Source organism: Hypomesus nipponensis, chromosome 28 (assembly GCF_054491055.1).
Source record: "Hypomesus nipponensis isolate SF chromosome 28, ASM5449105v1, whole genome shotgun sequence".
In the NCBI taxonomy this organism is placed as follows: Eukaryota; Metazoa; Chordata; class Actinopteri; order Osmeriformes; family Osmeridae; genus Hypomesus; species Hypomesus nipponensis.
In genome coordinates, this window is record NC_140388.1 from 289,585 (window position 1) to 361,673 (window position 72,089).

Here is a 72,089-nt window from a genome sequence, read left to right on the forward strand (position 1 = left end):
CCTGCCTGAGCCTTGGTTTCTACTCGCCCCTATAACTCCTTCTCGCTCTTACTCTAGATTTATCCCGATCCATGTTCAAACAAATAATCTCTGACTTAACTCATAAAATCTTCTCCTCTTTCCCCCAGACTCTTGCCGCACGATGGATGGCTCTCCGAACCCAACCCCAGTCCCACTGTCACGACTATTTTATCGTCTACTAAAGGCACATCACCACCTTGGAAAAGTCCAAACCTCAACCGGAAATGTGGTAGAGCCTCATAATTTAAACAGAACGTCCAGATACCTGCAGGGCTGTCTACGTCCCGCGTTTCCCACACCACACACCGCCCTCATGGCTGCAGGGAACGCCAGGCACTGGTATCACACCAGCATGGACATCCTCGAAAATCACTACATAACGGAGATTAGCTCCCTTAAGGAGACACTTCTCCTCAGGAGGAGAGAACTATGGACCCCAGCCTGGTACACGGCGGTCCACTGGACCCTCATGGATTTACATGGAGTGGATCCCTTCCTGATACAATGGGTCGCAACTTTGGTGGAGGAAATTTTCTCTACTCCCCCTCAGATCCAAGGGGTGACTCGAGATGCAACTCCAACACCTTTTTCTATCCCGATAACCCCCCTTGAAGACCCTCTACCAGCAGCCCCGCAAACCCCGAATATCCCCAAACTCCTAACATCGTCCGTTCAACTTCCAACTCCCAAAATCCCGACAGCATCTTTTACTATCTCCACCGTTGGAAAGACGACCCCTAAACCCTCCCTTCAAACCCCTTCCCTTAAAAAGAAAACTACTGAACCCTCAAATCCCACACTTGAACAACCGGGGACAAAACGAAGAAAACTGGCAACCTATACACCGATATCTCTACTTCCTTTCCCCCCCAAAAAGCCCTCTCAACCCCTTCTCGGAAACTCCCAGACCACCGTTGTGGACAGGGATATTGGCCCCGTACCGTCACCTTCCCAGGAGGGGACGGCAAACGACCCATGGGATAAAGCACCAATGACAAATCAGACTCGAGAGGATTGGCCGACCATCCAGAAGCCCCCTCTTCCACAGAGGACACCCCGCTCACGAACCCCCCAACCTCAACCCTCTTCCCCAAAACCACCCCAGACCCCAGCTTTCAACCGCCACCAACACTACATGGACAAATACAAGAACTGGACACTCACCCCCTCACGACCAGTCATCTTAATGGGAGATTCTAATCTCGCCAGGCTTCCGCCAATCCAGGATAACAGGATACAAGTGGACTGCTATCCTGGTGCAGTCTTGGCACACGCCACCCACATTTTAAAACACAAGACACCATGGTCACCCACGACCCAGAAGGTAATCCTTTCCTTTGGGATCAACAACCGCCAGCAATCCAACGAGACCCTCCTCAAACAACAAATACTGCGTCTTCTCGGGTCGGCGCATCAAACCTTCCCCAATGCACAAATTTATATACCAGTTCTCAACTTCTATGAGAGGTTTGAAGGCCCCATCCGTAAAAACCTGGTTTCAATCAATCTACTCATCAAGGAGAACTCGACACACATCCCCCGTTTACCCCGAGATTCCTTTGCAGTCACAGAGGATAGGATTCACTGGACACCAGCAACAGGAGAAGCAATGTGGCGACACTGGAGGAGCCATTTAAACTTCTAGAGCCAGCACCGGTAAAGGTGCCAACCGGTACTGGCGTTCTTAACCTTTCAACCTTTCTTACCCTTACTCAGGCACAGTTCTCCCTCCTATCCAAGGGCTTATCCTTTGTCCCAATATTTGGAAAGCCGACCTTGACCAAAGAGGAACTATCAGTTGACCTTACCACTTACCACCGCCGACTCAAACTGGCAGTCTTTTTTAAAGATAAGGTGGACGAGGCGACAACCATACCGCCATTCACTCCTGCATCTCTCTGGGAACCCCCCAATCATCTCCTCCCTCCTCTCCTCCTGGAAGTCATGGCGATGGATAGAGAAAGCGTATCCTCCTCACCCCCTGCCTTTCTCCCGGACCAAGACAACTTGAAAAAAGAGGAATGGGAAGCCCTCCAAACCCTCAAAAATAATACCTCCATTGTCATCAAACCAGCCGACAAGGGTTCCAGCACGGTCATTATGGACAGACACCTCTATGTCCAAGAGGCAAATCGACAACTCTCCAACCAAGACCACTATCGCCCTCTATCAAAGCCAATTTACCCCATGACAGCCACCCTACTCAAGGAAACCTTGACGAAAATGATGTTGGAAGGCTTTCTCACCAAAAAACAATGGGATTACCTAATCAGCCTGGACCCCCCCCGACCAAGACAATTCTACCTTTTACCAAAAATACATAAACCCCAAACCTCCTGGACTATCCCCCACCACATGCCCCCAGGCAGACCAATAGTATCAGATTGTGGAAGTGAGAGTTCACATACCGCAGCCCTTTTGGATTTTTATCTTAACCCCCTCTCCGTCCATCACCCCAGCTACATCAAAGATACGTACGATTTCCTTGCCAAAATCAGGAACTTCAAAGTGTCAACTGGGGACTTGCTCTTTACTATGGACGTAGAGAGCCTCTACACCAATATCGACACAGACAAGGGCATGGCGGCCATACGTACATGGTTCCAACGTTTCCCCGACCCCAGCAGACCAGATGATCACCTCCTCACCCTCCTACACCTGGGTCTAACACGAAATGACTTCCTGTTTGGAGACAAATGGTTCCTCCAAACCAAGGGCACAGCCATGGGGAAGCGTTTCGCACCAGCGTATGCGAACATCTACATGGCAGAATGGGAGGAAACGGTCTTTGCCAAATGCCCGAAACTACCATCTTGCTACTTCCGATTCCTAGACGACATATGGGGGGTCTGGCCCCATTCCCCGCAGGATCTTAAGGACTGGGTGGATATCCTCAATGCTCACCACCCTTCCATCCGTTTGAAGGAAACAGTCAGTAGTACTTCGGTAGATTTCCTGGATGTTACCACATTCAAGGGGAATACTTTTCAACGAACCGGTAACCTGGATACCAAGGTATTTTTCAAACCGACGGACACCCATGCCCTCCTGCATAGAAGCAGTTTTCACCCACAACACACCTTCAAGGGAATAATCAAATCCCAACTCATCAGATTCGACAGGATCTGCTCAAATCCGGGGGACAGAGAAAGGGCAACCACCACCCTATTCTCAGCATTACGGAAGAGAGGTTATTCCCGGATCTTCCTCCGTAAAATCAAGTCCGATTGGCAATCCAGTTCAAAAACAGCTACCCCACGTCCAACACAAAGGACGGTACCCATCATATCCACCTTCTCGGGCTACACATCTACACTCCACCGAACCTTTAAGAGACATATCGAGGAACTGAAAACGGATCCCCCATGGATGGGAGATTTGCGGATCATCTCGGCGTTTCGCAGAAATCCCAATCTACAAGACCACCTTGTCAGGGCCAAACTCCCGTCGACCCGCCGTCAGGCAAAACCACTACCCCAGAGGCACTGGGTTTGTAATCCAACCTCAGGACAAAAATTCCCATTACCTAAAACAATACCCCTCTCAACCACCAACTGTGTATATGTAATCAGATGCCACAAATGTGGCAAACAGTATGTTGGAGAAACGTCCAATTCAATATCCGCACGCCTTTGCACCCATAAATATTTCATAAGGACCGGACGTAAAACGTCCATACTGATGATCCATTTCAAAAGCCATGGCCTTGAAAACATGTGGATAAGTGCCCTAGCCCACAACTCTACCTGGACCACGGAAGCCAGAAGAAAAATAGAAAGGTCATGGATCAAGAAACTCGACTCTAGACACCCAGGAGGACTCAATGAAACCTAAAACCATTTCCCTTTTGTATATAGTTGAACCCTTCCCTTTGATCCCTGCTACACTTTGGACCTCTAGGAACGGTGGATGTATATAGTTTTCTTATTGTATAAAATTCCCTAATTGTCTTTACCTTTCCTTGTTTCTATACACAGTTCCATTTGTTACTTGTTCCCGACCTGCTCAATTTATAAAATGCATATTACACAACTGTTGTATCTAAAGAATTTAGAATACAAAATAACAAAGAAAAAATAATAAAGAATACAATAATGAATGAGTAGAAAAAAATATAAGGAAATTAGGGGGTACCACATGATGATGGCTGGGAAGTACTTATTGACTCTGGTCTATTAAGGCTCCCACCAATCTGAACCCCTTTCCTTTCTAAAAAATAAGACTTACACCTTTAGGTCCTACATAATGCTATAAAAACACCCTGACCTTTATTTCTTACACAATCTTTCCTTCAATGTTTAGTGGTCTGTCTTTGGATCCAATAAAAGTGTTAAACGAATGGTCCGTCTTGGTTTTCTAGGCCCGAGTAATTTTTCTGTTCTCCCTTTTACAATGATTTCTGTACATTCCTTTTGTTAATAAAGTAATTACACATTCATTTCTTGTCAATGGTTTTCTATACCTGTCTCTTCATCACGTAGCTCTCCAGACCCTCAAACTTGGAACCTTGGACCTAAACTTGGAGCCAATACTCATATCACACCAGGATACGGCTTAGATTGTGTACCAAACTTTGGGATCACTGACAACTCGAATTTAGGATCTGAAACTAATGCCCTATAGGCCTAAACTCAACCTTTGGAGACCTGGGCCTAATCCCAACCACTGAGGTTACCCTACCCCGACCCCTCACCCTAACCTCAACCAGTTGATACCTATACCTAAACCCAACCCTTGGAGACCTAAGCCAACCCTAATTCCTCCCTTTTTGGAACTTTGAGCCTCCGACCCCTCTGGGCCCCTGCCGTCCCCTCCTATTTAACTCACTCTGATTTTAGCCTAAGGGGGCACCTGGCCCCCCTGAGTGCCCCCCGCCCCCCCTGGACCCTCACCGTCCCATCCCACTACACTCACTTTGATTTTGGCCCTTGGGGGCCCCTGCACCCCCCCTGCCCCCCCCGGGCCCCCCCGAGGGCCCCCCGGTCCCCTTCGACCCCTTTCGCCCCATCCACTTCACTTAACTTTTATTTTACCTTCGGGGGCCCCGGACCCCCTCGGGCCCCCCCGAGTGCCCCCCGGCGCCCCTCGACCCCTTCCACCCCATCCACTTCACTTAACTTTTATTTTACCTGCGGGGGCCCCGGACCCCTTCGGGCCCCCCCTCGGGCCCCCCGGCCCCCCTCGACCCCTTCCACCCCATCCACTTCACTTAACTTTAATTTTACCTACGGGGGCCCCGGACCCCCTCGTGCCCCCCCTCGGGCCCCCCGGCCCCCCCAGACCCCACCGACCCCTCCCACTTCACTGTACTTTTCATTTTACCTCCGGGGGCCCCGGACCCCCCCGGGCCCCCCCGAGGGCCCCCCGGCCCCCCCCGACCCCATCGACCCCTCCCACTTCACTTTACTTTTCATTTTACCTCCGGGGGCCCCGGACCCCCCCGGGCCCCCCCGAGGGCCCCCCGGCCCCCCCCGACCCCATCGACCCCTCCCACTTCACTTTACTTTTCATTTTACCTCCGGGGGCCCCGGACCCCCACGAGCCCCCCGGGGGCCCCCGGGTCCCCCCTCCCTCAGCCAAACCCCCCCCCCCCCCCCAGCTGGGGGACCCTGGACCTCTACCCTTCTTGAGCGGAGGCCCCGACACCATTGGTGCCTGGCCCTGCCCAGTCCTTTGGACTGACAGGCCGGGGGGCCCAATGGCTTTCACAAGGCCCCCCTTCACTACAGGGGGGCCATGGACCTCTACCCTTCTGGGCGGAGGCCCCGACACCATTGGTGTCTGGGTCCACCCTTCACCGCCATTCCGGACTGGCAGGTCAGGGGACCCATTTATTTTCACAGGGGCCCCTTCCCCATTTGTGTTAGGGGGACTCTGGACCTCTCCACATTGTATTGGGGGGACAGTCCGAGCCCCCCTCCCGTCTCTGGGTTGGGGCCCTGGCACTCAGGATGCCAGTCACCGATCGCTCTGCCATCAAGGCCAACAGATCAGATCAATCTCCGCTGGGACCCGAGTCAATCCCCTCCTCGACGCTACCATTCTCATCTTCGGTTTCTCCACCGCAGAACATTACCCATCAACCTTTGCTGATGGCTATCATTTGCATACTGCTCCCCTCCAACCAATCAGATTTCTCACCGATTTAACGTTTGCTACCTCTTTGAATGGGGTCCTCCCGGCATTGCTGTACTGCCATCCGGATCCCTCGACAGGCCTCTGACGGGTTTTCCAGACCAGACCGTGTTTTCCACGTTTGGTGAGTATGGTTTTACGAGGTATAGTTAGCGTCGGTAGAAGATTGGTGGGTCCAGTGGTTTAGCACAATGGGACATATTCCCAGGACTCACCCGCCGGCAAACCTAGGCCCTAGCCGCTGGTAGAAGCTTGTAGGGAGTTCCAAGGCTCAATAGGAGCCTTACCTCCCTTCCGCCAGCACTCTCCTCAGCCCATGCTGGGCAGGCTGCGACAGGGGCAGCTTGTCTGGATGGGCGGGAGACCTCCCCAGCCCACGCTGGGCAGGCTGCGACAGGGGCAGCTTGCCTGGGTGGACGGGAGAAGTCCTTAGCCCCCCGTTGGGCAGGCTGCGACAGGGGCAGTCTGTCACGGTGGGCGGGAGACCCCCTCAACCCATGCTGGGTGAGCTGCGACAGGAGCAGCTTGTCTGGATGGGCTGGGGGTCGACCCACTCTGGGCAGGCTGCGATCACAAGCAGTCTGTCTGGGTAAGTGGTTCTTCAGGCCCTCTCCGGGCAGGCTGTGGTAACCTCGCGGTGTTAACAAGCAGTCTGTTTGGGTGGGCAGGTAAGTATGCGGCCCTCCTGGGTCCCATTTGGGACAGCACGCAGGATGTGGTGGTCCAGGGCGAAGGACCTTGATCGCAGCCCAGTCTTTTACGGGGTTTAGCCCCACTCACACACCACTGCACTACACCTTTGACTGATTCTGATCATCACCCTCTAGCCCAAGGGGTGTGATCAAACCCATACCCCAGGATACGCTTTTGCCTCCCTGGTTTTTAGCATTGTTCACTTCCCCATGAGAAATTTCTTCTCTTGGATGAGTCCTCTTGCACAGTTTATTGTGCTTCCTTCTGGGTAACATTTCTACCCCAACATTTTCCGTTGGAGCAAGCAGTGGGCAGGTTCCCAGGTAAGAACTGCACATATTAGCGATTTACCTTAGCTCAGCATTCATATTGTAAAATTTAGCCTCTCAATTTTATTAGCATTAGCTTAACAACAAAAAAAAACAAAAAAAACAAAAAAAAAAAAAAAAAAAAAAAAAAAAAAAAAAAAAATAAAAATAGCATTAGCTTAGCATAAAATTTTAAATTTTTAATAAAAAAATTTTTTTGAAAAAGATTTTTTTGCACTAAAATGATCCCAAAACATCCAAAATCACCAAAAAAATAATCTTACTCAAAAATAAGTCTTCCTTAGGCAAATTTCTATTCCCTTCCACTCCAAACACCCAATCACACCCACATTATCCTTCTTCCCAACGGCCTCTACCCAAAAACTTCTTACATTTCTAAAAATAACAACTTAAAAAGAGATCACCCTTAGTCCAAGAGTTATCCCATTCCACTCCAATACCCAATCACCCTCACTTCCTCCCCACACCACTCTTACTCCAACAGCCCCCACTCAATCCTTATAAATTATCCCCAGTTCAGATCTCCAGCTTTGAATGTTCACTTGGATACTCGGACTATGGACCTTTTCTCGATAGACTGGACTTACTAGGACTCTCAGGACCTATTATACTACCAATTGGTTTGGAATCACACACTGGGGATTTGATCAACCCTGGTGGGCCTGCCTAGGGGAGGGTGTCTAGTGTTTCGAAGGCCGAAACGCCCAATGATCCTAGGTATACTACTGATGATGTGATTCCTCTATTTCGAATCCACGTAGGATATTTACTTTCACCGAACTGGACTTCAACCGACCTATACACTATGACCTGGCAGTCAGTCTCCACCAAGTTCAGACAACAGTGATTCAACTCATATTACCCTACCCAATAAGTCCTCCATTCTACTGCAATTCACCTATTCTGACATTTACCAATCCAATATCCTTCAGTCTCAACTCGCTAGATCACTAGATTAATACTGGCCATGGACAGGAACTCATGCCTAAATCTAAAACTCTGAACCCATAACCTTGGACTAAATACCTCACCTTAACCTAAGGGCTTCAGACCTAAACACAACCCCTAAACACTAACCCTTGGAACACACCTAAACCCAACCCTTTTTATGGCTTCGGATTTACCCCAACCCTACCCTCACCCTAACCTCAACCCTTTGGAACACACCTAAACCCAACCCCCCTTTTTATGACTTTGGATTTACCCCAACCCTACCCTCACCCTAACCTCAACCCTTTGGAACACACCTAAACCCAACCCCCCTTTTTATGACTTTGGATTTACCCCAACCCTATCTTCACCCTAACCTCAACCCTTTGGAAAACACCTAAACCCAACCCCCCTTTTTATGACTTTGGATTTACCCCAACCCTATCTTCACCCTAACCTCAACCCTTTGGAAAACACCTAAACCCAACCCCTTTTTATAACTTTGGATTGACCCGAACCCAATTCCTCATCCTACCCCAACCCATGCCCAGCCCCAACCCCCTCTATATTCCACCCTAACAACTCTGTATACTCTTCCCTCCTCCTCCTTTCTTCCCCCCCCCCCCCCCCCCCCCCCCCCACCCACCCATTTTGCCCTCTCCCACCGTCCTGAGCTCCCCCTTAGGACAGGTGGGTAGAGACTGACTAAGCCCTGTGGGCAACAGTTTTCCTCGCCCCGTGGGTGTCGACTCTGTATAGTCTTCCCTCTCCTACTCACGCTCTCTCCCCTACTCTCACACCCCCTTCTCCTACCCTACCACCCCTTTTATACCCTCTCCTCCCATCCTGGAGATCTCTCTTTGGATGGTGGGTAGAGACTGACTAAGCCCTGTGGGCAACAGTGTCCCTCGCCTCGTGGTTGCTGGCTCTGTATGGTCAATTTCCCTCCCCTTTCCCAATACTTTCATCAGCTCCCATCTAATCCTTCCAATCGTCACTATCATTGGACCCCTAACGGACCGGACCTACCGTTTCCCTGTCCTTCAGTCTAAAAAGTCTCCGGACACCGGTTACCTCTCAACCCCTGACGGGCAGTGGTACTCAGACTGATTTCTGCTATGGATGTAGACCAAGATTCAATGTCTCAATTGGACTTTAACAGAGATATTTATACGATCCCAAAGTCTTCGGACACCAGCAGTTCCAAGCCCTGGTGGTTGGAACACTATTGTACGGATCACCACTTCTCTTTTACCTTTACCAGGAGATGGGGTGAGTGAGATTCAAGCGCGAGTGCCTTCGTGGGGTCTCACCTTAACTGTGGTCCCGTCGGGGTCCCACAGGGTGTTTCCTCGTTAATGCTACCACACCTAACCTGCCTGAGCCTTGGTTTCTACTCGCCCCTATAACTCCTTCTCGCTCTTACTCTAGATTTATCCCGATCCATGTTCAAACAAATAATCTCTGACTTAACTCATAAAATCTTCTCCTCTTTCCCCCAGACTCTTGCCGCACGATGGATGGCTCTCCGAACCCAACCCCAGTCCCACTGTCACGACTATTTTATCGTCTACTAAAGGCACATCACCACCTTGGAAAAGTCCAAACCTCAACCGGAAATGTGGTAGAGCCTCATAATTTAAACAGAACGTCCAGATACCTGCAGGGCTGTCTACGTCCCGCGTTTCCCACACCACACACCGCCCTCATGGCTGCAGGGAACGCCAGGCACTGGTATCACACCAGCATGGACATCCTCGAAAATCACTACATAACGGAGATTAGCTCCCTTAAGGAGACACTTCTCCTCAGGAGGAGAGAACTATGGACCCCAGCCTGGTACACGGCGGTCCACTGGACCCTCATGGATTTACATGGAGTGGATCCCTTCCTGATACAATGGGTCGCAACTTTGGTGGAGGAAATTTTCTCTACTCCCCCTCAGATCCAAGGGGTGACTCGAGATGCAACTCCAACACCTTTTTCTATCCCGATAACCCCCCTTGAAGACCCTCTACCAGCAGCCCCGCAAACCCCGAATATCCCCAAACTCCTAACATCGTCCGTTCAACTTCCAACTCCCAAAATCCCGACAGCATCTTTTACTATCTCCACCGTTGGAAAGACGACCCCTAAACCCTCCCTTCAAACCCCTTCCCTTAAAAAGAAAACTACTGAACCCTCAAATCCCACACTTGAACAACCGGGGACAAAACGAAGAAAACTGGCAACCTATACACCGATATCTCTACTTCCTTTCCCCCCCAAAAAGCCCTCTCAACCCCTTCTCGGAAACTCCCAGACCACCGTTGTGGACAGGGATATTGGCCCCGTACCGTCACCTTCCCAGGAGGGGACGGCAAACGACCCATGGGATAAAGCACCAATGACAAATCAGACTCGAGAGGATTGGCCGACCATCCAGAAGCCCCCTCTTCCACAGAGGACACCCCGCTCACGAACCCCCCAACCTCAACCCTCTTCCCCAAAACCACCCCAGACCCCAGCTTTCAACCGCCACCAACACTACATGGACAAATACAAGAACTGGACACTCACCCCCTCACGACCAGTCATCTTAATGGGAGATTCTAATCTCGCCAGGCTTCCGCCAATCCAGGATAACAGGATACAAGTGGACTGCTATCCTGGTGCAGTCTTGGCACACGCCACCCACATTTTAAAACACAAGACACCATGGTCACCCACGACCCAGAAGGTAATCCTTTCCTTTGGGATCAACAACCGCCAGCAATCCAACGAGACCCTCCTCAAACAACAAATACTGCGTCTTCTCGGGTCGGCGCATCAAACCTTCCCCAATGCACAAATTTATATACCAGTTCTCAACTTCTATGAGAGGTTTGAAGGCCCCATCCGTAAAAACCTGGTTTCAATCAATCTACTCATCAAGGAGAACTCGACACACATCCCCCGTTTACCCCGAGATTCCTTTGCAGTCACAGAGGATAGGATTCACTGGACACCAGCAACAGGAGAAGCAATGTGGCGACACTGGAGGAGCCATTTAAACTTCTAGAGCCAGCACCGGTAAAGGTGCCAACCGGTACTGGCGTTCTTAACCTTTCAACCTTTCTTACCCTTACTCAGGCACAGTTCTCCCTCCTATCCAAGGGCTTATCCTTTGTCCCAATATTTGGAAAGCCGACCTTGACCAAAGAGGAACTATCAGTTGACCTTACCACTTACCACCGCCGACTCAAACTGGCAGTCTTTTTTAAAGATAAGGTGGACGAGGCGACAACCATACCGCCATTCACTCCTGCATCTCTCTGGGAACCCCCCAATCATCTCCTCCCTCCTCTCCTCCTGGAAGTCATGGCGATGGATAGAGAAAGCGTATCCTCCTCACCCCCTGCCTTTCTCCCGGACCAAGACAACTTGAAAAAAGAGGAATGGGAAGCCCTCCAAACCCTCAAAAATAATACCTCCATTGTCATCAAACCAGCCGACAAGGGTTCCAGCACGGTCATTATGGACAGACACCTCTATGTCCAAGAGGCAAATCGACAACTCTCCAACCAAGACCACTATCGCCCTCTATCAAAGCCAATTTACCCCATGACAGCCACCCTACTCAAGGAAACCTTGACGAAAATGATGTTGGAAGGCTTTCTCACCAAAAAACAATGGGATTACCTAATCAGCCTGGACCCCCCCCGACCAAGACAATTCTACCTTTTACCAAAAATACATAAACCCCAAACCTCCTGGACTATCCCCCACCACATGCCCCCAGGCAGACCAATAGTATCAGATTGTGGAAGTGAGAGTTCACATACCGCAGCCCTTTTGGATTTTTATCTTAACCCCCTCTCCGTCCATCACCCCAGCTACATCAAAGATACGTACGATTTCCTTGCCAAAATCAGGAACTTCAAAGTGTCAACTGGGGACTTGCTCTTTACTATGGACGTAGAGAGCCTCTACACCAATATCGACACAGACAAGGGCATGGCGGCCATACGTACATGGTTCCAACGTTTCCCCGACCCCAGCAGACCAGATGATCACCTCCTCACCCTCCTACACCTGGGTCTAACACGAAATGACTTCCTGTTTGGAGACAAATGGTTCCTCCAAACCAAGGGCACAGCCATGGGGAAGCGTTTCGCACCAGCGTATGCGAACATCTACATGGCAGAATGGGAGGAAACGGTCTTTGCCAAATGCCCGAAACTACCATCTTGCTACTTCCGATTCCTAGACGACATATGGGGGGTCTGGCCCCATTCCCCGCAGGATCTTAAGGACTGGGTGGATATCCTCAATGCTCACCACCCTTCCATCCGTTTGAAGGAAACAGTCAGTAGTACTTCGGTAGATTTCCTGGATGTTACCACATTCAAGGGGAATACTTTTCAACGAACCGGTAACCTGGATACCAAGGTATTTTTCAAACCGACGGACACCCATGCCCTCCTGCATAGAAGCAGTTTTCACCCACAACACACCTTCAAGGGAATAATCAAATCCCAACTCATCAGATTCGACAGGATCTGCTCAAATCCGGGGGACAGAGAAAGGGCAACCACCACCCTATTCTCAGCATTACGGAAGAGAGGTTATTCCCGGATCTTCCTCCGTAAAATCAAGTCCGATTGGCAATCCAGTTCAAAAACAGCTACCCCACGTCCAACACAAAGGACGGTACCCATCATATCCACCTTCTCGGGCTACACATCTACACTCCACCGAACCTTTAAGAGACATATCGAGGAACTGAAAACGGATCCCCCATGGATGGGAGATTTGCGGATCATCTCGGCGTTTCGCAGAAATCCCAATCTACAAGACCACCTTGTCAGGGCCAAACTCCCGTCGACCCGCCGTCAGGCAAAACCACTACCCCAGAGGCACTGGGTTTGTAATCCAACCTCAGGACAAAAATTCCCATTACCTAAAACAATACCCCTCTCAACCACCAACTGTGTATATGTAATCAGATGCCACAAATGTGGCAAACAGTATGTTGGAGAAACGTCCAATTCAATATCCGCACGCCTTTGCACCCATAAATATTTCATAAGGACCGGACGTAAAACGTCCATACTGATGATCCATTTCAAAAGCCATGGCCTTGAAAACATGTGGATAAGTGCCCTAGCCCACAACTCTACCTGGACCACGGAAGCCAGAAGAAAAATAGAAAGGTCATGGATCAAGAAACTCGACTCTAGACACCCAGGAGGACTCAATGAAACCTAAAACCATTTCCCTTTTGTATATAGTTGAACCCTTCCCTTTGATCCCTGCTACACTTTGGACCTCTAGGAACGGTGGATGTATATAGTTTTCTTATTGTATAAAATTCCCTAATTGTCTTTACCTTTCCTTGTTTCTATACACAGTTCCATTTGTTACTTGTTCCCGACCTGCTCAATTTATAAAATGCATATTACACAACTGTTGTATCTAAAGAATTTAGAATACAAAATAACAAAGAAAAAATAATAAAGAATACAATAATGAATGAGTAGAAAAAAATATAAGGAAATTAGGGGGTACCACATGATGATGGCTGGGAAGTACTTATTGACTCTGGTCTATTAAGGCTCCCACCAATCTGAACCCCTTTCCTTTCTAAAAAATAAGACTTACACCTTTAGGTCCTACATAATGCTATAAAAACACCCTGACCTTTATTTCTTACACAATCTTTCCTTCAATGTTTAGTGGTCTGTCTTTGGATCCAATAAAAGTGTTAAACGAATGGTCCGTCTTGGTTTTCTAGGCCCGAGTAATTTTTCTGTTCTCCCTTTTACAATGATTTCTGTACATTCCTTTTGTTAATAAAGTAATTACACATTCATTTCTTGTCAATGGTTTTCTATACCTGTCTCTTCATCACGTAGCTCTCCAGACCCTCAAACTTGGAACCTTGGACCTAAACTTGGAGCCAATACTCATATCACACCAGGATACGGCTTAGATTGTGTACCAAACTTTGGGATCACTGACAACTCGAATTTAGGATCTGAAACTAATGCCCTATAGGCCTAAACTCAACCTTTGGAGACCTGGGCCTAATCCCAACCACTGAGGTTACCCTACCCCGACCCCTCACCCTAACCTCAACCAGTTGATACCTATACCTAAACCCAACCCTTGGAGACCTAAGCCAACCCTAATTCCTCCCTTTTTGGAACTTTGAGCCTCCGACCCCTCTGGGCCCCTGCCGTCCCCTCCTATTTAACTCACTCTGATTTTAGCCTAAGGGGGCACCTGGCCCCCCTGAGTGCCCCCCGCCCCCCCTGGACCCTCACCGTCCCATCCCACTACACTCACTTTGATTTTGGCCCTTGGGGGCCCCTGCACCCCCCCTGCCCCCCCCGGGCCCCCCCGAGGGCCCCCCGGTCCCCTTCGACCCCTTTCGCCCCATCCACTTCACTTAACTTTTATTTTACCTTCGGGGGCCCCGGACCCCCTCGGGCCCCCCCGAGTGCCCCCCGGCGCCCCTCGACCCCTTCCACCCCATCCACTTCACTTAACTTTTATTTTACCTGCGGGGGCCCCGGACCCCTTCGGGCCCCCCCTCGGGCCCCCCGGCCCCCCTCGACCCCTTCCACCCCATCCACTTCACTTAACTTTAATTTTACCTACGGGGGCCCCGGACCCCCTCGTGCCCCCCCTCGGGCCCCCCGGCCCCCCCAGACCCCACCGACCCCTCCCACTTCACTGTACTTTTCATTTTACCTCCGGGGGCCCCGGACCCCCCCGGGCCCCCCCGAGGGCCCCCCGGCCCCATCGACCCCTCCCACTTCACTTTACTTTTCATTTTACCTCCGGGGGCCCCGGACCCCCCGGGCCCCCCCGAGGGCCCCCCGGCCCCCCCCGACCCCATCGACCCCTCCCACTTCACTTTACTTTTCATTTTACCTCCGGGGGCCCCGGACCCCCACGAGCCCCCCGGGGGCCCCCGGGTCCCCCCTCCCTCAGCCAAACCCCCCCCCCCCCCCCCAGCTGGGGGACCCTGGACCTCTACCCTTCTTGAGCGGAGGCCCCGACACCATTGGTGCCTGGCCCTGCCCAGTCCTTTGGACTGACAGGCCGGGGGGCCCAATGGCTTTCACAAGGCCCCCCTTCACTACAGGGGGGCCATGGACCTCTACCCTTCTGGGCGGAGGCCCCGACACCATTGGTGTCTGGGTCCACCCTTCACCGCCATTCCGGACTGGCAGGTCAGGGGACCCATTTATTTTCACAGGGGCCCCTTCCCCATTTGTGTTAGGGGGACTCTGGACCTCTCCACATTGTATTGGGGGGACAGTCCGAGCCCCCCTCCCGTCTCTGGGTTGGGGCCCTGGCACTCAGGATGCCAGTCACCGATCGCTCTGCCATCAAGGCCAACAGATCAGATCAATCTCCGCTGGGACCCGAGTCAATCCCCTCCTCGACGCTACCATTCTCATCTTCGGTTTCTCCACCGCAGAACATTACCCATCAACCTTTGCTGATGGCTATCATTTGCATACTGCTCCCCTCCAACCAATCAGATTTCTCACCGATTTAACGTTTGCTACCTCTTTGAATGGGGTCCTCCCGGCATTGCTGTACTGCCATCCGGATCCCTCGACAGGCCTCTGACGGGTTTTCCAGACCAGACCGTGTTTTCCACGTTTGGTGAGTATGGTTTTACGAGGTATAGTTAGCGTCGGTAGAAGATTGGTGGGTCCAGTGGTTTAGCACAATGGGACATATTCCCAGGACTCACCCGCCGGCAAACCTAGGCCCTAGCCGCTGGTAGAAGCTTGTAGGGAGTTCCAAGGCTCAATAGGAGCCTTACCTCCCTTCCGCCAGCACTCTCCTCAGCCCATGCTGGGCAGGCTGCGACAGGGGCAGCTTGTCTGGATGGGCGGGAGACCTCCCCAGCCCACGCTGGGCAGGCTGCGACAGGGGCAGCTTGCCTGGGTGGACGGGAGAAGTCCTTAGCCCCCCGTTGGGCAGGCTGCGACAGGGGCAGTCTGTCACGGTGGGCGGGAGACCCCCTCAACCCATGCTGGGTGAGCTGCGACAGGAGCAGCTTGTCTGGATGGGCTGGGGGTCGACCCACTCTGGGCAGGCTGCGATCACAAGCAGTCTGTCTGGGTAAGTGGTTCTTCAGGCCCTCTCCGGGCAGGCTGTGGTAACCTCGCGGTGTTAACAAGCAGTCTGTTTGGGTGGGCAGGTAAGTATGCGGCCCTCCTGGGTCCCATTTGGGACAGCACGCAGGATGTGGTGGTCCAGGGCGAAGGACCTTGATCGCAGCCCAGTCTTTTACGGGGTTTAGCCCCACTCACACACCACTGCACTACACCTTTGACTGATTCTGATCATCACCCTCTAGCCCAAGGGGTGTGATCAAACCCATACCCCAGGATACGCTTTTGCCTCCCTGGTTTTTAGCATTGTTCACTTCCCCATGAGAAATTTCTTCTCTTGGATGAGTCCTCTTGCACAGTTTATTGTGCTTCCTTCTGGGTAACATTTCTACCCCAACATTTTCCGTTGGAGCAAGCAGTGGGCAGGTTCCCAGGTAAGAACTGCACATATTAGCGATTTACCTTAGCTCAGCATTCATATTGTAAAATTTAGCCTCTCAATTTTATTAGCATTAGCTTAACAACAAAAAAAAACAAAAAAAACAAAAAAAAAAAAAAAAAAAAAAAAAAAAAAAAAAAAATAGCATTAGCTTAGCATAAAATTTTAAATTTTTAATAAAAAAATTTTTTTGAAAAAGATTTTTTTGCACTAAAATGATCCCAAAACATCCAAAATCACCAAAAAAATAATCTTACTCAAAAATAAGTCTTCCTTAGGCAAATTTCTATTCCCTTCCACTCCAAACACCCAATCACACCCACATTATCCTTCTTCCCAACGGCCTCTACCCAAAAACTTCTTACATTTCTAAAAATAACAACTTAAAAAGAGATCACCCTTAGTCCAAGAGTTATCCCATTCCACTCCAATACCCAATCACCCTCACTTCCTCCCCACACCACTCTTACTCCAACAGCCCCCACTCAATCCTTATAAATTATCCCCAGTTCAGATCTCCAGCTTTGAATGTTCACTTGGATACTCGGACTATGGACCTTTTCTCGATAGACTGGACTTACTAGGACTCTCAGGACCTATTATACTACCAATTGGTTTGGAATCACACACTGGGGATTTGATCAACCCTGGTGGGCCTGCCTAGGGGAGGGTGTCTAGTGTTTCGAAGGCCGAAACGCCCAATGATCCTAGGTATACTACTGATGATGTGATTCCTCTATTTCGAATCCACGTAGGATATTTACTTTCACCGAACTGGACTTCAACCGACCTATACACTATGACCTGGCAGTCAGTCTCCACCAAGTTCAGACAACAGTGATTCAACTCATATTACCCTACCCAATAAGTCCTCCATTCTACTGCAATTCACCTATTCTGACATTTACCAATCCAATATCCTTCAGTCTCAACTCGCTAGATCACTAGATTAATACTGGCCATGGACAGGAACTCATGCCTAAATCTAAAACTCTGAACCCATAACCTTGGACTAAATACCTCACCTTAACCTAAGGGCTTCAGACCTAAACACAACCCCTAAACACTAACCCTTGGAACACACCTAAACCCAACCCTTTTTATGGCTTCGGATTTACCCCAACCCTACCCTCACCCTAACCTCAACCCTTTGGAACACACCTAAACCCAACCCCCCTTTTTATGACTTTGGATTTACCCCAACCCTACCCTCACCCTAACCTCAACCCTTTGGAACACACCTAAACCCAACCCCCCTTTTTATGACTTTGGATTTACCCCAACCCTATCTTCACCCTAACCTCAACCCTTTGGAAAACACCTAAACCCAACCCCCCTTTTTATGACTTTGGATTTACCCCAACCCTATCTTCACCCTAACCTCAACCCTTTGGAAAACACCTAAACCCAACCCCTTTTTATAACTTTGGATTGACCCGAACCCAATTCCTCATCCTACCCCAACCCATGCCCAGCCCCAACCCCCTCTATATTCCACCCTAACAACTCTGTATACTCTTCCCTCCTCCTCCTTTCTTCCCCCCCCCCCCCCCCCCCCACCCACCCATTTTGCCCTCTCCCACCGTCCTGAGCTCCCCCCTTAGGACAGGTGGGTAGAGACTGACTAAGCCCTGTGGGCAACAGTTTTCCTCGCCCCGTGGGTGTCGACTCTGTATAGTCTTCCCTCTCCTACTCACGCTCTCTCCCCTACTCTCACACCCCCTTCTCCTACCCTACCACCCCTTTTATACCCTCTCCTCCCATCCTGGAGATCTCTCTTTGGATGGTGGGTAGAGACTGACTAAGCCCTGTGGGCAACAGTGTCCCTCGCCTCGTGGTTGCTGGCTCTGTATGGTCAATTTCCCTCCCCTTTCCCAATACTTTCATCAGCTCCCATCTAATCCTTCCAATCGTCACTATCATTGGACCCCTAACGGACCGGACCTACCGTTTCCCTGTCCTTCAGTCTAAAAAGTCTCCGGACACCGGTTACCTCTCAACCCCTGACGGGCAGTGGTACTCAGACTGATTTCTGCTATGGATGTAGACCAAGATTCAATGTCTCAATTGGACTTTAACAGAGATATTTATACGATCCCAAAGTCTTCGGACACCAGCAGTTCCAAGCCCTGGTGGTTGGAACACTATTGTACGGATCACCACTTCTCTTTTACCTTTACCAGGAGATGGGGTGAGTGAGATTCAAGCGCGAGTGCCTTCGTGGGGTCTCACCTTAACTGTGGTCCCGTCGGGGTCCCACAGGGTGTTTCCTCGTTAATGCTACCACACCTAACCTGCCTGAGCCTTGGTTTCTACTCGCCCCTATAACTCCTTCTCGCTCTTACTCTAGATTTATCCCGATCCATGTTCAAACAAATAATCTCTGACTTAACTCATAAAATCTTCTCCTCTTTCCCCCAGACTCTTGCCGCACGATGGATGGCTCTCCGAACCCAACCCCAGTCCCACTGTCACGACTATTTTATCGTCTACTAAAGGCACATCACCACCTTGGAAAAGTCCAAACCTCAACCGGAAATGTGGTAGAGCCTCATAATTTAAACAGAACGTCCAGATACCTGCAGGGCTGTCTACGTCCCGCGTTTCCCACACCACACACCGCCCTCATGGCTGCAGGGAACGCCAGGCACTGGTATCACACCAGCATGGACATCCTCGAAAATCACTACATAACGGAGATTAGCTCCCTTAAGGAGACACTTCTCCTCAGGAGGAGAGAACTATGGACCCCAGCCTGGTACACGGCGGTCCACTGGACCCTCATGGATTTACATGGAGTGGATCCCTTCCTGATACAATGGGTCGCAACTTTGGTGGAGGAAATTTTCTCTACTCCCCCTCAGATCCAAGGGGTGACTCGAGATGCAACTCCAACACCTTTTTCTATCCCGATAACCCCCCTTGAAGACCCTCTACCAGCAGCCCCGCAAACCCCGAATATCCCCAAACTCCTAACATCGTCCGTTCAACTTCCAACTCCCAAAATCCCGACAGCATCTTTTACTATCTCCACCGTTGGAAAGACGACCCCTAAACCCTCCCTTCAAACCCCTTCCCTTAAAAAGAAAACTACTGAACCCTCAAATCCCACACTTGAACAACCGGGGACAAAACGAAGAAAACTGGCAACCTATACACCGATATCTCTACTTCCTTTCCCCCCCAAAAAGCCCTCTCAACCCCTTCTCGGAAACTCCCAGACCACCGTTGTGGACAGGGATATTGGCCCCGTACCGTCACCTTCCCAGGAGGGGACGGCAAACGACCCATGGGATAAAGCACCAATGACAAATCAGACTCGAGAGGATTGGCCGACCATCCAGAAGCCCCCTCTTCCACAGAGGACACCCCGCTCACGAACCCCCCAACCTCAACCCTCTTCCCCAAAACCACCCCAGACCCCAGCTTTCAACCGCCACCAACACTACATGGACAAATACAAGAACTGGACACTCACCCCCTCACGACCAGTCATCTTAATGGGAGATTCTAATCTCGCCAGGCTTCCGCCAATCCAGGATAACAGGATACAAGTGGACTGCTATCCTGGTGCAGTCTTGGCACACGCCACCCACATTTTAAAACACAAGACACCATGGTCACCCACGACCCAGAAGGTAATCCTTTCCTTTGGGATCAACAACCGCCAGCAATCCAACGAGACCCTCCTCAAACAACAAATACTGCGTCTTCTCGGGTCGGCGCATCAAACCTTCCCCAATGCACAAATTTATATACCAGTTCTCAACTTCTATGAGAGGTTTGAAGGCCCCATCCGTAAAAACCTGGTTTCAATCAATCTACTCATCAAGGAGAACTCGACACACATCCCCCGTTTACCCCGAGATTCCTTTGCAGTCACAGAGGATAGGATTCACTGGACACCAGCAACAGGAGAAGCAATGTGGCGACACTGGAGGAGCCATTTAAACTTCTAGAGCCAGCACCGGTAAAGGTGCCAACCGGTACTGGCGTTCTTAACCTTTCAACCTTTCTTACCCTTACTCAGGCACAGTTCTCCCTCCTATCCAAGGGCTTATCCTTTGTCCCAATATTTGGAAAGCCGACCTTGACCAAAGAGGAACTATCAGTTGACCTTACCACTTACCACCGCCGACTCAAACTGGCAGTCTTTTTTAAAGATAAGGTGGACGAGGCGACAACCATACCGCCATTCACTCCTGCATCTCTCTGGGAACCCCCCAATCATCTCCTCCCTCCTCTCCTCCTGGAAGTCATGGCGATGGATAGAGAAAGCGTATCCTCCTCACCCCCTGCCTTTCTCCCGGACCAAGACAACTTGAAAAAAGAGGAATGGGAAGCCCTCCAAACCCTCAAAAATAATACCTCCATTGTCATCAAACCAGCCGACAAGGGTTCCAGCACGGTCATTATGGACAGACACCTCTATGTCCAAGAGGCAAATCGACAACTCTCCAACCAAGACCACTATCGCCCTCTATCAAAGCCAATTTACCCCATGACAGCCACCCTACTCAAGGAAACCTTGACGAAAATGATGTTGGAAGGCTTTCTCACCAAAAAACAATGGGATTACCTAATCAGCCTGGACCCCCCCCGACCAAGACAATTCTACCTTTTACCAAAAATACATAAACCCCAAACCTCCTGGACTATCCCCCACCACATGCCCCCAGGCAGACCAATAGTATCAGATTGTGGAAGTGAGAGTTCACATACCGCAGCCCTTTTGGATTTTTATCTTAACCCCCTCTCCGTCCATCACCCCAGCTACATCAAAGATACGTACGATTTCCTTGCCAAAATCAGGAACTTCAAAGTGTCAACTGGGGACTTGCTCTTTACTATGGACGTAGAGAGCCTCTACACCAATATCGACACAGACAAGGGCATGGCGGCCATACGTACATGGTTCCAACGTTTCCCCGACCCCAGCAGACCAGATGATCACCTCCTCACCCTCCTACACCTGGGTCTAACACGAAATGACTTCCTGTTTGGAGACAAATGGTTCCTCCAAACCAAGGGCACAGCCATGGGGAAGCGTTTCGCACCAGCGTATGCGAACATCTACATGGCAGAATGGGAGGAAACGGTCTTTGCCAAATGCCCGAAACTACCATCTTGCTACTTCCGATTCCTAGACGACATATGGGGGGTCTGGCCCCATTCCCCGCAGGATCTTAAGGACTGGGTGGATATCCTCAATGCTCACCACCCTTCCATCCGTTTGAAGGAAACAGTCAGTAGTACTTCGGTAGATTTCCTGGATGTTACCACATTCAAGGGGAATACTTTTCAACGAACCGGTAACCTGGATACCAAGGTATTTTTCAAACCGACGGACACCCATGCCCTCCTGCATAGAAGCAGTTTTCACCCACAACACACCTTCAAGGGAATAATCAAATCCCAACTCATCAGATTCGACAGGATCTGCTCAAATCCGGGGGACAGAGAAAGGGCAACCACCACCCTATTCTCAGCATTACGGAAGAGAGGTTATTCCCGGATCTTCCTCCGTAAAATCAAGTCCGATTGGCAATCCAGTTCAAAAACAGCTACCCCACGTCCAACACAAAGGACGGTACCCATCATATCCACCTTCTCGGGCTACACATCTACACTCCACCGAACCTTTAAGAGACATATCGAGGAACTGAAAACGGATCCCCCATGGATGGGAGATTTGCGGATCATCTCGGCGTTTCGCAGAAATCCCAATCTACAAGACCACCTTGTCAGGGCCAAACTCCCGTCGACCCGCCGTCAGGCAAAACCACTACCCCAGAGGCACTGGGTTTGTAATCCAACCTCAGGACAAAAATTCCCATTACCTAAAACAATACCCCTCTCAACCACCAACTGTGTATATGTAATCAGATGCCACAAATGTGGCAAACAGTATGTTGGAGAAACGTCCAATTCAATATCCGCACGCCTTTGCACCCATAAATATTTCATAAGGACCGGACGTAAAACGTCCATACTGATGATCCATTTCAAAAGCCATGGCCTTGAAAACATGTGGATAAGTGCCCTAGCCCACAACTCTACCTGGACCACGGAAGCCAGAAGAAAAATAGAAAGGTCATGGATCAAGAAACTCGACTCTAGACACCCAGGAGGACTCAATGAAACCTAAAACCATTTCCCTTTTGTATATAGTTGAACCCTTCCCTTTGATCCCTGCTACACTTTGGACCTCTAGGAACGGTGGATGTATATAGTTTTCTTATTGTATAAAATTCCCTAATTGTCTTTACCTTTCCTTGTTTCTATACACAGTTCCATTTGTTACTTGTTCCCGACCTGCTCAATTTATAAAATGCATATTACACAACTGTTGTATCTAAAGAATTTAGAATACAAAATAACAAAGAAAAAATAATAAAGAATACAATAATGAATGAGTAGAAAAAAATATAAGGAAATTAGGGGGTACCACATGATGATGGCTGGGAAGTACTTATTGACTCTGGTCTATTAAGGCTCCCACCAATCTGAACCCCTTTCCTTTCTAAAAAATAAGACTTACACCTTTAGGTCCTACATAATGCTATAAAAACACCCTGACCTTTATTTCTTACACAATCTTTCCTTCAATGTTTAGTGGTCTGTCTTTGGATCCAATAAAAGTGTTAAACGAATGGTCCGTCTTGGTTTTCTAGGCCCGAGTAATTTTTCTGTTCTCCCTTTTACAATGATTTCTGTACATTCCTTTTGTTAATAAAGTAATTACACATTCATTTCTTGTCAATGGTTTTCTATACCTGTCTCTTCATCACGTAGCTCTCCAGACCCTCAAACTTGGAACCTTGGACCTAAACTTGGAGCCAATACTCATATCACACCAGGATACGGCTTAGATTGTGTACCAAACTTTGGGATCACTGACAACTCGAATTTAGGATCTGAAACTAATGCCCTATAGGCCTAAACTCAACCTTTGGAGACCTGGGCCTAATCCCAACCACTGAGGTTACCCTACCCCGACCCCTCACCCTAACCTCAACCAGTTGATACCTATACCTAAACCCAACCCTTGGAGACCTAAGCCAACCCTAATTCCTCCCTTTTTGGAACTTTGAGCCTCCGACCCCTCTGGGCCCCTGCCGTCCCCTCCTATTTAACTCACTCTGATTTTAGCCTAAGGGGGCACCTGGCCCCCCTGAGTGCCCCCCGCCCCCCCTGGACCCTCACCGTCCCATCCCACTACACTCACTTTGATTTTGGCCCTTGGGGGCCCCTGCACCCCCCCTGCCCCCCCCGGGCCCCCCCGAGGGCCCCCCGGTCCCCTTCGACCCCTTTCGCCCCATCCACTTCACTTAACTTTTATTTTACCTTCGGGGGCCCCGGACCCCCTCGGGCCCCCCCGAGTGCCCCCCGGCGCCCCTCGACCCCTTCCACCCCATCCACTTCACTTAACTTTTATTTTACCTGCGGGGGCCCCGGACCCCTTCGGGCCCCCCCTCGGGCCCCCCGGCCCCCCTCGACCCCTTCCACCCCATCCACTTCACTTAACTTTAATTTTACCTACGGGGGCCCCGGACCCCCTCGTGCCCCCCCTCGGGCCCCCCGGCCCCCCCAGACCCCACCGACCCCTCCCACTTCACTGTACTTTTCATTTTACCTCCGGGGGCCCCGGACCCCCCCGGGCCCCCCCGAGGGCCCCCCGGCCCCATCGACCCCTCCCACTTCACTTTACTTTTCATTTTACCTCCGGGGGCCCCGGACCCCCCCGGGCCCCCCCGAGGGCCCCCCGGCCCCCCCCGACCCCATCGACCCCTCCCACTTCACTTTACTTTTCATTTTACCTCCGGGGGCCCCGGACCCCCACGAGCCCCCCGGGGGCCCCCGGGTCCCCCCTCCCTCAGCCAAACCCCCCCCCCCCCCCCCAGCTGGGGGACCCTGGACCTCTACCCTTCTTGAGCGGAGGCCCCGACACCATTGGTGCCTGGCCCTGCCCAGTCCTTTGGACTGACAGGCCGGGGGGCCCAATGGCTTTCACAAGGCCCCCCTTCACTACAGGGGGGCCATGGACCTCTACCCTTCTGGGCGGAGGCCCCGACACCATTGGTGTCTGGGTCCACCCTTCACCGCCATTCCGGACTGGCAGGTCAGGGGACCCATTTATTTTCACAGGGGCCCCTTCCCCATTTGTGTTAGGGGGACTCTGGACCTCTCCACATTGTATTGGGGGGACAGTCCGAGCCCCCCTCCCGTCTCTGGGTTGGGGCCCTGGCACTCAGGATGCCAGTCACCGATCGCTCTGCCATCAAGGCCAACAGATCAGATCAATCTCCGCTGGGACCCGAGTCAATCCCCTCCTCGACGCTACCATTCTCATCTTCGGTTTCTCCACCGCAGAACATTACCCATCAACCTTTGCTGATGGCTATCATTTGCATACTGCTCCCCTCCAACCAATCAGATTTCTCACCGATTTAACGTTTGCTACCTCTTTGAATGGGGTCCTCCCGGCATTGCTGTACTGCCATCCGGATCCCTCGACAGGCCTCTGACGGGTTTTCCAGACCAGACCGTGTTTTCCACGTTTGGTGAGTATGGTTTTACGAGGTATAGTTAGCGTCGGTAGAAGATTGGTGGGTCCAGTGGTTTAGCACAATGGGACATATTCCCAGGACTCACCCGCCGGCAAACCTAGGCCCTAGCCGCTGGTAGAAGCTTGTAGGGAGTTCCAAGGCTCAATAGGAGCCTTACCTCCCTTCCGCCAGCACTCTCCTCAGCCCATGCTGGGCAGGCTGCGACAGGGGCAGCTTGTCTGGATGGGCGGGAGACCTCCCCAGCCCACGCTGGGCAGGCTGCGACAGGGGCAGCTTGCCTGGGTGGACGGGAGAAGTCCTTAGCCCCCCGTTGGGCAGGCTGCGACAGGGGCAGTCTGTCACGGTGGGCGGGAGACCCCCTCAACCCATGCTGGGTGAGCTGCGACAGGAGCAGCTTGTCTGGATGGGCTGGGGGTCGACCCACTCTGGGCAGGCTGCGATCACAAGCAGTCTGTCTGGGTAAGTGGTTCTTCAGGCCCTCTCCGGGCAGGCTGTGGTAACCTCGCGGTGTTAACAAGCAGTCTGTTTGGGTGGGCAGGTAAGTATGCGGCCCTCCTGGGTCCCATTTGGGACAGCACGCAGGATGTGGTGGTCCAGGGCGAAGGACCTTGATCGCAGCCCAGTCTTTTACGGGGTTTAGCCCCACTCACACACCACTGCACTACACCTTTGACTGATTCTGATCATCACCCTCTAGCCCAAGGGGTGTGATCAAACCCATACCCCAGGATACGCTTTTGCCTCCCTGGTTTTTAGCATTGTTCACTTCCCCATGAGAAATTTCTTCTCTTGGATGAGTCCTCTTGCACAGTTTATTGTGCTTCCTTCTGGGTAACATTTCTACCCCAACATTTTCCGTTGGAGCAAGCAGTGGGCAGGTTCCCAGGTAAGAACTGCACATATTAGCGATTTACCTTAGCTCAGCATTCATATTGTAAAATTTAGCCTCTCAATTTTATTAGCATTAGCTTAACAACAAAAAAAAACAAAAAAAACAAAAAAAAAAAAAAAAAAAAAAAAAAAAAAAAAAAATAGCATTAGCTTAGCATAAAATTTTAAATTTTTAATAAAAAAATTTTTTTGAAAAAGATTTTTTTGCACTAAAATGATCCCAAAACATCCAAAATCACCAAAAAAATAATCTTACTCAAAAATAAGTCTTCCTTAGGCAAATTTCTATTCCCTTCCACTCCAAACACCCAATCACACCCACATTATCCTTCTTCCCAACGGCCTCTACCCAAAAACTTCTTACATTTCTAAAAATAACAACTTAAAAAGAGATCACCCTTAGTCCAAGAGTTATCCCATTCCACTCCAATACCCAATCACCCTCACTTCCTCCCCACACCACTCTTACTCCAACAGCCCCCACTCAATCCTTATAAATTATCCCCAGTTCAGATCTCCAGCTTTGAATGTTCACTTGGATACTCGGACTATGGACCTTTTCTCGATAGACTGGACTTACTAGGACTCTCAGGACCTATTATACTACCAATTGGTTTGGAATCACACACTGGGGATTTGATCAACCCTGGTGGGCCTGCCTAGGGGAGGGTGTCTAGTGTTTCGAAGGCCGAAACGCCCAATGATCCTAGGTATACTACTGATGATGTGATTCCTCTATTTCGAATCCACGTAGGATATTTACTTTCACCGAACTGGACTTCAACCGACCTATACACTATGACCTGGCAGTCAGTCTCCACCAAGTTCAGACAACAGTGATTCAACTCATATTACCCTACCCAATAAGTCCTCCATTCTACTGCAATTCACCTATTCTGACATTTACCAATCCAATATCCTTCAGTCTCAACTCGCTAGATCACTAGATTAATACTGGCCATGGACAGGAACTCATGCCTAAATCTAAAACTCTGAACCCATAACCTTGGACTAAATACCTCACCTTAACCTAAGGGCTTCAGACCTAAACACAACCCCTAAACACTAACCCTTGGAACACACCTAAACCCAACCCTTTTTATGGCTTCGGATTTACCCCAACCCTACCCTCACCCTAACCTCAACCCTTTGGAACACACCTAAACCCAACCCCCCTTTTTATGACTTTGGATTTACCCCAACCCTACCCTCACCCTAACCTCAACCCTTTGGAACACACCTAAACCCAACCCCCCTTTTTATGACTTTGGATTTACCCCAACCCTATCTTCACCCTAACCTCAACCCTTTGGAAAACACCTAAACCCAACCCCCCTTTTTATGACTTTGGATTTACCCCAACCCTATCTTCACCCTAACCTCAACCCTTTGGAAAACACCTAAACCCAACCCCTTTTTATAACTTTGGATTGACCCGAACCCAATTCCTCATCCTACCCCAACCCATGCCCAGCCCCAACCCCCTCTATATTCCACCCTAACAACTCTGTATACTCTTCCCTCCTCCTCCTTTCTTCCCCCCCCCCCCCCCCCCCCCACCCACCCATTTTGCCCTCTCCCACCGTCCTGAGCTCCCCCCTTAGGACAGGTGGGTAGAGACTGACTAAGCCCTGTGGGCAACAGTTTTCCTCGCCCCGTGGGTGTCGACTCTGTATAGTCTTCCCTCTCCTACTCACGCTCTCTCCCCTACTCTCACACCCCCTTCTCCTACCCTACCACCCCTTTTATACCCTCTCCTCCCATCCTGGAGATCTCTCTTTGGATGGTGGGTAGAGACTGACTAAGCCCTGTGGGCAACAGTGTCCCTCGCCTCGTGGTTGCTGGCTCTGTATGGTCAATTTCCCTCCCCTTTCCCAATACTTTCATCAGCTCCCATCTAATCCTTCCAATCGTCACTATCATTGGACCCCTAACGGACCGGACCTACCGTTTCCCTGTCCTTCAGTCTAAAAAGTCTCCGGACACCGGTTACCTCTCAACCCCTGACGGGCAGTGGTACTCAGACTGATTTCTGCTATGGATGTAGACCAAGATTCAATGTCTCAATTGGACTTTAACAGAGATATTTATACGATCCCAAAGTCTTCGGACACCAGCAGTTCCAAGCCCTGGTGGTTGGAACACTATTGTACGGATCACCACTTCTCTTTTACCTTTACCAGGAGATGGGGTGAGTGAGATTCAAGCGCGAGTGCCTTCGTGGGGTCTCACCTTAACTGTGGTCCCGTCGGGGTCCCACAGGGTGTTTCCTCGTTAATGCTACCACACCTAACCCTAACCCTAACCCTAACCCTAACCCTAACCCTAACCCTAACCCTAACCCTAACCCTGTGGTTCTTCAGGCCCTCTCCGGGCAGGCTGTGGTAACCTCGCGGTGTTAACAAGCAGTCTGTTTGGGTGGGCAGGTAAGTATGCGGCCCTCCTGGGTCCCATTTGGGACAGCACGCAGGATGTGGTGGTCCAGGGCGAAGGACCTTGATCGCAGCCCAGTCTTTTACGGGGTTTAGCCCCACTCACACACCACTGCACTACACCTTTGACTGATTCTGATCATCACCCTCTAGCCCAAGGGGTGTGATCAAACCCATACCCCAGGATACGCTTTTGCCTCCCTGGTTTTTAGCATTGTTCACTTCCCCATGAGAAATTTCTTCTCTTGGATGAGTCCTCTTGCACAGTTTATTGTGCTTCCTTCTGGGTAACAATTCTACCCCAACATTTTCCGTTGGAGCAAGCAGTGGGCAGGATCCAAGGTAAGAACTGCACATATTTGCGATTTACTTTAGCTTAGCATTCATATTAGCATTAGCTTTACCTTAAAATTTAAAACAAAAATTTTTTAGCATTAGCTTAGCAAAAAAATTAAAATAAAAAAATTGTTAGCATTAGCTTAGCATAAAATTTAAAAATTTTAATAACAAAATTTTTTCAAAAAAATTTTTTTACACTAAAATGATCCCAAAACATCCCAAATCACCACAAAAAATCATCTTACTCAAAAATAAGTCTTCCTTAGGCAAATTCCATTCCCTTCCACTCCAAACACCCAGTCACCCCCACACTATCCTTCTTTCCAACGGCCTCTACCCAATAACATCTTTAATTTCCAAAAATATAACAATTTTAAAAGAGATCACCCTTAGTCCAAGAGTTATTCTATTCCACTCCAATACCCAATCACCCTCACTCCCTCCCCACACCACTCTTATTTCAACAGCCCCCACTCAATCCTTGTAAATTATCCCCAGTTCAGATCTCCAGCTTTGAATGTTCACTTGGGTACTCGGACTATGGACTTTTTCTCGATAGACTGGACTTACTAGGACTCTCAGGACCTACTATACTCACCAATTGGATTGGAATCACACACTGGGGATTTGATCAACCCTGGTGGGCCTGCCTAGGGGAGGGTGTCTAGTGTTTCGAAGGCCGAAACGCCCAATGATCCTAGGTATACTACTGATGATGTGGTTCCTCAATTTAGAATCCGTCTAGCATAATTATCTTTCCCCGGATGGGACGTCCACCTGACTAACAACTCAGACTGAGACATGACGGTTGATTTATCCTAAATTTTAGACAACAATGACTCAACCCCTATCATCCTTCCTATTTTAACCGCCCTTATCAACCTTCCCCCACTACAACCTACCTATTGGAAATGTATGAATTCCATAACCCCCAGTCTTAAAGTCCCCGGACACCGTTTATCACTTAACCCCGGAGGGGTAGTGATTCTCAGACTGACACTATTCTTCCACCATCTGGATGAAGTAAAATATCCTAAGCCTCTTACCAGAACCCCTTTAAAACATTAATACTAACACTAACCACATCCAGGTATCTATACCAAAACCAACTCGGATCCTATACCTGAACCCAATCCTCAGATTATTACCTCAACTTAACCATGAACCCCGTACCTAAACCCAACGTTCTTGGAACCTCGTACCTAAACCCAACCATCTGGTGATTTCGGACCTGACAAATGGATTCTTGCATAACCTTATCCCGACCCTTAACCCTAACCTCAACCAACCTCAACCTATACCTAAACCCAACCCCCCCCCCCACCACCACCCCCCTCCCCTAGCCACCCCTTCCACCCTCTCCTCCCATCCTGAGAACCTCCCCTTGGATGGTGGGTAGAGACTGACTAAAGCCCTGTGGGCAACATTGTTCCTCGCCCTGTGGGTGTCGACTTTGTATAGTCATATATATCCCCCCTCATCCCTCTCACTCCCCACCAACCTTCCCTACCACCTCCCACCCCTTCATACCCTCTCCTCCCATCCTGGAAACTCCCCCCTTGGATGGTAGGAAGAGGCTGACTAAAGCCCTGTGGGCAACAGTGTTCCTCGCCCCGTGGGTGTCGACTCTGTACGGTCATACATTTACACATCCATATCCCCACATTTCCCTTTCGCTCCCCGACACCCCCTTTCCCCGCCACCCCTCTCCCCCCTCCCCCCACCAGCCCCTCCCGAACGGACCTAAGATTCCCCATCCATGTCTCAGTACTTTTGTCCAAAATGTAGGAGAAAGGTCTTCGGACAGCAGTATGTCACCCCTGTGGGATGCTAATACTGTATACTCCTATTACTCAGATCTTTAAGCCAACGTACTAGTGTTTGCAACTCAATCCTTTAGACTTCTAGACTCTTTATTCCATTTAAGGGGTTGGAGTGAGTGGGGTTTCAGGTGCGCGTGCCTCAATGGGGTCTCACCTGCACTGTGGTCCCGTCGGGGTCCCACAGGGTGTTTCCTCGTCATTATTGCCACACCTAACTCTGCCGGGGCCTTGGCCCTACTCGCTCCGAATACCCCTCCTCCTCCTCTGCTCGCTCAATGTACCATTACTCTGATCCAGTTTTGACTTTCTACTGTCCAATCTTTGGACATGACTCCGCCTCAACTCAAATTATGCAAATTTAGACCCCCCATGGGATTTATCATCACCCTACCTCTTACACTCCTCTCTTTTGACTGCCCCCACAGATTCCTCTAAATATGGCGACCCCAACGGACCACAATCCGACGCCATTACCCCGACTCTTCTGCAATTTCATAAAAGCCCACCACCACCTCTCTAAGGTGCAGACATCCACGGGCAACGAAGTCCAGCCCCAACGCCTCTACCGGACCGCCGGATTCATAAAGGACCTTATCCGTCCGGCCTTCCCCAACCCACACACCTCCCTCCTGGCCGCTGGTAACAGCAGAAACTGGTACCACACCAGTCTCCAAATACTGGAGGAGCATTACATGGCGGAGATAAATTCCCTTAAACAGCAGATCCTGGCTAATCGGATGACAGATTGGATACCATTCTGGGAGCAGGCCGTTACCTGGTCCACCTTTGACCTACGGGGCCTTCATGAGTCCATTATTCAATGGTCTGCCACGGAAATCCACCACCTCCTCTCCCCACCACCAGAGTCCTCTACTTCTGGCCACCTCCCCCCCTCCCCTGCTACACCCGACCGTGACCAGTCCCCCACTACCTCCCAAACCACCACCCTCCCTCGCCCTACCAAAGCGCTTCCCTCCCTCCTTACCCTCCCCATGCCAACCAGACCCTACTCCCAAAACCCCCCTCGAATAACACCCACCACCCTCCCTCCCCCTACCAAATCGCTTCCCTCCCTCCTCACCCTCCCCAGGCCAACCACACCCTATTCCCCCAGACCTTCTCCGGGCAGAACTACCCCTTCCCCCACCCCCACTCCCCCGACCAAGATACTTCCCTCCCTCCTCACCCTCCCCTTGCCGACCAGACCCTATTCCCCCGGAACCTCTCGAAGAACCCCCCCCACTCCCACCCCCCCTCCCCCTTCCACAATACTTCCCTCCTCCTGCACCCTCCCTTTACCACCCAGACCTGCCCCAAACCCCTCTCAAACAAAGACCAAGCCTGTCACCGCCCAGGAACACCCTGACGAGTCCGGTACCCTGGATAGGGCACCTTCCCCAAAAAGGAGATGCCTTCCCCCCTCATCCCCCATCCACCATGGCTCGCAAGACCTTTTTGACTTTCATGTCCCTCCTCCAACCACCAGGGACGAGGATGCGGCACTAAGTGTCAGTGGCAGAAGCGAGGCATCCTCCGTCATTCCCCTCATCTCTGACACAACTATACCCCTGGACTGGCTGAACGCCAATCAACTTCCCTTACCACAAAGACCACCTCGGACAAGAAGACCTCCCCGGGATACGACATCCGACCTTCCCAATAACCCCGTAGCACCTCCCACCCCGGCCTTTCAACGGCATCAGGCTCTGGGAAATAAGTACCACAACTGGTCACTTACCCCATCCCGTCCGATTATCGTAATGGGAGACTCAAATCTGTCCAGACTACCTTTGATCCCAGACAGTAGAGTACAAGTGGACTGTTACCCAGGAGCCCTCCTGGCTCATGCCACTCATATCCTCAAGCACAGAACGCCTGTATCCCCGGAGACCCAAAAGGTAGTCCTTTCCTTTGGCCTGAATAACAAAGCGCAGGGCAATGAATCCCTGCTGAGGCAGCAACTAAACCGGCTACTGGGCTCTGCCAGGGTAGCCTTTCCCAATGCCCAAATTCTGCTACCGGTCGTGAACTTCTCCGACCAGCTGGGCGACAAATTCCTGCGAAATCTTCGAACCCTCAACAACCTCATCAAGGAGAAGACCAACCACATCCCCCGACTACCCAATCACCTTTTTGGCGTTGGACCGGACAGAATCCATTGGACAGCCGACTCAGCAAGCGCCATGTGGGCACATTGGAACGCCCATTTAAACTGGGACAGCCAACACTAGAAGTGCCGGGGAACACAAGTGTTGGCGTACTCAACCTCTCCACCACCTTCCGTCTAACCCCTCCGCAATCCTCCCTCCTCTCCAAGGGGCTTTCGTTCGTCCCTCACTTTGAGAAATCCGACGACCCCAAAAAAGGCCTCCTAGTAGACCTTACAACATATCATCGGAGACTCAAATTGGCCTCTTTCTTTGCCGATGACCCCCGTGGGACCAGCTCTAGAGTTCCTTTTTTGCCCCCCTCCTTCTGGGAACCTCCCCCCAATCTCCTTCCCCCTTCTGCTGGATGTTTTGGCCCTTGACAAGGCTGCCTATGCCTCTTCATCCCCGGTTTTCTTCCCTGAGGAGGACAATGTCACCAGACCTGAATGGGAAGCCCTCCAGCAACTCAAGAAAAACTCCTCGATAGTCATCAAGCCGGCGGATAAGGGATCTGCAGTGGTTATTATGGACAGGGCGCTCTACGTGAAGGAAGCGATGAGACAACTCTCGGACCCTCGGTACTATGCCCCACTGCAAAATCCCATTTACCCCAGGACGGCTGCCCTCATCAAGAGCACTCTTTCCGAGATGCTCTCGGATGGCTTTCTCTCAAAAAAGCAAGTCAAATTCCTTACCAGTGATGACCCGCCCCGGCCCAGACAACTTTACCTTCTGCCCAAAATCCACAAGCCACAAACAGCCTGGCTAACTCCACACCACATGCCACCCGGGAGACCAATTGTCTCCGATTGTGGTAGTGAGAGCTCACACGTTGCAGCTCTCCTTGAACATTACCTTCACCCCTTGTCCACCAAACACCCAAGTTACTTGAAGGACACCTACGATTTCCTCTCCAAAATTCAGGACTCCCCCGTCTCTGCAAGTGACCTGCTATTCACTATGGATGTGGAAAGTTTGTACACGAACATTGATACGGACAGAGGTGTATTGGCAGTGGAAAAATGTTTTGAGCGGTTCCCGGACCCTACCAGGCCGGATGACCACCTCCTCACCCTGTTACGCCTTGGTCTTACAAGGAATGACTTTCTTTTCAATGGAAGCTGGTTCCTGCAAGTCAAAGGCACGGCCATGGGCAAACGATTTGCTCCATCTTATGCCAACATTTACATGGCCGACTGGGAGGAAACGGTCTTCTCCGCATGCCCCAAACTACCTTCTCGTTACTATCGGTACCTGGACGACATCTGGGGTATCTGGCCTCACTCTCGCAAGGACCTCGTAGACTGGGTGGCAACCCTCAACACCCACCACCCCTCCATCCGCCTGAAAGAGACGGTTAGCTTGCAGTCGGTGGACTTCTTAGATGTCACCATCTCCAAGGGAACGGACCCCGCCCACATTGGCAAGTTAACCACAAAAGTCTACTTTAAACCCACGGACACCCACGCCCTCCTTCACAGAACCAGCTTCCATCCCCAACACACCTTTCGAGGTATTGTCAAGTCTCAACTGATCCGTTTCAACCGCCTATGTACCCGACCGGAGGACGAACGCGAGGCAACCTCCATCCTCTTTCGGGCACTTCGAAAGAGGAACTACACTAGGACCTTCCTCCGGAAAGTTGTTGCGGACAGAATTCCCCGGAACGATCGGAGACGAGAGGACCCGGTGTTAACCAAAATCCCAATCATTTCCACCTTTTCGGCCTACTCGACGCACCTCCACCGCGCCTTCAAATCAAACCTCAACCAACTGAAATCCCACCTCCCTTCCCTTGACGGCTCTAAAATCATCTCGGCCTTTCGTAGGAACCCGAACCTACAGGACCACCTGGTCAGAGCAAAACTCCCAACACAGAGACATCCGACAAGACCCCTCCCCCGGAGGCATTGGGTTCAGAATCCGTACACCCGTCAAAACTACCAACTCCCGGACTCGATCCCGAAATCCACCAAGAATTGTGTTTATGTTCTGGGTTGTAAAATCTGCAACAAATTGTATGTAGGGGAAACTGCCAACTCCGTGGAGGCTAGGTTGTCCACCCACCGCTACTCCATTAATGTGGAAAAGAGAAATACAATCTTGGCCTGCCACTTCCGAAAACATGGCACTGACAACATGTGGATCAAAGCTCTGGCGCATGACAGTTCCTGGTCCAAGGAGTCCCGACGCAAAGAAGAGAGAACATGGATTAGACGATTAAACTCCATGCACCCAGGGGGACTTAATGAATGCCCCCCCTTTGGACCACGCACCTAAACCCCCCCCCCCCCCCTTTTTTGGGGGGGTGACTTCCGCTTCCTTTTCAGTTCTTGTTCAACGTTCTGTCTATACACTGAAAATGTTCCTGTCCCTATTGTGTAAAATCTGTTCCCTGTTCCAGTTATTATTTTTTGTTAAAATTTAGAAATTTTTCTTTTCTAACGGTTGAAGTTGTTGAATTCTTAAATTCTAAAAAAATAAAAAAATAAAAAAATAAAAAATAAAAAAATAAAAAAATCACCATATAAAAAAATAACAAAAAATATTGGGAAATTGGGGGCACCACATGATGATGGTTGGGAAGTTTTGTATGGACTTTGTTCCTCTTAAGACTCCCACGAATCTGAGCCCCTTCCCTTTCAAATATAAAATACTTCCCTTTAGAATATATAAAACATCCCTTGAAATAAAAATTATATATAAAATATTTTTTATTTTCTTGTCTCATTTTACGGGCTAACCCCTTCCCTGTTTATTCTTACAACCTCAACTTATTTCCTTACTTAAGCAAAAGATTTGGTTACAAATTTTCCTTTTGAGTTCTTTTGACTGTGGAACACTTTTTCCAACGGAAATTACATTTCATTGTCTTCAGAAAATGTTTGATTAATAATAAAAAAATTCTACATCCTCCTTGGTCTAGACCTTGTTGAATTGTCTCCTTTGTCCACTTCCGGTTGAATCACTGCACTTTTTCACCACATCTAAACACTGGACTTGCACCTTGAGGGAAAAAGAATACTCAATTCCACCATGACAGGACCAGGGTCATGGATTCTGGACCACCACTTAACGCCAGCTCTTGCCAGCTGACATCCTGACCTAAGCCCAACACTGAGAACCAGTGACTCGTTTTCACCTGAGGTGACCTGAAGCCCAACCCTATCCCACTCTCTGACCCTAACCCCAACCCTTATAGGATGTACCTCACCCCAACCCTAAAACCTAATCTCAACCCTTGAAGGATGGACCCAAACCCTAAACCCTAGATGGCCGCCCACTTTAGGCCCTCACCCTGACACCTGACCAGAACCCCATCCCACTCACTGACCCTAACCCCAACCCCAATAGAATATGCCTCACCACAACCCTTGAAACACAGTTTGATTGCCAATTTCTAAAACTTGGAACGAGTAACTTTGCTCCGTCGGACGGGACCTGAAACCCATCCAAGACCGAGCCCATTCACTGACTCCCCTCGACCCCACCCACTCCTCCCACTCTGTTAAACTTTGATTTTGACCTTCGGGGGCCCCGGCCCCCACGGGCCCCCCAAGGACCCCCCCCGGGCCCACCCCGACCCCACCCACCCCTCCCACCTTGATAAACTTTGATTTTCACATTCGGGGGCCCCGGCCCCCATGGGCCCCCCCCGGGGGTCCCCCCGGCCCCCTCGACCCCTTCCATTTTGTTTAACTTTGATTTTGACCTTCGGGGGCCCCGGCCCCCACGGGCCCCCCCGGGGGTCCCCCCCGTCCCCCCCGGCCCCCCTCGACCCCTTCCATTTTGTTTAACTTTGTTTTTGACCTTCGGGGGCCCCGGCCCCCACGGGCCCCCCCGGGGGTCCCCCCCGTCCCCCCTGGCCCCCCTCGACCCCGCCCACAACTCCCACTTTGATAAACTTTGATTTTGACCTTCGGGGGCCCCGGCCCCCAGGGGCCCCCCGGGGGTCCCCCCGTCCCCCCTGGCCCCCCTCGACCCCGCCCACCCCTCCCACTTTGATAAACTTTGATTTTGACCTTCGGGGGCCCCGGCCCCCACGGGCCCCCCCGGGGGTCCCCCCCGTCCCCCCTGGCCCCCCTCGACCCCAACCACCCCTCCCACCTCACTAAACCTTTACTTTGACAATTGGGGGCCCTGGACCCCCAAGCCCCCCCCGCCCCCCTCCCTCAGCCACCCCCCTCCCCCTTACTTTTATACTGGACCCCTCATCTGGGGGGCCCTGGACCTCTGCCCAATTTTGGGCGGAGGCCCCGACACCTTGGTGCCTGGGTCCACCCTCCACCGCCATTCCGGACTGGCGGGTCGGGGGACCCATTTAATTTCACAGGGGTCCCTTCCCATTTAGGAGGGGGGGACTCTGGACCTCTCCACATTGAATTGGGGGGACAGTCCGAGCCCCCCTCCCGTCTCTGGGTGGGGGCCCTGGCACTCAGGATGCCAGTCACCGATCGCTCTGCCATCAAGGCCAACAGATCAGATCAATCTCCGCTAGGACCCGAGTCAACCCCCTCCTCGACGCTACCATTCTCATCTTCGGTTTCTCCACCGCAGAACATTACCCATCAACCCTTGCTGATGGCTATCATTTGCATACTGCTCCCCTCCAACCAATCAGATTTCTCACCGTTTTAACGTTTGCTACCTCTTTGAATGGGGTCCTCCCGGCATTGCTGTACTGCCATCCGGATCCCTCGACAGGCCTCTGACGGGTTTTCCAGACCAGACCGTGTTTTCCACGCTTTTGGTGAGTATGATTTGACGAGGTATAGTTAGCGTCGGTAGAAGATTGGTGGGTCCAGTGGTTTAGCACAATGGGACATATTCCCAGGACTCACCCGCCGGCAAACCTAGGCCCTAGCCGCTGGTAGAAGCTTGTAGGGAGTTCCAAGGCTCAATAGGAGCCTTACCTCCCTTCCGCCAGCACTCTCCTCAGCCCATGCTGGGCAGGCTGCGACAGGGGCAGCTTGTCTGGATGGGCGGGAGACCTCCCCAGCCCACGCTGGGCAGGCTGCGACAGGGGCGGCTTGCCTGGGTGGACGGGAGAAGTCCTTAGCCCCCCGTTGGGCAGGCTGCGACAGGGGCAGTCTGTCACGGTGGGCGGGAGACCCCCTCAACCCATGCTGGGTGAGCTGCGACAGGGGCAGCTTGTCTGGATGGGCTGGGGGTCGACCCACTCTGGGCAGGCTGCGATCACAAGCAGTCTGTCTGGGTAAGTGGTTCTTCAGGCCCTCTCCGGGCAGGCTGTGGTAACCTCGCGGTGTTAACAAGCAGTCTGTTTGGGTGGGCAGGTAAGTATGCGGCCCTCCTGGGTCCCATTTGGGACAGCACGCAGGATGTGGTGGTCCAGGGCGAAGGACCTTGATCGCAGCCCAGTCTTTTACGGGGTTTAGCCCCACTCACACACCACTGCACTACACCTTTGACTGATTCTGATCATCACCCTCTAGCCCAAGGGGTGTGATCAAACCCATACCCCAGGATACGCTTTTGCCTCCCTGGTTTTTAGCATTGTTCACTTCCCCATGAGAAATTTCTTCTCTTGGATGAGTCCTCTTGCACAGTTTATTGTGCTTCCTTCTGGGTAACAATTCTACCCCAACATTTTCCGTTGGAGCAAGCAGTGGGCAGGATCCAAGGTAAGAACTGCACATATTTGCGATTTACTTTAGCTTAGCATTCATATTAGCATTAGCTTTACCTTAAAATTTAAAACAAAAATTTTTTAGCATTAGCTTAGCAAAAAAATTAAAATAAAAAAATTGTTAGCATTAGCTTAGCATAAAATTTAAAAATTTTAATAAAAAAATTTTTTCAAAAAAATTTTTTTACACTAAAATGATCCCAAAACATCCCAAATCACCACAAAAAATCATCTTACTCAAAAATAAGTCTTCCTTAGGCAAATTCCATTCCCTTCCACTCCAAACACCCAGTCACCCCCACACTATCCTTCTTTCCAACGGCCTCTACCCAATAACATCTTTAATTTCCAAAAATATAACAATTTTAAAAGAGATCACCCTTAGTCCAAGAGTTATTCTATTCCACTCCAATACCCAATCACCCTCACTCCCTCCCCACACCACTCTTATTTCAACAGCCCCCACTCAATCCTTGTAAATTATCCCCAGTTCAGATCTCCAGCTTTGAATGTTCACTTGGGTACTCGGACTATGGACTTTTTCTCGATAGACTGGACTTACTAGGACTCTCAGGACCTACTATACTCACCAATTGGATTGGAATCACACACTGGGGATTTGATCAACCCTGGTGGGCCTGCCTAGGGGAGGGTGTCTAGTGTTTCGAAGGCCGAAACGCCCAATGATCCTAGGTATACTACTGATGATGTGGTTCCTCAATTTAGAATCCGTCTAGCATAATTATCTTTCCCCGGATGGGACGTCCACCTGACTAACAACTCAGACTGAGACATGACGGTTGATTTATCCTAAATTTTAGACAACAATGACTCAACCCCTATCATCCTTCCTATTTTAACCGCCCTTATCAACCTTCCCCCACTACAACCTACCTATTGGAAATGTATGAATTCCATAACCCCCAGTCTTAAAGTCCCCGGACACCGTTTATCACTTAACCCCGGAGGGGTAGTGATTCTCAGACTGACACTATTCTTCCACCATCTGGATGAAGTAAAATATCCTAAGCCTCTTACCAGAACCCCTTTAAAACATTAATACTAACACTAACCACATCCAGGTATCTATACCAAAACCAACTCGGATCCTATACCTGAACCCAATCCTCAGATTATTACCTCAACTTAACCATGAACCCCGTACCTAAACCCAACGTTCTTGGAACCTCGTACCTAAACCCAACCATCTGGTGATTTCGGACCTGACAAATGGATTCTTGCATAACCTTATCCCGACCCTTAACCCTAACCTCAACCAACCTCAACCTATACCTAAACCCAACCCCCCCCCCCCCCCACCACCCCCCTCCCCTAGCCACCCCTTCCACCCTCTCCTCCCATCCTGAGAACCTCCCCTTGGATGGTGGGTAGAGACTGACTAAAGCCCTGTGGGCAACATTGTTCCTCGCCCTGTGGGTGTCGACTTTGTATAGTCATATATATCCCCCCTCATCCCTCTCACTCCCCACCAACCTTCCCTGCCACCTCCCACCCCTTCATACCCTCTCCTCCCATCCTGGAAACTCCCCCCTTGGATGGTAGGAAGAGGCTGACTAAAGCCCTGTGGGCAACAGTGTTCCTCGCCCCGTGGGTGTCGACTCTGTACGGTCATACATTTACACATCCATATCCCCACATTTCCCTTTCGCTCCCCGACACCCCCTTTCCCCGCCACCCCTCTCCCCCCCCTCCCCCCACCAGCCCCTCCCGAACGGACCTAAGATTCCCCATCCATGTCTCAGTACTTTTGTCCAAAATGTAGGAGAAAGGTCTTCGGACAGCAGTATGTCACCCCTGTGGGATGCTAATACTGTATACTCCTATTACTCAGATCTTTAAGCCAACGTACTAGTGTTTGCAACTCAATCCTTTAGACTTCTAGACTCTTTATTCCATTTAAGGGGTTGGAGTGAGTGGGGTTTCAGGTGCGCGTGCCTCAATGGGGTCTCACCTGCACTGTGGTCCCGTCGGGGTCCCACAGGGTGTTTCCTCGTCATTATTGCCACACCTAACTCTGCCGGGGCCTTGGCCCTACTCGCTCCGAATACCCCTCCTCCTCCTCTGCTCGCTCAATGTACCATTACTCTGATCCAGTTTTGACTTTCTACTGTCCAATCTTTGGACATGACTCCGCCTCAACTCAAATTATGCAAATTTAGACCCCCCATGGGATTTATCATCACCCTACCTCTTACACTCCTCTCTTTTGACTGCCCCCACAGATTCCTCTAAATATGGCGACCCCAACGGACCACAATCCGACGCCATTACCCCGACTCTTCTGCAATTTCATAAAAGCCCACCACCACCTCTCTAAGGTGCAGACATCCACGGGCAACGAAGTCCAGCCCCAACGCCTCTACCGGACCGCCGGATTCATAAAGGACCTTATCCGTCCGGCCTTCCCCAACCCACACACCTCCCTCCTGGCCGCTGGTAACAGCAGAAACTGGTACCACACCAGTCTCCAAATACTGGAGGAGCATTACATGGCGGAGATAAATTCCCTTAAACAGCAGATCCTGGCTAATCGGATGACAGATTGGATACCATTCTGGGAGCAGGCCGTTACCTGGTCCACCTTTGACCTACGGGGCCTTCATGAGTCCATTATTCAATGGTCTGCCACGGAAATCCACCACCTCCTCTCCCCACCACCAGAGTCCTCTACTTCTGGCCACCTCCCCCCCTCCCCTGCTACACCCGACCGTGACCAGTCCCCCACTACCTCCCAAACCACCACCCTCCCTCGCCCTACCAAAGCGCTTCCCTCCCTCCTTACCCTCCCCATGCCAACCAGACCCTACTCCCAAAACCCCCCTCGAATAACACCCACCACCCTCCCTCCCCCTACCAAATCGCTTCCCTCCCTCCTCACCCTCCCCAGGCCAACCACACCCTATTCCCCCAGACCTTCTCCGGGCAGAACTACCCCTTCCCCCACCCCCACTCCCCCGACCAAGATACTTCCCTCCCTCCTCACCCTCCCCTTGCCGACCAGACCCTATTCCCCCGGAACCTCTCGAAGAACCCCCCCCACTCCCACCCCCCCTCCCCCTTCCACAATACTTCCCTCCTCCTGCACCCTCCCTTTACCACCCAGACCTGCCCCAAACCCCTCTCAAACAAAGACCAAGCCTGTCACCGCCCAGGAACACCCTGACGAGTCCGGTACCCTGGATAGGGCACCTTCCCCAAAAAGGAGATGCCTTCCCCCCTCATCCCCCATCCACCATGGCTCGCAAGACCTTTTTGACTTTCATGTCCCTCCTCCAACCACCAGGGACGAGGATGCGGCACTAAGTGTCAGTGGCAGAAGCGAGGCATCCTCCGTCATTCCCCTCATCTCTGACACAACTATACCCCTGGACTGGCTGAACGCCAATCAACTTCCCTTACCACAAAGACCACCTCGGACAAGAAGACCTCCCCGGGATACGACATCCGACCTTCCCAATAACCCCGTAGCACCTCCCACCCCGGCCTTTCAACGGCATCAGGCTCTGGGAAATAAGTACCACAACTGGTCACTTACCCCATCCCGTCCGATTATCGTAATGGGAGACTCAAATCTGTCCAGACTACCTTTGATCCCAGACAGTAGAGTACAAGTGGACTGTTACCCAGGAGCCCTCCTGGCTCATGCCACTCATATCCTCAAGCACAGAACGCCTGTATCCCCGGAGACCCAAAAGGTAGTCCTTTCCTTTGGCCTGAATAACAAAGCGCAGGGCAATGAATCCCTGCTGAGGCAGCAACTAAACCGGCTACTGGGCTCTGCCAGGGTAGCCTTTCCCAATGCCCAAATTCTGCTACCGGTCGTGAACTTCTCCGACCAGCTGGGCGACAAATTCCTGCGAAATCTTCGAACCCTCAACAACCTCATCAAGGAGAAGACCAACCACATCCCCCGACTACCCAATCACCTTTTTGGCGTTGGACCGGACAGAATCCATTGGACAGCCGACTCAGCAAGCGCCATGTGGGCACATTGGAACGCCCATTTAAACTGGGACAGCCAACACTAGAAGTGCCGGGGAACACAAGTGTTGGCGTACTCAACCTCTCCACCACCTTCCGTCTAACCCCTCCGCAATCCTCCCTCCTCTCCAAGGGGCTTTCGTTCGTCCCTCACTTTGAGAAATCCGACGACCCCAAAAAAGGCCTCCTAGTAGACCTTACAACATATCATCGGAGACTCAAATTGGCCTCTTTCTTTGCCGATGACCCCCGTGGGACCAGCTCTAGAGTTCCTTTTTTGCCCCCCTCCTTCTGGGAACCTCCCCCCAATCTCCTTCCCCCCCTTCTGCTGGATGTTTTGGCCCTTGACAAGGCTGCCTATGCCTCTTCATCCCCGGTTTTCTTCCCTGAGGAGGACAATGTCACCAGACCTGAATGGGAAGCCCTCCAGCAACTCAAGAAAAACTCCTCGATAGTCATCAAGCCGGCGGATAAGGGATCTGCAGTGGTTATTATGGACAGGGCGCTCTACGTGAAGGAAGCGATGAGACAACTCTCGGACCCTCGGTACTATGCCCCACTGCAAAATCCCATTTACCCCAGGACGGCTGCCCTCATCAAGAGCACTCTTTCCGAGATGCTCTCGGATGGCTTTCTCTCAAAAAAGCAAGTCAAATTCCTTACCAGTGATGACCCGCCCCGGCCCAGACAACTTTACCTTCTGCCCAAAATCCACAAGCCACAAACAGCCTGGCTAACTCCACACCACATGCCACCCGGGAGACCAATTGTCTCCGATTGTGGTAGTGAGAGCTCACACGTTGCAGCTCTCCTTGAACATTACCTTCACCCCTTGTCCACCAAACACCCAAGTTACTTGAAGGACACCTACGATTTCCTCTCCAAAATTCAGGACTCCCCCGTCTCTGCAAGTGACCTGCTATTCACTATGGATGTGGAAAGTTTGTACACGAACATTGATACGGACAGAGGTGTATTGGCAGTGGAAAAATGTTTTGAGCGGTTCCCGGACCCTACCAGGCCGGATGACCACCTCCTCACCCTGTTACGCCTTGGTCTTACAAGGAATGACTTTCTTTTCAATGGAAGCTGGTTCCTGCAAGTCAAAGGCACGGCCATGGGCAAACGATTTGCTCCATCTTATGCCAACATTTACATGGCCGACTGGGAGGAAACGGTCTTCTCCGCATGCCCCAAACTACCTTCTCGTTACTATCGGTACCTGGACGACATCTGGGGTATCTGGCCTCACTCTCGCAAGGACCTCGTAGACTGGGTGGCAACCCTCAACACCCACCACCCCTCCATCCGCCTGAAAGAGACGGTTAGCTTGCAGTCGGTGGACTTCTTAGATGTCACCATCTCCAAGGGAACGGACCCCGCCCACATTGGCAAGTTAACCACAAAAGTCTACTTTAAACCCACGGACACCCACGCCCTCCTTCACAGAACCAGCTTCCATCCCCAACACACCTTTCGAGGTATTGTCAAGTCTCAACTGATCCGTTTCAACCGCCTATGTACCCGACCGGAGGACGAACGCGAGGCAACCTCCATCCTCTTTCGGGCACTTCGAAAGAGGAACTACACTAGGACCTTCCTCCGGAAAGTTGTTGCGGACAGAATTCCCCGGAACGATCGGAGACGAGAGGACCCGGTGTTAACCAAAATCCCAATCATTTCCACCTTTTCGGCCTACTCGACGCACCTCCACCGCGCCTTCAAATCAAACCTCAACCAACTGAAATCCCACCTCCCTTCCCTTGACGGCTCTAAAATCATCTCGGCCTTTCGTAGGAACCCGAACCTACAGGACCACCTGGTCAGAGCAAAACTCCCAACACAGAGACATCCGACAAGACCCCTCCCCCGGAGGCATTGGGTTCAGAATCCGTACACCCGTCAAAACTACCAACTCCCGGACTCGATCCCGAAATCCACCAAGAATTGTGTTTATGTTCTGGGTTGTAAAATCTGCAACAAATTGTATGTAGGGGAAACTGCCAACTCCGTGGAGGCTAGGTTGTCCACCCACCGCTACTCCATTAATGTGGAAAAGAGAAATACAATCTTGGCCTGCCACTTCCGAAAACATGGCACTGACAACATGTGGATCAAAGCTCTGGCGCATGACAGTTCCTGGTCCAAGGAGTCCCGACGCAAAGAAGAGAGAACATGGATTAGACGATTAAACTCCATGCACCCAGGGGGACTTAATGAATGCCCCCCCTTTGGACCACGCACCTAAACCCCCCCCCCCCCCCTTTTTTGGGGGGGTGACTTCCGCTTCCTTTTCAGTTCTTGTTCAACGTTCTGTCTATACACTGAAAATGTTCCTGTCCCTATTGTGTAAAATCTGTTCCCTGTTCCAGTTATTATTTTTTGTTAAAATTTAGAAATTTTTCTTTTCTAACGGTTGAAGTTGTTGAATTCTTAAATTCTAAAAAAATAAAAAAATAAAAAAATAAAAAATAAAAAAATAAAAAAATCACCATATAAAAAAATAACAAAAAATATTGGGAAATTGGGGGCACCACATGATGATGGTTGGGAAGTTTTGTATGGACTTTGTTCCTCTTAAGACTCCCACGAATCTGAGCCCCTTCCCTTTCAAATATAAAATACTTCCCTTTAGAATATATAAAACATCCCTTGAAATAAAAATTATATATAAAATATTTTTTATTTTCTTGTCTCATTTTACGGGCTAACCCCTTCCCTGTTTATTCTTACAACCTCAACTTATTTCCTTACTTAAGCAAAAGATTTGGTTACAAATTTTCCTTTTGAGTTCTTTTGACTGTGGAACACTTTTTCCAACGGAAATTACATTTCATTGTCTTCAGAAAATGTTTGATTAATAATAAAAAAATTCTACATCCTCCTTGGTCTAGACCTTGTTGAATTGTCTCCTTTGTCCACTTCCGGTTGAATCACTGCACTTTTTCACCACATCTAAACACTGGACTTGCACCTTGAGGGAAAAAGAATACTCAATTCCACCATGACAGGACCAGGGTCATGGATTCTGGACCACCACTTAACGCCAGCTCTTGCCAGCTGACATCCTGACCTAAGCCCAACACTGAGAACCAGTGACTCGTTTTCACCTGAGGTGACCTGAAGCCCAACCCTATCCCACTCTCTGACCCTAACCCCAACCCTTATAGGATGTACCTCACCCCAACCCTAAAACCTAATCTCAACCCTTGAAGGATGGACCCAAACCCTAAACCCTAGATGGCCGCCCACTTTAGGCCCTCACCCTGACACCTGACCAGAACCCCATCCCACTCACTGACCCTAACCCCAACCCCAATAGAATATGCCTCACCACAACCCTTGAAACACAGTTTGATTGCCAATTTCTAAAACTTGGAACGAGTAACTTTGCTCCGTCGGACGGGACCTGAAACCCATCCAAGACCGAGCCCATTCACTGACTCCCCTCGACCCCACCCACTCCTCCCACTCTGTTAAACTTTGATTTTGACCTTCGGGGGCCCCGGCCCCCACGGGCCCCCCAAGGACCCCCCCCGGGCCCACCCCGACCCCACCCACCCCTCCCACCTTGATAAACTTTGATTTTCACATTCGGGGGCCCCGGCCCCCATGGGCCCCCCCGGGGGTCCCCCCGGCCCCCTCGACCCCTTCCATTTTGTTTAACTTTGATTTTGACCTTCGGGGGCCCCGGCCCCCACGGGCCCCCCCGGGGGTCCCCCCCGTCCCCCCCGGCCCCCCTCGACCCCTTCCATTTTGTTTAACTTTGTTTTTGACCTTCGGGGGCCCCGGCCCCCACGGGCCCCCCCGGGGGTCCCCCCCGTCCCCCCTGGCCCCCCTCGACCCCGCCCACAACTCCCACTTTGATAAACTTTGATTTTGACCTTCGGGGGCCCCGGCCCCCAGGGGCCCCCCCGGGGGTCCCCCCCGTCCCCCCTGGCCCCCCTCGACCCCGCCCACCCCTCCCACTTTGATAAACTTTGATTTTGACCTTCGGGGGCCCCGGCCCCCACGGGCCCCCCCGGGGGTCCCCCCGTCCCCCCTGGCCCCCCTCGACCCCAACCACCCCTCCCACCTCACTAAACCTTTACTTTGACAATTGGGGGCCCTGGACCCCCAAGCCCCCCCCGCCCCCCTCCCTCAGCCACCCCCCTCCCCCTTACTTTTATACTGGACCCCTCATCTGGGGGGCCCTGGACCTCTGCCCAATTTTGGGCGGAGGCCCCGACACCTTGGTGCCTGGGTCCACCCTCCACCGCCATTCCGGACTGGCGGGTCGGGGGACCCATTTAATTTCACAGGGGTCCCTTCCCATTTAGGAGGGGGGGACTCTGGACCTCTCCACATTGAATTGGGGGGACAGTCCGAGCCCCCCTCCCGTCTCTGGGTGGGGGCCCTGGCACTCAGGATGCCAGTCACCGATCGCTCTGCCATCAAGGCCAACAGATCAGATCAATCTCCGCTAGGACCCGAGTCAACCCCCTCCTCGACGCTACCATTCTCATCTTCGGTTTCTCCACCGCAGAACATTACCCATCAACCCTTGCTGATGGCTATCATTTGCATACTGCTCCCCTCCAACCAATCAGATTTCTCACCGTTTTAACGTTTGCTACCTCTTTGAATGGGGTCCTCCCGGCATTGCTGTACTGCCATCCGGATCCCTCGACAGGCCTCTGACGGGTTTTCCAGACCAGACCGTGTTTTCCACGCTTTTGGTGAGTATGATTTGACGAGGTATAGTTAGCGTCGGTAGAAGATTGGTGGGTCCAGTGGTTTAGCACAATGGGACATATTCCCAGGACTCACCCGCCGGCAAACCTAGGCCCTAGCCGCTGGTAGAAGCTTGTAGGGAGTTCCAAGGCTCAATAGGAGCCTTACCTCCCTTCCGCCAGCACTCTCCTCAGCCCATGCTGGGCAGGCTGCGACAGGGGCAGCTTGTCTGGATGGGCGGGAGACCTCCCCAGCCCACGCTGGGCAGGCTGCGACAGGGGCGGCTTGCCTGGGTGGACGGGAGAAGTCCTTAGCCCCCCGTTGGGCAGGCTGCGACAGGGGCAGTCTGTCACGGTGGGCGGGAGACCCCCTCAACCCATGCTGGGTGAGCTGCGACAGGGGCAGCTTGTCTGGATGGGCTGGGGGTCGACCCACTCTGGGCAGGCTGCGATCACAAGCAGTCTGTCTGGGTAAGTGGTTCTTCAGGCCCTCTCCGGGCAGGCTGTGGTAACCTCGCGGTGTTAACAAGCAGTCTGTTTGGGTGGGCAGGTAAGTATGCGGCCCTCCTGGGTCCCATTTGGGACAGCACGCAGGATGTGGTGGTCCAGGGCGAAGGACCTTGATCGCAGCCCAGTCTTTTACGGGGTTTAGCCCCACTCACACACCACTGCACTACACCTTTGACTGATTCTGATCATCACCCTCTAGCCCAAGGGGTGTGATCAAACCCATACCCCAGGATACGCTTTTGCCTCCCTGGTTTTTAGCATTGTTCACTTCCCCATGAGAAATTTCTTCTCTTGGATGAGTCCTCTTGCACAGTTTATTGTGCTTCCTTCTGGGTAACAATTCTACCCCAACATTTTCCGTTGGAGCAAGCAGTGGGCAGGATCCAAGGTAAGAACTGCACATATTTGCGATTTACTTTAGCTTAGCATTCATATTAGCATTAGCTTTACCTTAAAATTTAAAACAAAAATTTTTTAGCATTAGCTTAGCAAAAAAATTAAAATAAAAAAATTGTTAGCATTAGCTTAGCATAAAATTTAAAAATTTTAATAAAAAAATTTTTTCAAAAAAATTTTTTTACACTAAAATGATCCCAAAACATCCCAAATCACCACAAAAAATCATCTTACTCAAAAATAAGTCTTCCTTAGGCAAATTCCATTCCCTTCCACTCCAAACACCCAGTCACCCCCACACTATCCTTCTTTCCAACGGCCTCTACCCAATAACATCTTTAATTTCCAAAAATATAACAATTTTAAAAGAGATCACCCTTAGTCCAAGAGTTATTCTATTCCACTCCAATACCCAATCACCCTCACTCCCTCCCCACACCACTCTTATTTCAACAGCCCCCACTCAATCCTTGTAAATTATCCCCAGTTCAGATCTCCAGCTTTGAATGTTCACTTGGGTACTCGGACTATGGACTTTTTCTCGATAGACTGGACTTACTAGGACTCTCAGGACCTACTATACTCACCAATTGGATTGGAATCACACACTGGGGATTTGATCAACCCTGGTGGGCCTGCCTAGGGGAGGGTGTCTAGTGTTTCGAAGGCCGAAACGCCCAATGATCCTAGGTATACTACTGATGATGTGGTTCCTCAATTTAGAATCCGTCTAGCATAATTATCTTTCCCCGGATGGGACGTCCACCTGACTAACAACTCAGACTGAGACATGACGGTTGATTTATCCTAAATTTTAGACAACAATGACTCAACCCCTATCATCCTTCCTATTTTAACCGCCCTTATCAACCTTCCCCCACTACAACCTACCTATTGGAAATGTATGAATTCCATAACCCCCAGTCTTAAAGTCCCCGGACACCGTTTATCACTTAACCCCGGAGGGGTAGTGATTCTCAGACTGACACTATTCTTCCACCATCTGGATGAAGTAAAATATCCTAAGCCTCTTACCAGAACCCCTTTAAAACATTAATACTCACACTAACCACATCCAGGTATCTATACCAAAACCAACTCGGATCCTATACCTGAACCCAATCCTCAGATTATTACCTCAACTTAACCATGAACCCCGTACCTAAACCCAACGTTCTTGGAACCTCGTACCTAAACCCAACCATCTGGTGATTTCGGACCTGACAAATGGATTCTTGCATAACCTTATCCCGACCCTTAACCCTAACCTCAACCAACCTCAACCTATACCTAAACCCAACCCCCCCCCCCCCACCACCCCCCTCCCCTAGCCACCCCTTCCACCCTCTCCTCCCATCCTGAGAACCTCCCCTTGGATGGTGGGTAGAGACTGACTAAAGCCCTGTGGGCAACATTGTTCCTCGCCCTGTGGGTGTCGACTTTGTATAGTCATATATATCCCCCCTCATCCCTCTCACTCCCCACCAACCTTCCCTGCCACCTCCCACCCCTTCATACCCTCTCCTCCCATCCTGGAAACTCCCCCCTTGGATGGTAGGAAGAGGCTGACTAAAGCCCTGTGGGCAACAGTGTTCCTCGCCCCGTGGGTGTCGACTCTGTACGGTCATACATTTACACATCCATATCCCCACATTTCCCTTTCGCTCCCCGACACCCCCTTTCCCCGCCACCCCTCTCCCCCCTCCCCCCACCAGCCCCTCCCGAACGGACCTAAGATTCCCCATCCATGTCTCAGTACTTTTGTCCAAAATGTAGGAGAAAGGTCTTCGGACAGCAGTATGTCACCCCTGTGGGATGCTAATACTGTATACTCCTATTACTCAGATCTTTAAGCCAACGTACTAGTGTTTGCAACTCAATCCTTTAGACTTCTAGACTCTTTATTCCATTTAAGGGGTTGGAGTGAGTGGGGTTTCAGGTGCGCGTGCCTCAATGGGGTCTCACCTGCACTGTGGTCCCGTCGGGGTCCCACAGGGTGTTTCCTCGTCATTATTGCCACACCTAACCCTAACCCTAACCCTAACCCTAACCCTAACCCTAACCCTAACCCTAACCCTAACTAACCCTAACCCTAACCCTAACCCTAACCCTAACCCTAACCCTAACCCTAACCCTAACCCTAACCCTAACGACTCAACCCCTATCATCCTTCCTATTTTAACCGCCCTTATCAACCTTCCCCCACTACAACCTACCTATTGGAAATGTATGAATTCCATAACCCCCAGTCTTAAAGTCCCCGGACACCGTTTATCACTTAACCCCGGAGGGGTAGTGATTCTCAGACTGACACTATTCTTCCACCATCTGGATGAAGTAAAATATCCTAAGCCTCTTACCAGAACCCCTTTAAAACATTAATACTAACACTAACCACATCCAGGTATCTATACCAAAACCAACTCGGATCCTATACCTGAACCCAATCCTCAGATTATTACCTCAACTTAACCATGAACCCCGTACCTAAACCCAACGTTCTTGGAACCTCGTACCTAAACCCAACCATCTGGTGATTTCGGACCTGACAAATGGATTCTTGCATAACCTTATCCCGACCCTTAACCCTAACCTCAACCAACCTCAACCTATACCTAAACCCAACCTTCTGATCCATGTCCAATCCCCCCCAAAAACCCAACCATGAAGATTTATACCTAAGTCCCACTCCCCCAAATGACTTCCAAACCCAAACCAAACCAAACCCCCCCCCCCCCCCCCCCCACCACCCCCCTCCCCTAGCCACCCCTTCCACCCTCTCCTCCCATCCTGAGAACCTCCCCTTGGATGGTGGGTAGAGACTGACTAAAGCCCTGTGGGCAACATTGTTCCTCGCCCTGTGGGTGTCGACTTTGTATAGTCATATATATCCCCCCTCATCCCTCTCACTCCCCACCAACCTTCCCTGCCACCTCCCACCCCTTCATACCCTCTCCTCCCATCCTGGAAACTCCCCCCTTGGATGGTAGGAAGAGGCTGACTAAAGCCCTGTGGGCAACAGTGTTCCTCGCCCCGTGGGTGTCGACTCTGTACGGTCATACATTTACACATCCATATCCCCACATTTCCCTTTCGCTCCCCGACACCCCCTTTCCCCGCCACCCCTCTTCCCCCCCTCCCCCCACCAGCCCCTCCCGAACGGACCTAAGATTCCCCATCCATGTCTCAGTACTTTTGTCCAAAATGTAAGAGAAAGGTCTTCGGACAGCAGTATGTCACCCCTGTGGGATGCTAATACTGTATACTCCTATTACTCAGATCTTTAAGCCAACGTACTAGTGTTTGCAACTCAATCCTTTAGACTTCTAGACTCTTTATTCCATTTAAGGGGTTGGAGTGAGTGGGGTTTCAGGTGCGCGTGCCTCAATGGGGTCTCACCTGCACTGTGGTCCCGTCGGGGTCCCACAGGGTGTTTCCTCGTCATTATTGCCACACCTAACTCTGCCGGGGCCTTGGCCCTACTCGCTCCGAATACCCCTCCTCCTCCTCTGCTCGCTCAATGTACCATTACTCTGATCCAGTTTTGACTTTCTACTGTCCAATCTTTGGACATGACTCCGCCTCAACTCAAATTATGCAAATTTAGACCCCCCATGGGATTTATCATCACCCTACCTCTTACACTCCTCTCTTTTGACTGCCCCCACAGATTCCTCTAAATATGGCGACCCCAACGGACCACAATCCGACGCCATTACCCCGACTCTTCTGCAATTTCATAAAAGCCCACCACCACCTCTCTAAGGTGCAGACATCCACGGGCAACGAAGTCCAGCCCCAACGCCTCTACCGGACCGCCGGATTCATAAAGGACCTTATCCGTCCGGCCTTCCCCAACCCACACACCTCCCTCCTGGCCGCTGGTAACAGCAGAAACTGGTACCACACCAGTCTCCAAATACTGGAGGAGCATTACATGGCGGAGATAAATTCCCTTAAACAGCAGATCCTGGCTAATCGGATGACAGATTGGATACCATTCTGGGAGCAGGCCGTTACCTGGTCCACCTTTGACCTACGGGGCCTTCATGAGTCCATTATTCAATGGTCTGCCACGGAAATCCACCACCTCCTCTCCCCACCACCAGAGTCCTCTACTTCTGGCCACCTCCCCCCTCCCCTGCTACACCCGACCGTGACCAGTCCCCCACTACCTCCCAAACCACCACCCTCCCTCGCCCTACCAAAGCGCTTCCCTCCCTCCTTACCCTCCCCATGCCAACCAGACCCTACTCCCAAAACCCCCCTCGAATAACACCCACCACCCTCCCTCCCCCTACCAAACCGCTTCCCTCCCTCCTCACCCTCCCCAGGCCAACCACACCCTATTCCCCCAGACCTTCTCCGGGCAGAACTACGCCTTCCCCCACCCCCACTCCCCCGACCAAGATACTTCCCTCCCTCCTCACCCTCCCCTTGCCGACCAGACCCTATTCCCCCGGAACCTCTCGAAGAACCCCCCCCACTCCCACCCCCCCTTCCACAATACTTCCCTCCTCCCGCACCCTCCCTTTACCACCCAGACCTGCCCCAAACCCCTCTCAAACAAAGACCAAGCCTGTCACCGCCCAGGAACACCCTGACGAGTCCGGTACCCTGGATAGGGCACCTTCCCCAAAAAGGAGATGCCTTCCCCCCTCATCCCCCATCCACCATGGCTCGCAAGACCTTTTTGACTTTCATGTCCCTCCTCCAACCACCAGGGACGAGGATGCGGCACTAAGTGTCAGTGGCAGAAGCGAGGCATCCTCCGTCATTCCCCTCATCTCTGACACAACTATACCCCTGGACTGGCTGAACGCCAATCAACTTCCCTTACCACAAAGACCACCTCGGACAAGAAGACCTCCCCGGGATACGACATCCGACCTTCCCAATAACCCCGTAGCACCTCCCACCCCGGCCTTTCAACGGCATCAGGCTCTGGGAAATAAGTACCACAACTGGTCACTTACCCCATCCCGTCCGATTATCGTAATGGGAGACTCAAATCTGTCCAGACTACCTTTGATCCCAGACAGTAGAGTACAAGTGGACTGTTACCCAGGAGCCCTCCTGGCTCATGCCACTCATATCCTCAAGCACAGAACGCCTGTATCCCCGGAGACCCAAAAGGTAGTCCTTTCCTTTGGCCTGAATAACAAAGCGCAGGGCAATGAATCCCTGCTGAGGCAGCAACTAAACCGGCTACTGGGCTCTGCCAGGGTAGCCTTTCCCAATGCCCAAATTCTGCTACCGGTCGTGAACTTCTCCGACCAGCTGGGCGACAAATTCCTGCGAAATCTTCGAACCCTCAACAACCTCATCAAGGAGAAGACCAACCACATCCCCCGACTACCCAATCACCTTTTTGGCGTTGGACCGGACAGAATCCATTGGACAGCCGACTCAGCAAGCGCCATGTGGGCACATTGGAACGCCCATTTAAACTGGGACAGCCAACACTAGAAGTGCCGGGGAACACAAGTGTTGGCGTACTCAACCTCTCCACCACCTTCCGTCTAACCCCTCCGCAATCCTCCCTCCTCTCCAAGGGGCTTTCGTTCGTCCCTCACTTTGAGAAATCCGACGACCCCAAAAAAGGCCTCCTAGTAGACCTTACAACATATCATCGGAGACTCAAATTGGCCTCTTTCTTTGCCGATGACCCCCGTGGGACCAGCTCTAAAGTTCCTTTTTTGCCCCCCTCCTTCTGGGAACCTCCCCCCAATCTCCTTCCCCCTTCTGCTGGATGTTTTGGCCCTTGACAAGGCTGCCTATGCCTCTTCATCCCCGGTTTTCTTCCCTGAGGAGGACAATGTCACCAGACCTGAATGGGAAGCCCTCCAGCAACTCAAGAAAAACTCCTCGATAGTCATCAAGCCGGCGGATAAGGGATCTGCAGTGGTTATTATGGACAGGGCGCTCTACGTGAAGGAAGCGATGAGACAACTCTCGGACCCTCGGTACTATGCCCCACTGCAAAATCCCATTTACCCCAGGACGGCTGCCCTCATCAAGAGCACTCTTTCCGAGATGCTCTCTGATGGCTTTCTCTCAAAAAAGCAAGTCAAATTCCTTACCAGTGATGACCCGCCCCGGCCCAGACAACTTTACCTTCTGCCCAAAATCCACAAGCCACAAACAGCCTGGCTAACTCCACACCACATGCCACCCGGGAGACCAATTGTCTCCGATTGTGGTAGTGAGAGCTCACACGTTGCAGCTCTCCTTGAACATTACCTTCACCCCTTGTCCACCAAACACCCAAGTTACTTGAAGGACACCTACGATTTCCTCTCCAAAATTCAGGACTCCCCCGTCTCTGCAAGTGACCTGCTATTCACTATGGATGTGGAAAGTTTGTACACGAACATTGATACGGACAGAGGTGTATTGGCAGTGGAAAAATGTTTTGAGCGGTTCCCGGACCCTACCAGGCCGGATGACCACCTCCTCACCCTGTTACGCCTTGGTCTTACAAGGAATGACTTTCTTTTCAATGGAAGCTGGTTCCTGCAAGTCAAAGGCACGGCCATGGGCAAACGATTTGCTCCATCTTATGCCAACATTTACATGGCCGACTGGGAGGAAACGGTCTTCTCCGCATGCCCCAAACTACCTTCTCGTTACTATCGGTACCTGGACGACATCTGGGGTATCTGGCCTCACTCTCGCAAGGACCTCGTAGACTGGGTGGCAACCCTCAACACCCACCACCCCTCCATCCGCCTGAAAGAGACGGTTAGCTTGCAGTCGGTGGACTTCTTAGATGTCACCATCTCCAAGGGAACGGTCCCCGCCCACATTGGCAAGTTAACCACAAAAGTCTACTTTAAACCCACGGACACCCACGCCCTCCTTCACAGAACCAGCTTCCATCCCCAACACACCTTTCGAGGTATTGTCAAGTCTCAACTGATCCGTTTCAACCGCCTATGTACCCGACCGGAGGACGAACGCGAGGCAACCTCCATCCTCTTTCGGGCACTTCGAAAGAGGAACTACACTAGGACCTTCCTCCGGAAAGTTGTTGCGGACAGAATTCCCCGGAACGATCGGAGAAGAGAGGACCCGGTGTTAACCAAAATCCCAATCATTTCCACCTTTTCGGCCTACTCGACGCACCTCCACCGCGCCTTCAAATCAAACCTCAACCAACTGAAATCCCACCTCCCTTCCCTTGACGGCTCTAAAATCATCTCGGCCTTTCGTAGGAACCCGAACCTACAGGACCACCTGGTCAGAGCAAAACTCCCAACACAGAGACATCCGACAAGACCCCTCCCCCGGAGGCATTGGGTTCAGAATCCGTACACCCGTCAAAACTACCAACTCCCGGACTCGATCCCGAAATCCACCAAGAATTGTGTTTATGTTCTGGGTTGTAAAATCTGCAACAAATTGTATGTAGGGGAAACTGCCAACTCCGTGGAGGCTAGGTTGTCCACCCACCGCTACTCCATTAATGTGGAAAAGAGAAATACAATCTTGGCCTGCCACTTCCGAAAACATGGCACTGACAACATGTGGATCAAAGCTCTGGCGCATGACAGTTCCTGGTCCAAGGAGTCCCGACGCAAAGAAGAGAGAACATGGATTAGACGATTAAACTCCATGCACCCAGGGGGACTTAATGAATGCCCCCCCTTTGGACCACGCACCTAAACCCCCCTCCCCCCCCCCCTTTTTTGGGGGGGTGACTTCCGCTTCCTTTTCAGTTCTTGTTCAACGTTCTGTCTATACACTGAAAATGTTCCTGTCCCTATTGTGTAAAATCTGTTCCCTGTTCCAGTTATTATTTTTTGTTAAAATTTAGAAACTTTTCTTTTCTAACGGTTGAAGTTGTTGAATTCTTAAATTCTAAAAAAATAAAAAAATAAAAAAAATAAAAAATCAAAAAATCAAAAAATCACCATATAAAAAAATAACAAAAAATATTGGGAAATTGGGGGCACCACATGATGATGGTTGGGAAGTTTTGTATGGACTTTGTTCCTCTTAAGACTCCCACGAATCTGAGCCCCTTCCCTTTCAAATATAAAATACTTCCCTTTAGAATATATAAAACATCCCTTGAAATAAAAATTATATATAAAATATTTTTTATTTTCTTGTCTCATTTTACGGGCTAACCCCTTCCCTGTTTATTCTTACAACCTCAACTTATTTCCTTACTTAAGCAAAAGATTTGGTTACAAATTTTCCTTTTGAGTTCTTTTGACTGTGGAACACTTTTTCCAACGGAAATTACATTTCATTGTCTTCAGAAAATGTTTGATTAATAATAAAAAAATTCTACATCCTCCTTGGTCTAGACCTTGTTGAATTGTCTCCTTTGTCCACTTCCGGTTGAATCACTGCACTTTTTCACCACATCTAAACACTGGACTTGCACCTTGAGGGAAAAAGAATACTCAATTCCACCATGACAGGACCAGGGTCATGGATTCTGGACCACCACTTAACGCCAGCTCTTGCCAGCTGACATCCTGACCTAAGCCCAACACTGAGAACCAGTGACTCGTTTTCACCTGAGGTGACCTGAAGCCCAACCCTATCCCACTCTCTGACCCTAACCCCAACCCTTATAGGATGTACCTCACCCCAACCCTAAAACCTAATCTCAACCCTTGAAGGATGGACCCAAACCCTAAACCCTAGATGGCCGCCCACTTTAGGCCCTCACCCTGACACCTGACCAGAACCCCATCCCACTCACTGACCCTAACCCCAACCCCAATAGAATATGCCTCACCACAACCCTTGAAACACAGTTTGATTGCCAATTTCTAAAACTTGGAACGAGTAACTTTGCTCCGTCGGACGGGACCTGAAACCCATCCAAGACCGAGCCCATTCACTGACTCCCCTCGACCCCACCCACTCCTCCCACTCTGTTAAACTTTGATTTTGACCTTCGGGGGCCCCGGCCCCCACGGGCCCCCCAAGGACCCCCCCCGGGCCCACCCCGACCCCACCCACCCCTCCCACCTTGATAAACTTTGATTTTCACATTCGGGGGCCCCGGCCCCCATGGGCCCCCCCGGGGGTCCCCCCGGCCCCCTCGACCCCTTCCATTTTGTTTAACTTTGATTTTGACCTTCGGGGGCCCCGGCCCCCACGGGCCCCCCCGGGGGTCCCCCCCGTCCCCCCCGGCCCCCCTCGACCCCTTCCATTTTGTTAAACTTTGTTTTTGACCTTCGGGGGCCCCGGCCCCCACGGGCCCCCCCGGGGGTCCCCCCCGTCCCCCCTGGCCCCCCTCGACCCCGCCCACAACTCCCACTTTGATAAACTTTGATTTTGACCTTCGGGGGCCCCGGCCCCCAGGGGCCCCCCCGGGGGTCCCCCCCGTCCCCCCTGGCCCCCCTCGACCCCGCCCACCCCTCCCACTTTGATAAACTTTGATTTTGACCTTCGGGGGCCCCGGCCCCCACGGGCCCCCCCGGGGGTCCCCCCCGTCCCCCCTGGCCCCCCTCGACCCCAACCACCCCTCCCACCTCACTAAACCTTTACTTTGACAATTGGGGGCCCTGGACCCCCAAGCCCCCCCCCGCCCCCCTCCCTCAGCCACCCCCCTCCCCCTTACTTTTATACTGGACCCCTCATCTGGGGGGCCCTGGACCTCTGCCCAATTTTGGGCGGAGGCCCCGACACCTTGGTGCCTGGGTCCACCCTCCACCGCCATTCCGGACTGGCAGGTCGGGGGACCCATTTAATTTCACAGGGGTCCCTTCCCATTTAGGAGGGGGGGACTCTGGACCTCTCCACATTGAATTGGGGGGACAGTCCGAGCCCCCCTCCCGTCTCTGGGTGGGGGCCCTGGCACTCAGGATGCCAGTCACCGATCGCTCTGCCATCAAGGCCAACAGATCAGATCAATCTCCGCTGGGACCCGAGTCAACCCCCTCCTCGACGCTACCATTCTCATCTTCGGTTTCTCCACCGCAGAACATTACCCATCAACCCTTGCTGATGGCTATCATTTGCATACTGCTCCCCTCCAACCAATCAGATTTCTCACCGTTTTAACGTTTGCTACCTCTTTGAATGGGGTCCTCCCGGCATTGCTGTACTGCCATCCGGATCCCTCGACAGGCCTCTGACGGGTTTTCCAGACCAGACCGTGTTTTCCACGCTTTTGGTGAGTATGATTTTACGAGGTATAGTTAGCGTCGGTAGAAGATTGGTGGGTCCAGTGGTTTAGCACAATGGGACATATTCCCAGGACTCACCCGCCGGCAAACCTAGGCCCTAGCCGCTGGTAGAAGCTTGTAGGGAGTTCCAAGGCTCAATAGGAGCCTTACCTCCCTTCCGCCAGCACTCTCCTCAGCCCATGCTGGGCAGGCTGCGACAGGGGCAGCTTGTCTGGATGGGCGGGAGACCTCCCCAGCCCACGCTGGGCAGGCTGCGACAGGGGCGGCTTGCCTGGGTGGACGGGAGAAGTCCTTAGCCCCCCGTTGGGCAGGCTGCGACAGGGGCAGTCTGTCACGGTGGGCGGGAGACCCCCTCAACCCATGCTGGGTGAGCTGCGACAGGGGCAGCTTGTCTGGATGGGCTGGGGGTCGACCCACCCTGGGCAGGCTGCGATCACAAGCAGTCTGCCTGGGTAAGTGGTTCTTCAGGCCCTCTCCGGGCAGGCTGTGGTAACCTCGCGGTGTTAACAAGCAGTCTGTTTGGGTGGGCAGGTAAGTATGCGGCCCTCCTGGGTCCCATTTGGGACAGCACGCAGGATGTGGTGGTCCAGGGCGAAGGACCTTGATCGCAGCCCAGTCTTTTACGGGGTTTAGCCCCACTCACACACCACTGCACTACACCTTTGACTGATTCTGATCATCACCCTCTAGCCCAAGGGGTGTGATCAAACCCATACCCCAGGATACGCTTTTGCCTCCCTGGTTTTTAGCATTGTTCACTTCCCCATGAGAAATTTCTTCTCTTGGATGAGTCCTCTTGCACAGTTTATTGTGCTTCCTTCTGGGTAACAATTCTACCCCAACATTTTCCGTTGGAGCAAGCAGTGGGCAGGATCCAAGGTAAGAACTGCACATATTTGCGATTTACTTTAGCTTAGCCTTCATATTAGCATTAGCTTTACCTTAAAATTTAAAACAAAATTTTTTTTAGCATTAGCTTAGCAAAAAAATTAAAATAAAAAAATTGTTAGCATTAGCTTAGCATAAAAATTAAAAAAAATTTCAAAAATTTTTTCAAAAGATTTTTTTTGCTCTAAAATGATCCCAAAACATCCCAAATCACCACAAAAAATCATCTTACTCAAAAATAAGTCTTCCTTAGGCAAATTTATATTCCCTTCCACTCCAAACACCCAGTCACCCCCACACTATCCTTCTTTCCAACGGCCTCTACCCAATAACATCTTTAATTTCCAAAAATATAACAATTTTAAAAGAGATCACCCTGAGTCCAAGATTTATTCTATTCCACTCCAATACCCAATCACCCTCACTCCCTCCCCACACCACTCTTATTTCAACAGCCCCCACTCAATCCTTGTAAATTATCCCCAGTTCAGATCTCCAGCTTTGAATGTTCACTTGGGTACTCGGACTATGGACTTCTTCTCGATAGACTGGACTTACTAGGACTCTCAGGACCTACTATACTCACCAATTGGATTGGAATCACACACTGGGGATTTGATCAACCCTGGTGGGCCTGCCTAGGGGAGGGTGTCTAGTGTTTCGAAGGCCGAAACGCCCAATGATCCTAGGTATACTACTGATGATGTGGTTCCTCAATTTAGAATCCGTCTAGCATAATTATCTTTCCCCGGATTGGACGTCCACCTGACTAACAACTCAGACTGAGACATGACGGTTGATTTATCCTAAATTTTAGACAACAATGACTCAACCCCTATCATCCTTCCTATTTTAACCGCCCTTATCAACCTTCCCCCACTACAACCTACCTATTGGAAATGTATGAATTCCATAACCCCCAGTCTTAAAGTCCCCGGACACCGTTTATCACTTAACCCCGGAGGGGTAGTGATTCTCAGACTGACACTATTCTTCCACCATCTGGATGAAGTAAAATATCCTAAGCCTCTTACCAGAACCCCTTTAAAACATTAATACTAACACTAACCACATCCAGGTATCTATACCAAAACCAACTCGGATCCTATACCTGAACCCAATCCTCAGATTATTACCTCAACTTAACCATGAACCCCGTACCTAAACCCAACGTTCTTGGAACCTCGTACCTAAACCCAACCATCTGGTGATTTCGGACCTGACAAATGGATTCTTGCATAACCTTATCCCGACCCTTAACCCTAACCTCAACCAACCTCAACCTATACCTAAACCCAACCTTCTGATCCATGTCCAATCCCCCCCAAAAACCCAACCATGAAGATTTATACCTAAGTCCCACTCCCCCAAATGACTTCCAAACCCAAACCAAACCAAACCCCCCCCCCCCCCCCCCCCACCACCCCCCTCCCCTAGCCACCCCTTCCACCCTCTCCTCCCATCCTGAGAACCTCCCCTTGGATGGTGGGTAGAGACTGACTAAAGCCCTGTGGGCAACATTGTTCCTCGCCCTGTGGGTGTCGACTTTGTATAGTCATATATATCCCCCCTCATCCCTCTCACTCCCCACCAACCTTCCCTGCCACCTCCCACCCCTTCATACCCTCTCCTCCCATCCTGGAAACTCCCCCCTTGGATGGTAGGAAGAGGCTGACTAAAGCCCTGTGGGCAACAGTGTTCCTCGCCCCGTGGGTGTCGACTCTGTACGGTCATACATTTACACATCCATATCCCCACATTTCCCTTTCGCTCCCCGACACCCCCTTTCCCCGCCACCCCTCTTCCCCCCCTCCCCCCACCAGCCCCTCCCGAACGGACCTAAGATTCCCCATCCATGTCTCAGTACTTTTGTCCAAAATGTAAGAGAAAGGTCTTCGGACAGCAGTATGTCACCCCTGTGGGATGCTAATACTGTATACTCCTATTACTCAGATCTTTAAGCCAACGTACTAGTGTTTGCAACTCAATCCTTTAGACTTCTAGACTCTTTATTCCATTTAAGGGGTTGGAGTGAGTGGGGTTTCAGGTGCGCGTGCCTCAATGGGGTCTCACCTGCACTGTGGTCCCGTCGGGGTCCCACAGGGTGTTTCCTCGTCATTATTGCCACACCTAACCCTAACCCTAACCCTAACCCTAACCCTAACCCTAACCCTAACCCTAACCCGGGGTCATTTGGACGCTCTAAACACCCAGGCATGCGTCACACGTCCACGGCGTCCAACTCATATAATTCACCGGGGCTGGAAGCTTAAAGGGACCAGACACACCGGTGTGGTGCTGGTACCGACATGGCTGCTGGGCTCAGCCGTTTTATGTATCTTTTCCCCCGAAAGTAGATTGGGAAAAGTCAGACGCCACCAGGGTGTGAACCCCGGTCTCCCGTTCCATATTTACGTCTGCCATGGCGGTCATTCACACATCCACGGCTCAGTTGAGGGTAAGACCCAATCTGGGTCCGGGATAACTTCCCGGTTCTGGATCACGCTCGACCCCTGGTAAACCTTTGATTATGGAAACCGAGGTGGAGTAAGACGCCTTACGTCCCCGACAAAAGCTTGGATCAAGGGGTAACTTTCAATAGATCACAGCGTGTGAGCTGCTCTGCTACGTACGAAACCCTCACCCAGAATCAGGTCGATTGATACGAGTGATTTAGCAACATGTTCCCCGCGAACATGCTGTGCTCATCAGGAGCGGGGCAATCATCATCCGGCCGCACCCCAACCCTGTCACGGATGGCCCTTCGCACTGACCGAAGCCGGTTATTCAGATAGTCAAGTTCGGCGTTCGATTCATCCCGCAACGCCAGTTCTGCTACGGACCTCCACCAGAGTTTCCTCTGACTTTGCCCTGCCCAGGCATAGTTTACCATCTTTCGGGTCATATCGCACGCGCTCACGCTCCACCTCCCCGACGGTGCGGCCGAGACAGGCCGGTGGTGCGCCCAGCCCCGCAGGACCAGGATCCCACCTTAGCCGGCACGCGCCAGCCCTCACTTTCATTGCGCCGCGGGGTTTCCACTGGGTGTCACCCTCTGACTCGCGCGTGCGTTAAACTCAGGTCCGTGTTTCAAGACGGGTCGGATGGGTTGCCGACATCGCCGCTGACCCCACCCGTTTACCTCTCAACGGTTTCACGCCCTCTTGAACTCTCTCTTCAAAGTTAGTTTCATCTCTCCCTTACGGTACTTGTCGACTATCGCTCTGGATGCCCCCCACCACAATAGCATGCACCACAATACCTCGGGGGGCAATCTCAGTTCATCGTTCAACAGAGGGAGAAGAGGGAAACTAGACATTCGGTTTTAGAGGGCGGCCCGCCCGAGGAGCGAGCAACACCCCATACCTTACCCCTCACGACGGTGTACTCGGTCAGGTAGCTTTGCGAGGCGAGTGGCTGCACCCTTGCAGGAATACATGACCCACCGGATGGTTTCGGCCTTGGCTGACGTCAGCCTAGGCGTCCCTCCACCGAACAGACCGAACCCCCACCTCACTCGCTCTCCTGCCGTCCTCCGCAAGTGGCTTGGCCCTAATGTCAGCTCCTCCCACAACCGGCATGTCCAGCCTTCGTCCCATGCTCGCAGAGAGCCGACCAAGCCGGTAGAGTGCCTTCCATTGGTTCCGTACTACCATACTGGACGACCTCCCCGTTGACTAAGCCGCGCCTCATTAAGCAGGCACTGGTGCTCGACCGACCCATCGGAGATTTTTTCCACCACTCCCCCTTAAGTGTTCTGAGCTCCCCCACCACAGCTCCATGCACCACGATACCGGGGGAGTCTCAGTTCAGCGTTCAAAATTTCAGCAAATAACCCCCGACGGATATCACCCAGGCCACCCCAGCATACCCTCCCCCCGCTCCAGCACGCAGCGCACGGAGGTCTGTGCTGTCAGGGAAAAGACGGCCGAGGCAAACCCAGATGACACCGCCAGGAGCCATCACCAAAACACCCAGCCGGAGGCACCACTGCTAGAACTAGCACTGGCCCTCCTGGGTGAACGCTCACCCCTACTGGAAGACACATATCTTGCCATAACGCCCGTACAAGTACTTAGACTTGCATGGCTTAATCTTTGAGACAAGCATATACTGCTGGCAGGATCAACCAGGTAGCCTTTCTTCCAGTGCTCCGCGCGGAGCACCCAACGGGGAGGCCCCCCCGGGACCCCAAGACATACCCTCTCGTCAGCGGACACCCCCGCCACAGCTCCCCGTCCGGAGACGGAGGTCTGCGCAGTCAGAGGCCCGCGGCGGTCGGGACGGTCGAGGGGGACCCAGGAGACGCCGCCAGCAAGGACAGGCTGTTGGGGGGACGACAACCGGTAACCGACAGGGTAGGTTTCGCGAAACATCGTGTCTCTGACGCCGGCGCGTAGCGGGGTGAACAGCGCTCAGGGTGTGAGCCAGGCGTGCCACTCCCCGCACCAGAGCGCCATCATAGGACCCCTAGGACAGACGGTACAACTCGGCCTCGCACCGAACACTTCTCCCGGGAGCTATGGGGCTCGCGACGTGCGGCCCCGCGCTCGGCTGCCCGGGACATGGGACTGACCCCCTTGGAGCTGGAGGAACCGTCCACCCATCAAGGGTGGGGGACCTCCGATCGTGGTTGTCGAGGACACCAATAGGTCAGATGGATGACGATGGTCTGTGTGTACGCGGGCGCGTGGCTCCGACCGGGGCTTCCAAACGGTGAACACAAAACAGGTCCGAAAAAGCGCCCCTCACCGGCCATTCACCGGTGCGCGGGGGCCCCCCTGGAAGTGCCTGAGTCGGGGGTATGGTCCTGGCCCTGACCGGAGCTTCAAAACGGTGGAAAAAAAATTTGACCCAAAGAGGCGCCCCCCACCGGCCGCTCGCGGGTGCCCGGGTCGGGGGTATGGGCCTGGAACGGACCGGTGCTTCAAAACAGTGAAAAAAAAAAATTCGAAAAAGAGCGCCCCCACCGGCCGTTCTCCGGTGCGCGGGGTCCCCCCTGGAAGTGCCTGAGTTGAGGGTATGGTCCTGGCCCTGACCGGAGCTTCAAAACAGTGAAAACAATTTTTTGCCCAAAAAGGCGCCCCCTATCGGCCGCTCGCGGGTGCCAGGGGTCGGGGGTAAGGCCCTGGAGCCATCCTGAGACTTCGGAAAAAAAAAAAAAAAAATGACCTCCAGGGGTCTCACCCACCTTGGGGTACCCGCCCACAGTGCTTCATTCGCGGGTAGCGGCCCAGGGACGACCGCTCGGTTCGTGAGAACCGTGTGCTCGCGCACATCCGTGATAGTCAAGTGAAAGGGGAGATCCCCATGAGCGTGGTCACCAAAGCGTGGCACTGGGCTTCAGGAAGGGCCCTATGGAGGCTCCGTGTAACCTCCATTGACTTGCAAGTCTTTCACAAGTCGGTTTCTAATATCACGCCGGTAGCTGTCTGGTGGACTGGGGGCCGCGAAAATGGAAAGTTTGTAAGCTGGAAGCTGGGAGACTGCCTCGGAGGCTGGAAAAGTGACACACACGGGTAACTCCGGTGCCGTTCAACGGATTTCGACGAAAATAGGCTCGTTGGAAAGCCAACGTCGGGGACACGACGACTAACTGTGCGCCCCGTTGCGCACGCGCGCGTGCGCGACATGGGAAGCGAAACAAAACTTCAAACAGAGCTACAGGCTCGTGCGTGCGAAAAAGGCCGAGACACGACGACGTGCCCGCGTGCGCCTTGCCCCAACTCGAATAACAAAGTGTCCCGGGCCGGATCCGAGCTACGGGACGGAAACGGGAGCCGAGTCAAAATTTCAAACGGAGCCCGCGTCGCGGAAATGGTCAAAATGAAAAAAATTACTGTTTGAGCACGTGCTCCCTACTCTAACTAAAATAACAAAACAATCCCCGTTGAAATACGTTGAGCACAAAAAAAATTAGAAGCGAGTGAAAATTTCAAACAGAGCTAGAGAAATGGGGATCCTATTTTTGGGGAAAAACAACGTTGTCAGCGCTTCCCCCGCGTCTAACTTGAATAATAAAACTGTCCCCAGCGAAATCCCACGTTCGGGCGAAAAACTGTCAATTTAACACTTCCCCAAAATCCAAAAAGTCAAACATACTTTCACCCAATGCAAACTTGAAATGAATTGGGGATGGTTAAAATGCAACTCCACTTTGCGGGCACTCAGAGCCTTGAGGGTGGGCTCATTGGATAGGTATGGACCGGGGGATGAAGGATGGAGAGAGTGCAGCGGGCGCGCACGCGCACGGGAGACGCTGCGAAGGAAACAAAATTTCAAACGGAGCTACCGAAATGGAAACGCAATTTCCGGGGAGGAAAACCACTCATCCCGCTGACCCTTACTGTAACTTGAATAACAAAACAGTCCCCGTTGAAATACGTTGAACGGAACGGAAACGGGAAGCGAGTGAAAATTTCAAACAGAGCTACCGAAATGGAGACACGTTTTTCGGGGAGGAAAAACACTGTCCCCGCTGCCCCAGACTCCCACTTGAATAACAAAACTGTCCCCGTCCAAATCAGACGTTCGGGCGATTTACTGTGAATTTTCAAAACACCACTCCCCAACTTTGAAGAGACTGCTTTCAAAGTTAGGAAAAGGCTCTTTGTGCAGAGGTAACTCCACTTTTCGGGCACCCAGCGCCTCGAGGGTGGGCTTGTTGGATAGGTACGGGCCGCGGGACGACAATAAGCGAAGGTCCGGCGGACGTGCACGCGCGTGCGAGACGCTGCGAGCGGAACAAAATTTCAAATCGACCTGCCGAAAAAAATGTCACTTTTTCGGGAAACAAAAACACTCTCCCCGCTGCCCCAGAGTCCAACTTGAATAACAAAACAGTCCCCGTTGAAATCCCATGTTCGGGCGATTTACTGTGAATTTTACAAACTATCCACATTCAATAAGTCAAACACACTCCCGCTCCCCGGGGGGACCCCCCCTTCCCCGGGGGACCCACCCTCCGGGGGGACCCCCCCTCCGGTACCCGAGCACCGGGGGGCCCTGTACACCCACTATTAAGCCCACCCCCTGTGTTAAAACCCATTAAACGCAACTTTAAGAACTCTGTGCCCCTGGTCATCCTTGTGGAATTTTGTGCCTCTGGTCATCCTCCCATAGACTTCCATTCAAGTTGGACTTAGGTTTTGGCGCGTTGGCTTCTCATGCATCTGGTCATCCTCCCATTGACTCCCATTCAAAAGTCATGCCTCTGGTCATCCTCCCATTGACTCCCATTCAAGTTGGACTTAGGTTTTGGCGCGTTGGCTTCTCATGCATCTGGTCATCCTCCCATTGACTCCCATTCAAGTTGGACTTAGTTTTTGGAGCTTTCACTGCTCGTGCCTCTGGTCATCCTCCCATTGACTCCCATTCAAGTTGGACTTAGGTTTTGGCGCGTTGGCTTCTCATGCATCTGGTCATCCTCCCATTGACTCCCATTCAAGTTGGACTTAGTTTTTGGAGCTTTCACTGCTCGTGCCTCTGGTCATCCTCCCATTGACTCCCATTCAAGTTGGACTTAGTTTTTGGAGCTTTCACTGCTCGTGCCTCTGGTCATCCTCCCATAGACTCCCATTCAAGTTGGACTTAGGTTTTGGCACGTTGGCTTCTCATGCATCTGGTCATCCTCCCATTGACTCCCATTCAAGTTGGACTTAGTTTTTGGAGCTTTCACTGCTCGTGCCTCTGGTCATCCTCCCATAGACTCCCATTCAAGTTGGACTTAGGTTTTGGCACGTTGGCTTCTCATGCATCTGGTCATCCTCCCATTGACTCCCATTCAAGTTGGACTTAGTTTTTGGAGCTTTCACTGCTCGTGCCTCTGGTCATCCTCCCATAGACTCCCATTCAAGTTGGACTTAGGTTTTGGCGCGTTGGCTTCTCATGCCTCTGGTCTTCCTCCCATTGACTCCCATTCAAGTTGGACTTAGTTTTTGGAGCTTTCACTGCTAGTGCCTCTGGTCCTCCTCCCATTGACTCCCATTCAAGTTTAACTTAGGTTCTAGAGCACTTTAACAACCCCTGGTCTTACATTTAACAGACCTTTTTATCCAGAGCAACTTACAGTAGGTACGGGGACATTCCCCCCAAGGCAAGTAGGACACAACGTGACACAACTTCATGTGCACCAGCCAGGACTTGAACTGGCGACCTTCAGATTACAAGACCCATACGCTACCAACTCAACCACCTGGGTCTTCCGCCCTTTGACTCCCATTCAAGTTGGACTTAGGTTTTGGAGGGTTGGACTTAGGTTTTGGAGGGTGCAGGGGGCATGGAAAAACACTGTTCACCGTCATGGAAAAACACTGTCTAGCCGGACAATTTGCCTTGATAGAGGGCAGCTGGCCCCAATGCTCTCCAGGCATTATGGAAGATTCAAGGAAGAAGGTGGTTAGGATATGCTTGCTATGCTCGGGGAAACCTTATGCCCGACTAGATAGGCATCTTACAAAGGTTCACAAATTGCAAGTTGGCACCCGCGATTACGACAATGCTTACAGAGGACTGACATCCGAGGACGCCGTCGAGGACGATCAGCACCACCAGCCGGGGTGCTCAGATACCACCAACGCTGTACCTACCGGTCCGGAGAGCCACCACAACATGTCCAGTTCCAGCTCCAGTGGCAGCTCCAGCTCGACCGACGATGATACGGACACTGGGGACATTGTGAGCGCTTACCATGCGTACCTTGTGATCCCTCAGGCATCGAGGAAACAGATGGAAAACCTTAAAAGCACCATCAATCGAATTAAAGACTTTATGGTTCAAATTAAGAACTTTGAAGAACCAGGGGCGGTTCAGAGTTGGTTCAGCGCCCTGTCAACCCGAGGTCTGAAGGCGAGCACCCTCAAATCGTACCTCTGTGATGTCTCTGCGTTTGTGAAATGGCTCAAAGAGTATAGGCCGCCCGGCCTTTCCGTTTCGAAAAGAGTCCTCCGCCCTGTGCTCATGAAACTTTCCAAGCTTTCAAGAGATAACCGTGTCAACCTTCGAAGACAACGGTTGACCCTCACTCGTTCTCAGCAGACGGGCTTGCTGACGAGTGCAGAGATATGCGCCATTGGCACCGATTTGGATAGGTGCGTACCCGAACTACTGTTGGCCTTGGAGACGGCCGTGACCCATCGAAGCGCTAACAGGGCTGCAGCTGCTATCATTCTGCATGTAACCATATTCAACGGTGCCAGGCGCGGGGTGTTTTTGGAAATGACCCGCGACAACTTCACCTCCGCTGAGCGCCTGGAAGATATGTTCCTTGTGTCAGTGCCTGAGCACAAGACAGCCCAATATCATGGACCTGCTGTTTTAGCTCTCACGGAGGAAGAGCATGGTTGGCTCTCTCGCTTTGTACAGGCATCAACTAAGCTTCCCGGTTACCCTCGGAACACCGACCAGAGACTGTTCTTTTCGCGCAGCGGCTCGGCCATGGTCGGATTATCCAGGGACGTCCAGAGGTTGATGCATAGCTTGGGTCACCAAAGCGTCACTCTCCATCACTTACGCCATTCCATAAGTACATTGAATTGGACTCACATGTGCGGGTCGGACCGAAATTTGATAGCCAACCATATGTGCCATTCTGCGGTTACCGAAGAGAGGTTTTATGTCCGTATAGGGACACCTCTTGGCCACGTTCAGGCCCGCAAAAACATTACGTCTTTGCTGTATGCTCAAAATGTTTGAATAAAAGAGCCATTTGATTGCAACTTTTTCTCGTGTTTACATGTTTTCTGAGGCCAAGCATACACCTCTCATATCGGCCACTCATCTTCCTTAGAGGGCCGTGCGCCCTAGCCATAACCCGGGGTCATTTGGACGCTCTAAACACCCAGGCATGCGTCACACGTCCACGGCGTCCAACTCATATAATTCACCGGGGCTGGAAGCTTAAAGGGACCAGACACACCGGTGTGGTGCTGGTACCGACATGGCTGCTGGGCTCAGCCGTTTTATGTATCTTTTCCCCCGAAAGTAGATTGGGAAAAGTCAGACGCCACCAGGGTGTGAACCCCGGTCTCCTGTTCCATATTTACGTCTGCCATGGCGGTTATTCACACATCCAAGGCTCAGTTGAGGGTAAGACCCAATCAGGGATCAATTGGAAGTGTTCTTCACCGGGGCTGGAAGCTTAAAGGGACCAGACACACCGGTGTGGTGCTGGTACCGACATGGCTGCTGGGCTCAGCCGTTTTATGTATCTTTTCCCCCGAAAGTAGATTGGGAAAAGTCAGACGCCACCAGGGTGTGAACCCCGGTCTCCTGTTCCATATTTACGTCTGCCATGGCGGTTATTCACACATCCAAGGCTCAGTTGAGGGTAAGACCCAATCAGGGATCAATTGGAAGTGTTCTTCACCGGGGCTGGAAGCTTAAAGGGACCAGACACACCGGTGTGGTGCTGGTACCGACATGGCTGCTGGGCTCAGCCGTTTTATGTATCTTTTCCCCCGAAAGTAGATTGGGAAAAGTCAGACGCCACCAGGGTGTGAACCCCGGTCTCCTGTTCCATATTTACGTCTGCCATGGCGGTTATTCACACATCCAAGGCTCAGTTGAGGGTAAGACCCAATCAGGGATCAATTGGAAGTGTTCTTCACCGGGGCTGGAAGCTTAAAGGGACCAGACACACCGGTGTGGTGCTGGTACCGACATGGCTGCTGGGCTCAGCCGTTTTATGTATCTTTTCCCCCGAAAGTAGATTGGGAAAAGTCAGACGCCACCAGGGTGTGAACCCCGGTCTCCTGTTCCATATTTACGTCTGCCATGGCGGTCATTCACACATCCACGGCTCAGTTGAGGGTAAGACCCAATCAGGGATCAATTGGAAGTGTTCTTCACCGGGGCTGGAAGCTTAAAGGGACCAGACACACCGGTGTGGTGCTGGTACCGACATGGCTGCTGGGCTCAGCCGTTTTATGTATCTTTTCCCCCGAAAGTAGATTGGGAAAAGTCAGACGCCACCAGGGTGTGAACCCCGGTCTCCCGTTCCATATTTACGTCTGCCATGGCGGTCATTCACACATCCACGGCTCAGTTGAGGGTAAGACCCAATCTGGGTCCGGGATAACTTCCCGGTTCTGGATCACGCTCGACCCCTGGTAAACCTTTGATTATGGAAACCGAGGTGGAGTAAGACGCCTTACGTCCCCGACAAAAGCTTGGATCAAGGGGTAACTTTCAATAGATCACAGCGTGTGAGCTGCTCTGCTACGTACGAAACCCTCACCCAGAATCAGGTCGATTGATACGAGTGATTTAGCAACATGTTCCCCGCGAACATGCTGTGCTCATCAGGAGCGGGGCAATCATCATCCGGCCGCACCCCAACCCTGTCACGGATGGCCCTTCGCACTGACCGAAGCCGGTTATTCAGATAGTCAAGTTCGGCGTTCGATTCATCCCGCAACGCCAGTTCTGCTACGGACCTCCACCAGAGTTTCCTCTGACTTTGCCCTGCCCAGGCATAGTTTACCATCTTTCGGGTCATATCGCACGCGCTCACGCTCCACCTCCCCGACGGTGCGGCCGAGACAGGCCGGTGGTGCGCCCAGCCCCGCAGGACCAGGATCCCACCTTAGCCGGCACGCGCCAGCCCTCACTTTCATTGCGCCGCGGGGTTTCCACTGGGTGTCACCCTCTGACTCGCGCGTGCGTTAAACTCAGGTCCGTGTTTCAAGACGGGTCGGATGGGTTGCCGACATCGCCGCTGACCCCACCCGTTTACCTCTCAACGGTTTCACGCCCTCTTGAACTCTCTCTTCAAAGTTAGTTTCATCTCTCCCTTACGGTACTTGTCGACTATCGCTCTGGATGCCCCCCACCACAATAGCATGCACCACAATACCTCGGGGGGCAATCTCAGTTCATCGTTCAACAGAGGGAGAAGAGGGAAACTAGACATTCGGTTTTAGAGGGCGGCCCGCCCGAGGAGCGAGCAACACCCCATACCTTACCCCTCACGACGGTGTACTCGGTCAGGTAGCTTTGCGAGGCGAGTGGCTGCACCCTTGCAGGAATACATGACCCACCGGATGGTTTCGGCCTTGGCTGACGTCAGCCTAGGCGTCCCTCCACCGAACAGACCGAACCCCCACCTCACTCGCTCTCCTGCCGTCCTCCGCAAGTGGCTTGGCCCTAATGTCAGCTCCTCCCACAACCGGCATGTCCAGCCTTCGTCCCATGCTCGCAGAGAGCCGACCAAGCCGGTAGAGTGCCTTCCATTGGTTCCGTACTACCATACTGGACGACCTCCCCGTTGACTAAGCCGCGCCTCATTAAGCAGGCACTGGTGCTCGACCGACCCATCAGAGATTTTTTCCACCACTCCCCCTTAAGTGTTCTGAGCTCCCCCACCACAGCTCCATGCACCACGATACCGGGGGAGTCTCAGTTCAGCGTTCAAAATTTCAGCAAATAACCCCCGACGGATATCACCCAGGCCACCCCAGCATACCCTCCCCCCGCTCCAGCACGCAGCGCACGGAGGTCTGTGCTGTCAGGGAAAAGACGGCCGAGGCAAACCCAGATGACACCGCCAGGAGCCATCACCAAAACACCCAGCCGGAGGCACCACTGCTAGAACTAGCACTGGCCCTCCTGGGTGAACGCTCACCCCTACTGGAAGACACATATCTTGCCATAACGCCCGTACAAGTACTTAGACTTGCATGGCTTAATCTTTGAGACAAGCATATACTGCTGGCAGGATCAACCAGGTAGCCTTTCTTCCAGTGCTCCGCGCGGAGCACCCAACGGGGAGGCCCCCCCGGGACCCCAAGACATACCCTCTCGTCAGCGGACACCCCCGCCACAGCTCCCCGTCCGGAGACGGAGGTCTGCGCAGTCAGAGGCCCGCGGCGGTCGGGACGGTCGAGGGGGACCCAGGAGACGCCGCCAGCAAGGACAGGCTGTTG